Source organism: Fundulus heteroclitus, chromosome 8 (genome assembly GCF_011125445.2).
Source record: "Fundulus heteroclitus isolate FHET01 chromosome 8, MU-UCD_Fhet_4.1, whole genome shotgun sequence".
Classification (NCBI taxonomy): Eukaryota; Metazoa; Chordata; class Actinopteri; order Cyprinodontiformes; family Fundulidae; genus Fundulus; species Fundulus heteroclitus.
The window spans coordinates 3,506,699-3,576,308 of NC_046368.1; the positions used below are offsets into that span (position 1 = coordinate 3,506,699).

Below are 69,610 nucleotides of genomic sequence, written 5' to 3' on the forward strand. Positions count from 1 at the left end.
GCTACTACCATCTAATGTAGAACAGATTACTAGATCAATGTGTGCTTCTGTGCTTTTTTGTCTCTCTTGTTGTGTCTCTGCTCTGTCTTCCGTAACCCCAGTCGGTCGAGGCAGATGACCGTTCATACTGAGCCCGGTTCTGCCGGAGGTTTTTCCTTCCCGTTAATGGGTGTTTTTTCTTCCCACTGTCGCTTCATGCTTGCTCAGTATGAGGGATTGCTGCAAAGCCATCAACAATGCAGACGACTGTCCACTGTGGCTCTACGCTCTTTCAGGAGGAGTGAATGCTGCTTGGAGAGACTTGATGCAACCTGCTGGGTTTCCTTAGAGAGGAATCGAGGAGAACAAAGTGAACTGGACCAGATTGATTTATCACTGGGATCAGCTGGACTGGATGTGTCTGCACGACTGAACTGCTAAATATCTTCTGGACCCATGAGGCCTTCAGACATTCGCTGTGAGTCGACATGGAATCATTAAACTGAACTGAATGTTGCTGCATTATTTCCGTTCTCTCCTCACGGTGCCATTTATTTAGCGAAGTGCACCAGTCCCTCCTGCAGCAGAACTCCCCCCAGCATGATGCTGCCGCCTCCGTGCTTCACCGTAGGGAAGGCGTTCTCAGGCTTTAATTGAACATAAACTGGAATAGCTGGATATTTGTTTAGACGGCAATGCATCAGATAGTGTTGCTCCTCATTAAAGACACGAATCAGTCCATTTATGAACCAGATCTTCTTTTCTTTATTGATTCTATCTGGCGACACAGAAAAACAAACCATCGGGTACATGAGCTGTTCTTGGTTAAGGATGTGAACGTGAGGACACACCAGTCTTTGGCACTTCCTATTCTAAACAAACATGCTGCTGACAGATAATCCTCTGTTCTTTTTTTTCCATTAAACTCAAATTAAACACAACTGACGGTGAAAAGGAAAGAGAACAACAAGCAGAGGGTTGCACAGATGAACTGGACTCGTCTCAAGTGTAGAAAAGTAAAAATGACCCTGCAGGTCTTGGGAAGAAGACAGGTGAGTTTAGGTCGGCAGTTACCTGCGCTTTGTTCCCAAGAGGCTTTCTAAGAAGCGTTAAGACGGCTCGTTACTTGTGCTCTGATGTACGGGAGGAAGGCCGCCTCCGTCCCAACGGGTCAGCGGTTCTGCATCCGAGACCAACACAGGTGCAAAATGGGAGCTTTACAGTTTCACAGGTTCTGACCCGCCAGAGAAATCTGATGGCAAACAAGCTTCCAGGTAAAAAAACACCTTTAGCTTCAACTCAAACAGGAAACGGCTTCTCCTGCAGGGAGAGGAAGAGCTTCCTGGTACCGATTCAACATTAGAGATGCACCAACCGGGCTTTTGCCCGTCCAAACGGGTTTCTGGTTCTGTCTGAGCTGCCGATTCAACAGAAATCTCAAATATAATCTAATAAAGTGACGGAGTTAAAGATCAACTCCATTATTGCATTAAACCCACTAGAAACTGCTGCGGTTCGTGTTTTTATTGAGTAAATCCAGATTTTCCAGCCGATGACGGGGAAAACGGGCCGGTTCTGACCCGACTGGTTGGTGCATCTCCACAGAGTCTCCTCCTGCATTAAGATTTCTGTGACTGTGACAGAAGCTGCAGGACGGAGCAGATCAGCTGCCTGTAGAAAGCTCAGATCTTCACAGTTTAACTCGTTCAACATTGTTGGGTTTGTTTGTGCTGCTCGGCCCGGCTCGGCCCGGCCCGACCCAGCTCGGCCCGGCCCGACCCTGCTTGGCCCGGCTCAGCCCGGCCCGGCTCGACCCGACCCGACCCGTCTCCACGCCACCATGTCGATCGTCTTCTCAGACACGTTGTCTGGCCTCCAGGAGGAACATCTCTCCGCCTCCAGGAGGAACATCTCTCCGCCTCCAGGAGGAACTTCTCTCCGCCTCCAGACGTCAGTGGACCGCTGATCTCTGCAGGACCGCCTGCTTTCGTTTATCTTAGAAAAGTTCTGGTTCACAGAGAACCGATCAGATGCTTCATCTGCTGCTGGGTGAGCTGCAGTAGAACCGGACAGTCTCAGGTACAGAAAACTCACGTTAAATCTTCCACTTCTTTCCCTTTGTTTCGTTTTTTTTTGTTCAAAGCTTAAAGAAAATGAACCTTTTTTTTTTTTTAATATGAAGCACAGAGACGTCACAACAGGAAGTAGAGCAGAGGAGCCGGAACATTATGACCATAAACCATAAATTCAATGTTCCTGAATTTCTGCCTGATCTGTGTCGTCATCGCCTCCTCCGGACCTCTGCAGCTCCGCCGTGGTTCCGGCCCATCGCTGGCAGAACCTTCACGGACCCAATCGAGCAGAAACTTGACTAAACAAGGATTCCTCCACCCGCCCCACACCTCCTCCTCTTAGGGTCCGTTTGGGTCACTGACGTCAGAACCAGTTGACGGACCTGTGGTTCCGGCTCGCCCGCTGGATCCACGATGAAGCTGCAGGTGATCCAGCAGGTCGGCCATCAGCTCACTGCAGGTCTTTGGTGGTGGAAACTGGGCCAGAACCAGAATTCACGGATCCGACCAGAACATCTCGCTGCAGCTGATCATTAAACGCCTTTACAGGAGGAATCTGATGAAAAGTGGAAAAACTAATGGATGAATCTAAAGGAACCATGTGATCAGTCACCACAGGAGCAGCACCGGGATCCGGGTTTCTGCTTCCTGGGTCCAGGTACGAAACGACCCACATCTGCTCCGGCATCTTCCCATTAGAACCAGAACCAGCAGGAATGCTTACAGTATCGCTCTGTTTAACCAGAACCGGGCCAATCTTCACATGGACCCTGGTTGTCTGGTTCTCCTTCTTTGGACCACAAGTCGAAGCTCCTGGCCTCCCACAGAACTGCAGCTATGGAGATGTTCTGGCCCGGTCCGAGTCACCAGGACAGTTTGGCTTTAATCTGGCAGTGGTCATAATGTTTTGGCTGGTCTGCGTTCATTTTTTTACAGAGTAAAAACTTAAATAAGTGCCGATTCAGTCCAGAATCATGCCGGACCACCGGACTGTTTCACACGTGAGAACGTTATTGCTGCCTTATTAACACGGATCAGAACCCGGCCAGCATGCTCGGCCCGTTTCAGGCAGAACTTTCACAAAAACATGAAAAGATTTCATTTTTTCTCCTTAAAACACAATAAACAAAATAATAACAATAAAATTAATAAAGTGCAAGCCAAAAACTTCTTAACGGTCATGATGGTCCGCAGACAGGAAGGGGGAGACCCGTTAGGGTGGAACCAGAGACAACGTTCCCCTGGTTCTCCTCTGGTTCTCCCCCCGTCCTCGGAAAGCTGGAATGTAAGTTTAAAAATGATTCTCGGTCCGACTTCATGAAACATCACAGACTGAAGACACGCACAGATCCACACGCCTCAAACACGCCACATATACGCCTCAAACACGCCTCAAACACGCTTCATATACGCCACATATATGCCTCAAACATACCTCAAACACGCCTCAAACATGCCTCATACACGGCACATATATGCTTCAAACACGCCTCAAACATGCCTCATATATGCTTCAAACATTCCCAAACATGCCTCATATACGCCCCAAACATGCTTCATACACGCAACATACATGCTTCAAACATGCCTCAAACACGCCACATATACGCCTCAAACATGCCTCATACACGCTTCAAACACGAGTCATACACAGCACATATATGCCTCAAACATGCCTCAAACACGCCACATATACGCCTCAAACATGCCTCATACACGCTTCATACACGCCTCAAACACGAGTCATACACAGCACATATATGCCTCAAACATGCCTCAAACACGCCTCATACACGGCACATATATGCTTCAAACATGCCTCAAACACGCCTCATACACGGCACATATATGCTTCAAACACGCCTCAAACATGCCTCATATACGCCTCAATCACGCCTCATATACGCTCAAACATGCTTCATACACGCAACATACATGCTTCAAACATGCCTCAAACACGCCTCAAACACGCCTCATACATGTCTCAAACACGCCTCATACACGTCTCAAACACGCCTCATACACGTCTCAAACACGCCTCAAACACGCCACATACATGCTTCAAACACGCCACATACACGCAGACAATATCAATAAATACAGGAAACATTTCAGCACCGGTGCCGCAGCAGAACCCGCTCCACCTGCTGGTACCAGAAACACCCAACAGAAACCTGTGGGGGTCATTCAGGTCCAAACCGCCTTCATTCTGGTTCTGTTTCAGACCAGCGGGTCCATCTAACCAAAGGAACATCACATCCAGGTCCATCGGGTCCAAACGGATCCCAGAACCGCTCAGCAGCTGTGAACAGCGACTGAAACCGGGTTCATCTTCACATCATCTAGGAGGCTGTGGTCCGCTACCCACAATGCACTGGGTTCTGGACCTGTTGCTCCGCGACCCAATCTCAGAAAAGCGGAAGACGATGGATGGACGTTCTGATGTATCATAAAAATTCATGTGATATATTTCAAGCATTTTTTAGCTTCATATTAATTGTGAATTTGGCCGACAGCTAAAGAAATCCCAACATCTGGATTTCACATCAGAACAATCATCTGGATTTCACAGCAGAAATGTTCTGCTGAGGCCCGGTTATTAAAGTTAATAAAGAGGGAAAAGGCGTGAAACAGGGATAGATACCAGAACCAGAACCAAATGCTTGAAATATATCAGGCGTGATGAATCTGTGCGCGTGTCACTTTTATTCAGCAGTACCTGTATATTAAGTTTACCCTACTTTAACCACCTATCACAGAGCTGCTAATTAGACTTTAAATCTCACCTTCTGGCTTAATGAAGTCGTAAAATGTTTTGTGCTTTTATCTCTAAAGGAATTAAGCGAACAGACTGTTTCAGGCATGCGTACACAGCAAGAAGAAAAACTGCTTTAAAAGCTCACAGACGAAACAGAAGCTGAGCGACGGCGTCGGTCTGGGCGGCTGGCTGGTGACCCAAACCCACCCGGGGTTCTGGTTCTGAAGGCCAACACGCCTCGGTCCGCCGCACGCTGCAGGTTGTTGCTCGGGGGAAAAGTTTCTTTGCGTTGCAGAACCCTGGGAACTAGAACCCCAGAGCGGAGCAGGTACGCCTCCAGGTGAGACCTCCCAGTTCTTCACTAAAATCAACAGCTTTCCAGGAACGGCGAAGGACGAATAGAAAAAGTCAGACGGCGCGTGTCGGTTCTGATCTGGCACAGTGAGGACAGCCGAGGCTGAGAGGTGATGAGGGTTGATGAGAACATCACACCTGGATCCAGGAGGAACGTCTGAATGGAGGATGTGAGGGAGTGACGGCGCGGCGCTAGTAGCTCTCCAGCGCGTCGTCCCAGAACAGACTCTGGGCGTCCAACATGGCCGCCAGCTCCAGGACGTGCTTCTGGAGGACGCCGCTCTCCACCGTGTCCTGCTTCGGCAGCTCGGGGTACGACTCCGGGAAGCTCCGGGATTCCTGGAGACACAACAGACAGCAGTGAGCCCGGCGGGTCGCCCACCGCGGCCAGAACCGGCCGACCCGGCTGGGACCAGGGGCACAGAAGGTCCACCTGCCTCTGGTTCTGATGGACGACCCGAACTGTTCTACACGTTTTAGTTCCAATGACGCTTTCAGCTACGGTGGAAAAGTATTCACACCCTTAGAACCTTAGAACCTTTGATTAGGAACCACAGAGGTTTAGTTCTGGACTTTGAGACTTTGACTAGGCCATTCTAACCCATCAATGCGTTGATCTAAACCAGCGGGGAGAGGCAGCATAGTGGTCCTGGAGAGGCTGCAAGGTCTCCGGTTCAATTCCCACTGATTGCCTTCAACTGTTCAAGTTAACTGAATCACCACTTCTTTGTTCTAATTTCTATCTACATTTTATTCCTACTTGCTTTTATTCGGTTTTAATTTGCTATATTTAATCATGTAAAGCACTTTGCATTGTCCCTGTACTGAATTGTGCTATATAAATAAATTTGCCTTGCCTTGCCACTGACTGCCAATCTGGGTCCCTGAGCAAGACCCTCAGACCCAGAATGCTCCCTGAGGGGCGGGTCAGATGCACAGGATGAAGTTCATTGGGATTTCCAATAATAAAGATGATTATTAGTATTAACATCCCATAATATCTGTGGCTGCATGTTCAGGTCCAGCTGGGAGTTGAACCCACACCCTGCAGCCGCAGGTTCTCTTCCAGGATGCTTCTGGCCTCTAATGGGCGCAGTAATAACAAATCACCACTAGAGGTCAGGAAAGAGCCTTTTTATATTGTTTTGCATTTAATTGTATAGTTATTATTTTATTTATTTATTATTATATTATTCATTTTATAGTGTAAATGCTGCTTATGTTTAGAGTCATTGGGTGCAAAGGTTATTTAAATTTGATGCTGATTTATAATTTATTACTATTATTATTATTTATTCACTTATTTACGGTCAGTTTATTCTCCCGGCCCGGTACTCTGGCGGCGCCAGGCCCGACTCACCCGGAACAGCTTGTGTAGTCTCAGCGCAGCAGAACAGAACACGAACCGGATCAGGAGCAACCGCAGGAACTCGTCACCAAAAAACTGCAAAAAGGCCTGATCTGCAGAGGGAAGGGAGGAGGCGCCGTGAGACCCGAGTGGTTCTGGACCCGTCCCGACCCGTTTCAGCCGCTCTTCACCACCGTCTCCCACGGTCGGACCTACCGATGCTGCGCGATCGGGTTATCATCTGCCCGATGTCCCGGAAGACCTTCTGGAGGAAATCCTGAGCGCGGTCCCAGAGCCCCCGCCGGACGCTGTTCACGCCGCAGACGGAGGAGAACGCCAGGAGGGGGCTGTAGAGGAAGAGGGTGAAGAGGCTGCCGCGCTGAGCCTGGTCTGGATCAACACACACAGACATTAACCTATTAACGAAGAGACTGTTCATTTGATCAAAGAACCGCTGAACTGATCCGGTTCTCCTGTGGGAGATAAGCGGACCACCTTTAGGTCAAAGTGAGGGAACCCACCCTGGACGCTCTTTGGGTAGACGGTGGGGGATAGCAGACACACCAGCGGCTGGCCGAACAGGTTGGAGAAGTTCTGTTCAGATGAAACCAGAACAAAACGTTAAATGGACCCAGAACACCCGGCACCAGGACGCAGTCAGTCACGGCAGATCCACGGACCTTATAGGCCGCGCTGTTCGAAGAATCCACGATGATGAAGAGAGGCTTCCTGGTGAAGGCGAAGAGGTCTCCTGGATGAAGGCTGCAGCACCAAACACCAGCATCAGAACCCGTCAGAACCCAGCGGGCTGGAGACCGGACCGGCCTTCATCACTCACCAGTGCATCTCTTTCTGGGCCTGGTTCCTCTTCTGGACCGTCTCCCCGTTCACCACGTCTCTGTTGGTGTTGGTCAGAACTCCTCCGAAGTCATACGGACCCGCTGGGAATAAAGAGCCAGGATTCGACTCAAACACGGAGGTTTGGACCAGAACGGCAGCAGAACTTTATCCAGATCAAACCCAGTTAGCGTCTGTTTCTAGAGCCTGAAGGAACTAAATACTCCTGAATGTCATTCAATTCAGCCTGATAATGATCTGGATCAACTGAACTGGTACCGTCAACTGAACTAGTTCCATAAACTGAACTGGTTCTGTCAACCGAACTGGTACAGTCAACTGAACTGGTAGCGTTAGCTGAACAGGTTCTGTAAACTGAACTGGTTCGTCAACTGAACTACTTCTATAAACTGAACTGGTTTCGTCAACTGAACTACTTCTATAAACTGAACTGGTACCGTCAACTGAACTAGTTCCATAAACTGAACTGGTTCTGTCAACTGAACTAGTTCTTTAAACTGAACTGGTTCTGTAAATTGAACTGGTTTGGTAAACTGAACTGATTCTGTCAACTGAACTAGTTCCTTAAACTGACCTGGTTCTTTAAATTGAACTGGTTTGGTAAACTGAACTGGTACCGTCAACTGAACTAGGTCCATCAGCTGAACAGGTTCTGTAAACTGAACTAGTTCCTTAAAGTGAACTGATTCTGTAAACTGAACTAGTTCCATAAACTGAATTGGTTCCATTAACTGACATGGTTCTGTAAATTGAACTGGTTCGGTAAACTGAACTGGTTCTATAAATTGAACTGGTTCCATAAACTGAACTGGCTCTGTAAACTGAACTAGTTCTGTAAACTGAATTGGTTCAATTAACTGACCTGGTTCTGTAAACTGAACTGGTTCTGTAAATTGAACTGGTTCCAAAACTGAACTAGTTCCTTGAACTGAACTAGTTCCGTGAACTGAACTGGCTCTGTCAACTGAACTAGTTCCTTAAACTAACCTGGTTCTGTAAACTGAAGCGGTTCTGTAAATTTAACTGGTACCATAAACTGAACTGGCTCTGTAAACTGAACTAGTTCTGTAAACTGAACTGGTTCTGTAAACTGAACTGGTTCCATAAACTGAACTGGCTCTGTAAACTGAACTGGTTCTTTAAACTGAACTGGTTCTGTAAACTGAACTGAGTCAATTTTCTATATTCATTCTGATCAGAATGATTCAGAAACACATAAAAATCTGTTTTTCTTTCTGTCAGTGAACACACCACGTAATAAAAAAATCTAAGCTTTTATCATGAAGAATCGTTCCCAGGTTCTTCCTGCGTTATGTGATGTTTTATCCTGAACAGTCCAACTAAAGAACAATAAGAAAAGCTCAGAACCAGCAGAAGATCCACTTCCTGTCCTGTTTTTTTTTTTTTTTTAGTTTTAGTCTTGATGGATTCATCAGGCTGTCGGTCAGTCTGGTACCTCGGCTGCCTTCAGCTGAACAACAGAGGAGAAATCTCACATTTAAAGGTGGAAAACGCATCAATCACGGCCCTGAGATGTTGTGAAGTGAACAAACGTTTGAACGGTTCAGGTTCTGTTAGAGGGGAGCAGGAACGGTTCTGCTGAGTTTTACCTTCATAGTCTAGATGTGAGGCTGGGAAGACTCCAGTAGCCGACAGATACACCAGCAGCACGCTGTTGGCAGGAAGTTCCTGAAAGACCAGAGCCAGAACAGCAGGGGGAACGTTAAGAACCTCCACCAGAACCTGCAGCCACGGGCCCAGGCTGTGGGCTGACCCGGTTCTGACCCGGTCCACCAGCTGCTGACCTTGAAGGAGGCGGACAGGAACGTGTAGAGCTGGCTGAAGGTGGGCTTGTACAGCAGGTACTTGTGGGGGTTCTCCCTCTTGGCCGGCTTCTCGCTGGGCTCCTGCAGGAAAAACACGCTCAGCATCAGCCAGAACCGGTCCCACACAGAACCGGTCCCACACAGAACCGCTCAGACCCAACAGGACTGAGCGTTGCCGTCTGAAGCCAGAACACAGAGAGAATGTGTTCTCTGCTCCTCAGAGGGAAACCGGACCCACTTCCTGGTTCTGTTCAGCTAAAGGTCCAGAACCATGTTCTGACCCGGTCAAGAATCGGGTCGTTCGCTGTCTAACAGGGTTCCAGATTTCATTTCCTGCTCCATGAGCTCCAGTCTGGGTTCCTGTAGAACCCGGACTGGGTTCCTGTAGAACCTGGACTTTTACAGTCGTCCAGATTTAAGCGGTATCTTTTTTTCTGGACTTCCTGGTTCCTGCAGTTTCAGTGAAGGTTCTGGACTCCCTCTGTCATTTCACAAACAGAACCTGTGGTTCTGGATAACGGGGTAAAGGGTTCTGCTCTGGGTTTATCACGTCTGATGATGCAGCTCAGGGTTTAAGATCCTGTTGATGGTTCCTGTACCTTTAAGAGACCCAAACCTGGTTCTGGTGACTAGAACCTTCCTCAGACACCCACCAGCGTTCCCTGCTTGGACGTCTGGGTTGCCAGGTTCACGGGTTCCCTCTCCAGAGCCTGCAGCATGCGGAACATGTCGACGGTCAGCTCGCTGAACTTCACCTGCAAGCAGCACAGACACCTGGTTCAGAAGACAGAGACGCTGACAGAGGTTCCTTCACTACAGCAGAACCAGCAGAACCCTCAGAACCGTCTGACTCTGGGTCAGGCTGATCGTGTTTGCTGTTATAATTTAAACAGACAGCGTCACGTCTCCCCCGCAGGATGACGTCATGAAACACATTTTAACCTGATGGGTCAGCAGAGCGCCCCCTGCTGGACAGAACCAGCCTGGTCTCAGTTAAAAAGGACTACATGTTAGATTTATGCTTCATTACATGGTTGTTATGGCAACAAACAGATTAGAAACTCATCTTTCTGCTATCTATATTATTATTAAATATGTTAAAATGTATTTTTTTATTTTTGTCATATTTTTCTTCTTATAATCTTTTTCTAAATTGTTTTTTTATATTGCTGTATTTTGTTTTTTTCTAAATTGAATCTTATTTTTAACACATTTTTTCATTCATTTTGTAAGCTTTTTGTTTATTAATTTCACAATTTTGCTCTTTGTATTCATTTTGTTAATTTACTTTGATGGGAGTTTTTTTCTGATCAATCTGTATAATCTGATTGAATTTGACTTTGTAAAGAGCCTTAAGATGACATGTTTCATAAATTGGTGCTATATAAATAACACTCAATAGAAAAAATGTATTTCTAAGTTATGGTTTTTCTTTTTTAAATGAATTGTTTTATTATATATATATATATATATATATATATATATATATATATATATATATATATATAGTTACATATTTCAGTTGTAACTATCTCATTTCTTCTCACTTTAATGACATAAAGAGATTAATTGGTTCAGCTCGTTAAGGTCAGCTCGTTAAGGTCAGCTCGTTAAGGACCCCGATGAGAACCAAACCGGGTCCGTTCTGACCCGTTAACACGGTATTCAGTCGGGTTCTTCTGGAGAACCGCTGACCCAGAGCAGGAAGGCAAAGAGAACCGCCAGGAAACACCCTCAGACGTTCTGGAGGGCGGTTGAGGTTCTGCTGCTGCTGAGACGGGTCAGAACCTGGTTGTTGCAGTTGCCTACGATGAGGGCGTCGGCCAGGACGAGCTGGCCCACCACCATGCCCTGCTCCAGCGGGGGAACGCTGCCCTCCTGCAGCCGGTTGCTGGTGACAAACACCGAGTTGCTGCCGTCGTTCAGAACCACCACCGGGTCGGCCTGCGGAGACAGAGCAGGCAGCGTGAAGTCACCCGGAACCGGCTCGGTTCTGCTCAGAGAGCGGTTCCGAGGATCACCTCGATAAACGCCGCCACCTCCTGCAGAACCAGGTTCCACTCCAGCTGGTCCTCGGTGTTGAAGCGCTGGGTGTAGTCCTCGATCTCCTCCGACAACTCCTGCAGAGGAGAGAGCGCCGTTAACCGGGCCGGGTCAGAACCGCCGCCGGCGTTCTGGAGCGGGACGGAGACGCACCTTCACCAGAACTTTGACCAGGTCCATCTTGTTGAGCAGCAAACAGACGACGATGTAGCGGGCGTAGTAACGGAGCTTCTTCACCACCAGCTCAGGCCTGGAAGAACAGACGGCGCCGTCAGAACCCAGAACCCAGAACCCAAAGGCTTCTGGGTTCTGGGTTCTGGGTTCTGGGTCCGGCCCAGGTGAGGCTGAGGGAGCTGACCTGTCCTCCTTGTTGACCTGGTAGTAGTAGGAGCGCTGGCGGATGGCGGAGTAGAAGGAGAACGCCTCGTTCAGGTAGCTGGTTTCTGAGGTCCGGAGGCTGCAGGAGGAGAACAAACGATTCAGACGGAACCAGAACCTCTGACGTTCTACCTGCAGAACCTCTGACGTTCTGCAGGTAGAACCTCTGACGTTCTGCAGGTAGAACATCTCCCTCAGCTGCTTTCTGAGCCCCAAGGTCTGGTTCTGACTCCAGAACCAGAACTTTTTCCCCTGCAGACGTTTTTAAAGGGTTTCTGCAGGAGTTCCGTGGCTGATTGGTGAACGTTAAGATAGATCATTAAGGAACCATCAACGTTCTTCAGCAGACCAACCCAGAACAAATCCTCAGCCTTACTAGTAGTGGTAGTAAAGCTGTCCGATCTTGGAGGCCACCTCTCCGATCTGCCATCTCTTCAAGCCGTACCGCGTATCCAGAACCTGCCTGTCGGGAAATAAAAGAACAATCTGAGAACGGGAACCAAAAGGAACGGCAGTGAGGAGAACGTCTGTAGAACATCTCTACGGCTACGTCCATCGGGCTTTAACTGAACCAGAACCGACGGTTCCAGACAGGAGCAACACGAAGGGACGCATGCGAAGAAGGAACATCAGGAGGAACGTCAGGAGGAACGTCAGGAGGAACGTCAGGAGGAACGTCAGGAGGAACGTCAGGAGGAACGTCAGGAAACTGCTGGTTCTATCAGACTGATTCCTCCTCCTTCTAGAATCTGAGAACCGAGGAACCAGAACATCTGCGGTTCCTGTCAGGACTAATCTGGCACAGCTCCACAGACACTGAGCAGGTTCTCCTGGTGGGAACGTCTAAAACACGGCATAGATGAGGTTCTACGTGTTCTACTTCAGAAGGAGATCTGCCTGTCAGGCAAACTTCGAACCGGTTCCACAGAAACAAAGCGTGGTTCTAAACGTCTGAGATAAATATGAGGAACAGTGATAGTTCTGACCTCCTCCCTATAAACAACGTTCTCTCATCTTGTTCCTCCGTCTAATAACGTCTCGCTGTGTCTGAGTTCTCATTAGAACCGTTCCCGCTTTGTTCCGTTAGAAGTCACCTGTGCTGCTGCTGGAACTTCCACAGCTTGGTGTAGACGTCGAAGGTCCTCCCAAAGTACGACTGCCACTGCTTGTGTCCATACTGAGGAAGATCTCTGCAGCAGGAGGAAGAGGAGGAAGAGGAGGAAGAGGACAACGTCAGGAAGGTTCAACGCCCTGGTTCCTCACTGCTGAGGTTCTCCAGTTTACGTCTTTCTAACATCTCCTGTCTGACAAAATGTGGCTTTAAGAAAAGAACCCAACAGGTTTATAAATGCTAGAAGCTTTATTATAATTTATTCTGGGAATATTTCATGTTCTATGGACACAGAAACAGGTAGAAGAGGAAAAAAGGAGAGAAAGAGAGAAAATGCTAAAAGGGAGAAAAGGTAAAAGAGGAGAGGAAAGGGAGAGAGTGATATAACATCCTCTGAGTCTGCTTCTACACCTGCAGAGAGAGATATAAAGAACAGCAGAACCAGCTGATAAAGTGTTACAGGAACAACCAACACCTTGATACCATCACTGAAGAATATACAGGATTAATTAATACAACATGTAGAAAGTGACAGTTTCTGCTCAGCTCTGGTCAGGGCGTGGCGCTGCTGCAGGATTAGAACCCACAACCTTTTAGACAGGGTGTCTGATTAGAACAGACACCCTGTCTAAAAGTAGACGGGGTGTCTGCCTCACGGACCAAAACTGGGAGTTGGTTCCACAGGAGAGGAGCCTGATAGCTAAAGGATCTGCCTCCCATTCTACTTTTAGAGACTCTAGGAACCACCAGCAGACCTGCAGTCTGAGAGCGAAGTGCTTTGTTAGGAACATACGGGGTAATCAGAGCTCTGATATGATGGAGCTTGATTATTAAGGGCTTTATATGTGAGGAGGAGAATTTTAAATTCCATTCTTGATCTAACAGGAAGCCAATTATGCATTATGTGTTGTCATTTCTGCTTTAACTATTTGTTCTCTGTCATTTTTCTCTTCATAGAAGGTACACCTGGTCTGGCGTTCTGTTAGCTGTGACATCATCAGGGGAGGCAGATCATCCTCTATTACCATCTAACATAGAAAGTACTCCTGGGTCAATGTGAGCTTCTGAGCTTTCTGTGTCTCTGCTCTGTCTTCTCTAACATAGAAAGTACTCCTGGGTCAATGTGAGCTTCTGAGCTTTCTGTGTCTCTGCTCTGTCTTCTCTAACATAGAAAGTACTCCTGAGTCAATGTGAGCTTCTGAGCTTTCTGTGTCTCTGCTCTGTCTTCTCTAACATAGAAAGTACTCCTGGGTCAATGTGAGCTTCTGAGCTTTCTGTGTCTCTGCTCTGTCTTCTCTAAGCCCCAGTGGGTGGAGGCAGATGAGCGTTCACACTGAGCCTGGTTCTGGTTCTGCTGGAGGTTCTCCTCCCTGTTAAAGGGGAGTTTTCCTCTCCACTGTCGCTTCATGCATGCTCAGTATGAGGGATTGCTGCAAAGCCATCAACAATGCAGACGACTGTCCACTGTGGCTCTACGCTCTTTCAGGAGGAGTGAATGCTGCTTGGAGAGACTTGATGCAACCTGCTGGGTTTCCTTAGAGAGGAAACTTTCTCACCAACCTGGAGGATCTGATGGAAGCTGACTTTGGAAAGAGGCTTTAGATGATGTGATGTTAATCAGTGTTATATAAATAAAATCTAATTGAATTGAGCTCGTTAAGCGTTCCCACACTTCCCTCTCCAGCTCAGCAGGAGGTTCTGCTGCTCCGTACGGCTCATGGCTGTTCTGCCATCTTTCTGGTCTGGCTGTGAAACGGGTCGTGATGACGGCTCGGCGCCGGCTGCTGCTCTCCTCCTCAGTCAGCAGCTTTTCTCTCAGAAACCCGATTCGTTCTGTTTTAACTCGGCGCTGAGGTTCTAGAATGGAACCAGACCTCCCTGACGGAACCAATCACAGCAGCTAGCAGAGGGAGCAGAACCTCCTCTGAACCCAGAGGAGCTAGAACCAGGCAGCGCTGATGTCTGAGCCCGTCTGGTCCGGTTCTGTGGAGCGCAGCACAGAACGGGGTCAAAGGTCACAGGGACTGAGAGACTGACCTGAGTCCGTTGAAGAGCTGCTTGGATTTATCCAGCAGGTAACAGAAGTCTGTGACGGTCTTTCGTTCTCCTAAAGGAACGTCGTCCTCGGCCTCCGCTCCAGTCATGGCGCTCACACCTGAGGACAACAGAACCATCAGAACCATCAGAACCATCAGAACCAACAGAACCATCAGGACCATCAGGACCATCAGGACCAACAGAACCATCAGGACCAGTAGAACCATCAGGACCATCAGGTCCAACAGAACCATCAGAACCATCAGGACCAACAGAACCATCAGGTCCAACAGAACCAACAGAACCAACCAAACAATCAGGACCATCAGCTCCAACAGAACCTCTGGTCCATCAGATCCAACAGAACCATCAGGTCCAACAGAACCGTCAGATCCAACAGAACCTCTGGTCCATCAGATCCAACAGAACCATTAGATCCAACGGAATCGTCAGGACCAACGGAACCATCAGAACCATCAGGACCAGTAGAACCATCAGAACCAGTAGAACCGTCAGGTCCAACAGAACCATCAGAACCATCAGGACCATCAGGACCAACAGAACCAACAGAACCATCAGAACCATCAGGACCAACAGAACACCACCAGGACCAGTAGAACCATCAGGACCAACAGAACCATCAGAACCATCAGGTCCAACAGAACTATCAGGACCAACAGAACCAACAGAACCATCAGAACAATCAGGACCAACGGAACCATCAGATCCAACAGAACCATCAGGACCAACAGAACACCATCAGGACCAGTAGAACCATAAGGCCCAGCAGAACCAACAGAACCATCAGGACCAACAGAACCATCAGGACCAACAGAACCAACAGAACCATCAGAACAATCAGGACCAACAGAACCATCAGGTCCAACAGAACCATCAGGACCATCAGAACCATCAGAACCAACAGAACCATCAGGACCAACAGAACCAACAGAACCATCAGAACAATCAGGACAAACGGAACCATCAGATCCAACAGAACCATCAGAACCAACGGAACAATCAGGACCAACAGAACCATCAGAACCAACAGAACACCATCAGGACCAACAGAACCATCAGAACAATCAGGACCAACAGAACCATCAGGTCCAACAGAACCATCAGGACCAACAGAACCATCAGAACCATCAGGTCCAACAGAACCATCAGGACCAACAGAACCAACAGAACCATCAGGACCAACAGAACCATCAGGACCAACAGAACCATCAGAACAATCAGGATCAACAGAACCATCAGAACCAACAGAACCATCAGGACCAACAGAACACCATCAGGACCAACAGAACCATCAGAACAATCAGGACCAACAGAACCATCAGGTCCAACAGAACCATCAGGACCAACAGAACCATCAGAACCATCAGGTCCAACAGAACCATCAGGACCAACAGAACCAACAGAACCATCAGGACCAACAGAACCATCAGAACAATCAGGATCAACAGAACCATCAGAACCATCAGATCCATCAGGTCCAACAGAACACCGTCAGGTCCAACAGAACCATCAGGACCAGTAGAACCTCTGGTCCAACAGAACCATCAGGACCATCAGAACACCATCAGCTCCAACAGAACCATCAGGACCAACAGAACAATCAGGACCAGTAGAACCATCAGGACCAACAGAACCATCAGAACCAACGGAACCATCAGGACCAGTAGAACCATAAGGCCCAGCAGAACCTCTGGTCCATCAGAACCATCAGGACCAACAGAACCATCAGGTCCAACAGAACCTCTGGTCCAACAGAACCATCAGGTCCAGAAGAACATCTGACAGAACAGAAGGCTTCACTCTCATCTCACTCATTATCATTTATTATTCATTTATTTTTTTCATATTTCTGATCCATTATTTTTTTATTTTACTTTTTCAGTTTGTATTTGAATGTTTTGTTTCTTTTATATAATTTTATTTTTAATTCTTAATTATTGTGATTTTATTAATATTTTTTCCATCATTTAAAACCCGAGGGCAGCGAAGGGAGAACCTGCAGACCGGGCCGGGATTCAAACCCGGGACCTTCTAGATCTCCAGGCAGCAGCGCTCGTCTTTATTTAATTTAATTATTTTATTTTATTTATTTTATTCTGGCTGATGAGGTTCTGCTCAGGCCCGGTTGGAGCGAGCGCAGCGCCTCAGCAGGTGTCCTACTTAGAGTCTCTGGGAGGCGCCGCTTTTAGGCTGACCCAGCCGTCCCAGATTCTGCTCTCACGGCGGCGCCGGCCTGCGGTTCTGAGACGCCGCGCAATCGGGTCAGAACGTTCAGACGTTAAATCACGGATGATTGGACGGAGCTGCAGACGGAAAGGTTCTGATCCGAGACGAACCCGAATAAACAGAACATCCAGAACCAGCAGATCCATCAGCCGGGTTCATCACCAGACAGCAGAACCTCCGTGGTTCTGGACTGACTGGCTCCGTTAGAACTCCGCTGCTCAGCAAGCACGTGGCGACAGTGGAGAGCAAGTCCTCCTTTCAAACAGGGGGAAACCTCCAGCAGAACCAGAACCAGACCACCTGCAGTGGCTGGGAGGACCAGAATCAGATCCAGAAGACCCGGTTCTGGAGTAAATTCTGGCTGCTTTAAATGTTCTGAAGTCCAAACATCAGTGGTCTAGGGACCGAGGAACCGGGCCTTCTGAGGGTTCTGTTTACGTCTCACAGGTCTCACAGTCCAGCTGCAGATGGTTCTGACCCGTTTAGGGAATATTGTCATGATCTACAGGAACGACCAGAACCGGTACTACAACGGGTCGTCCGTCCATCGTCAGAAGGTCCATTCTGTCAGGTTTCTCTCATTAAGGTGAAACCTGTACCATAAATTCTGGCCCGGCCCGGTCCGGCCCGGTTACCCTGTCTGGCCAACCAGCATCAAGCAATCCAGATCCCTTCCTCAAACGTTTCCCTGGCGGCGTTTGAAGAACCCAATAGAACCCAGTAGAACCCTGCAGCCATCATTATGAGCAGCAGAACCAGCACAGCTGTAATCAGTCGGGTTCTACGGGTTTAACGAGTCCAGAATTACTGAATTAAGATGAAACGATCCGAATAAGAAGAGACAGAACCGCTCAGACGCAGGATTTATCATCCGGATGGTTCTGAACGGGCCGATGGTTCTGAACGGGCCAATGGTTCTGAACGGGCCGATGGTTCTGAACGGGCCGGGCTCAGAGAGGGGACGTGTTCCTGCAGAGCCGCTGCTTCTCCGCATGGAGAGGACTCAGCGGAGGGTTGGGCCCCTGGGAGCCTCCCTCTGGCTACTGGACCCGTCCCACTGGGTCCAGAACCCGGCATGGAACCAGAACCTTTAAGACGGTTTGGGGTTTGTTAAAGTTTTTATTTTAAATCGACTACTTTAGAGCTGAAGCACCGTTTCCTCTGCTTCTGGACCCAAATCGTCCCACTTTGGGTTCTGGAAGAACCTTTTTACCGACCCAACGGTTCCAAAGAGAACCGTTCTGCTAATAATCTCTCCTGGATTATTCAGTGGGAATAAAATCCCAGCCGGACTCATCAGTCCAAGCCGTGAGGAGCATCACCTGATTCGGCCGAACCGAACCGCACCGAACCTTCTCCCATCAGACCCTGGAGGAACAAAGCCAGACTGGATGGAGGATGGAGCTCAACATCTGGATCATCTGGACCCAGCGGCGGAACCGCAGGCAGCCTCAGCCCGGTTCTCATCCCGGTTCTCATCCCGGTTCCCATCCCGGTTCCCATCCCGGTTCTCATCCCGGTTCCCAGCCCGGTTCTCATCCCGGTTCTCACCTCTGCAGCCGATGAGGAGGAGGAGGAGGAGGAGGAAGAGCCGCGGAGATGCTCCTTATCTCTGATCTCTGCAGAAAAGCCCGGACTCACGAACATCCCACTGGGTCACGGAACCACCGGACCACCCGGAACCACCCGGAACCACCGGCACCGTGGAGCCGGAGGAGATCGTCCGTCAGCGCCGACAGGGAGGCTCTGAGCGCGGGGGAGGAATCCGGAGGACGGCCGCTGCGCTGCGGCTCCGCTGCTAGCTGCTTCCGGGTCAGGACCTCCAAAATAAGAGCCTCCATCCTCACCACACCAGGGGTGTCAAAACTTTTTGGCTCGTGGGTCGAAATGTTCAAATCAAAAGCACCCAATAAATAATAAATAATAAAAGGGCCAATATATAAATAAATAAAAATAAGCAAACAATTGGTGTGATTTCTTTTATTTTGTTTTACCTGCTCTACAAAATATCATTTTAAATAAAGAAATTAGACTATCTGTACTGTCTGTACTGTACTATCTGCCAATTTTAATAAATGACATCCAATCAGATTTTAATGCTCAAAAACCTGCATTTAAGCAAAAGTAATTGGTTAGATGTACCCCCGTTTACTATGAAATTTAAAATGTGTGATTATTAAAAGACAAATGTTTTACGTTATACGTAACATTCAGTTGTAACATCTTAACTTTTCTGTAATAATTTTGCTCTAATTAAAAGTAAAACGTGCTGTTTGGCTAAATGTTTCTCATATGCAGCTGGAGGGCCGCATAAAATCAGCACAAGGGCCTTAAATGGCCCCCGGGCCGCATTTTGGACGCACCTGTTCTACGCAGAACCTGACGGAACCGAACCGGCGAAACCAGCGGACAGCGGAAAACTAGCTGGTATTAAAAAAGACATTAATAAACCAGAATAATCATAAAGTTAATTTATTTGCTGGTGTAAATATATAAATATATTAATAAATCTAAAATAATCAAAAAGTTTTTTAATTTATTAAAAGAAAACATTTTTTAACAGTGTCCTGTCTGATAGTGTAGCGTTCAGATTTATTGTCTTGATACCAAACCCAGAATGGTGCATCAGATCTCCAGATGGAGAACCAGGATCCGTTCCTCCAGAGAACGTTCCTCTGCTGCTCCAGAGTCCAGTGGCGCCGTGTTTTCCACCGCTGCGTCCGGCGCTTTGCTCCTGGTGGTTCTGGTTCTGATGCAGCTGCTGGGTCCTGGAGACCCGCTCCATGAAGCTCTCTGCGGTTCTGGAGCTGATCTGAAGGCTGCAGGAAGGTTGGAGGTCTGCAGTGATGACAGGTCACCTAAGGCAAATGTGTCAAACTCAAGGCCCGCGGGCCAAATCCGGACCGTTAAGGCAATTTATCCCGCCCTCCACCACGAATGATGATTTATTTATTTTTTTTACTGTGTAGTAACAGCATCCTGCCACTAGGTGTCAGTTTTCCCACAACACATTAAAACAACCCAGAAATGTCCATAAAGAGAAAATGTGATGCAGAATGATGAGTTTAAAGTGTAACTCACCACAATATCAACTTTATTTACAGATAAACTGTATAAACTGGGCCTGCGGTGATACCTTTAGTTTGCTGTGGATTTTATTTTTAAATTTTTATGTGAACTGGAATTATATTAAATCAAAAGTATCGTCTATACAGGAGCTACCGGCCCATTAATGACGTCATGATGCCAAAGTGGAACAAAATGAGTCTGACTTCCTGCTGTGAGGAGCATAGAGAGCAAGTTTATAGATATTATAGGTTGACTAATGAAGATAAAACAGAAAATATGAGACTTGATGGGAAATAGTGATAAAAGTTCTGTTAATACATGATGGAGGACAAAAAGTTCTAAACATTTTTCACTGTAGGCTGTAGACTTTGAACCCAATGAAGGAACCGAGAACCATCGTTTAAATCTCCAACGGCTCACAGGAAATTTTGACTTTATCTTGGTGAATTATTTAGTTTTCCAGCTTAAACTTCCTGCAGTCTCTTCAGATCAGAGGTGATTCTGACCTGTTAAACATTTAAGCTCCTTTCACGGCTCCAGCTTCTTCATCTGCTCTCAGGTTTCTGTCTCCTGCTGCTGGAACGTCTAAAGCGGACCCAAACGAGACGCCGGCACTGAGCGGCGCCGCATCGTCTCCCCGTCACAGAACCGACCCAAACTCCTAACAGGAAGCCTTAAAATCTAACATCATTACAGAAAATCAATGTTTAAAAGATAAAATAAAGCATAATGTTGTAATTATCTGGTTAAAATGCGCTGGAGGAGAACTTTCAGGACTTCCACACATCAGGAACCACGACTCACAGGTGTGAAGGACTTTTTATTCCAATTACAGGTGGAGCTGGAGAGGCGCTCCCAGCTGCTGAGCGGAGAACTCAGAGGAACATTGGCACAGACGTAATGCCCAGAGCATCAGGGACGCACCGCCTGCTGCTCACACCCAGCTCCAGACGCAGCAGAACCAGAACTTCAGAGGTTCTGGGTTCTAGTCCATCTCTGCTGGTTCTCAGGAATGATCTGCAGCGTGTCCTGGACAGGCGGTGCGTCTCTGCTGAGAACTGAATAAAGGTCCGTCAGGAAGCGGCCCCACCACACAGACAGACAGTGTGCAGGACATCAGGATGAATAAATTAAAGTTAAAAGCTTTAAGGCAGAGCGTAGCAGGATGGCTCAGACTCAGAACCGCAGCCCACCGCTCCAACCCGCTGCTTCACCTCCAGAACCGAGCCGCCGGGCCGGGCCGGGCCGGGCCGGGCGGGGCGGCGCCGGCGAAGCCTCTGAAGCCGACGGCGGCGAGCCTCACAGGAAGTAAGGGGTGGTGGTGCGGGGGGGGATGACGCGCTCCGAGTCGGGCACGGCGCGGAACAGCTTGGGCTCCCGGCGGCCCACGTCCTTGAAGACCATGATGGAGGCGATGTTGCCGCAGCGATAGCAGTAGTTGGGCGCCGACCACACGGTCACCAGCTTCTCATCGAACATGAACTTGTAGCCTTCGTGGACCAGCTGGTGGGCGCGGCAGATCAGCTTCAGGCTGTTGATGTGGACGAACTGGAACAGGGACAACACCGTCACCGTGGCTCCCGTACGGCAAGCCGTTTTAACATACATTCAGTTATACCGGCCTTACACATAGACATAATATACGTAGACGCGTCATTGGGCGGGTTCTGCCTATGCTGCGATGCGTCAGAGCGTCCGCCATCTTAAATGTGGCAAATCTGCAGTTACTCAGTCACTTAAACAGTATCAGAGGGACTTTAATCTCTGAATATACTTTGTATTTGTAGTATTTTTGTTTTTGTAATATTACAAGTTTATTTTCGTATCCCTTTAGCTTCATTCTCCTGAATTTATTCTCCTAAAGAATAAAAATAATAAAAATAATCTAACCTGGCCCTATTACTCCAGGAGTGAAATAATTCTGCAAACTGTGACTATTCTGGAAATGTTCCCCCTTAATTCTCATAATATGATGTTTTTATCATAGCATTATCACTTTTGTGTTTGTTCATTTTTACTTTATTGACCTAGGACTTTTTTTCCTCATATTATTAATTTTACCTCTTTAATACTCACCCAAAAAGTCTGTTCCTAAAGGTTCACATGTGACACGGTTTTACGAAATAATGAAGACAACAATGTTTAGATTTAACAAATTGATCCTTATATTCATAACACATACACAAAAAAAAAAAAAAAAATCAAATTATTTATTTATATATATATATATATATATATATATATATATATATATATATATATATATATATATATATATATATATATATATATGTGTGTGTGTGTGTATTTATTGCAGCACAGGAATGAGGCATCTTCTCTGATTCACGTTCACAATAACAGAACTCAACTTTTTTCTGCCACATACAATATGGCGGTGACGTTGACGTGCGAACCTGCGCCCTATGACGCGTCTACGTATAAATGTCTGTGGCCCTTACATACCAGATATCTCAAATTGTTTTATGACTAGTCGTTTTAGCGATTTAAGATATCTCTAATTACATTCTGACATCAGATTTACCATAGAGTTGTATGGAGACGTCAATTCAAGATTTCTACAATGAATTACTGAGTATCTGAAATACCCATTACAGATACCTACACTTAAATTACGACTAGTTATAAAGCAAATTCAAGATATCTCGATATTAGTTTTGACTAGTCATAAATCTAATTAAAGATGTCTCAAATGCCACCATAATTCAAGATATCTTAAATGTATTTTTGGATAGGCGAAATGCAGTTTTGACTAGTGAAAACTAAATTATAGATATGTTAAAAGTGAATAATCACTAGACAACTAAATTTGAGATATCTTGAATTGTAATTTTGATTAGTCAAAATTCCTTTTAAGATATCTCTAAATGAATTAGAGATATCTTGAATTATTCAGCTTTTCCATTTAAGACCTCTTAAATTGACATTCTGACTAGTCAAAATGACGTTACTGATATCTTAAATTACGAAACGGCTTGCCATATTTCATCACACAGGAATCAGAGGCGTGCGCTTTGGTTTTCAGAGGAGCTAAAGGAGGGTGCTGTAATGCTTTGTGCCATCTAGCATGTCAAAATCAAGAGCTAGCTGGCTTTACCATAATTTACCACAGTATAAAAACTGCATCTGGTTATTAACAGAACTGGTCCGGGCTGAGGAATATTCCTTATTTCCAGCTTGGACATGAGTCGACAGTAGCGCTTTCAGCTAGCCTAAGCCGTTTTTCAGTGCATTGTGTGCGTCGGCTGCAAGTAAATACGAAATTCTTTGCAAATTTCTCAAGCATTCTTCAAGTATGTATATATATTTTCGCGCTCTCTGCATATCAAATACTGAAAAAGCTCTTTCTATATTGTGGCATTTTCTTACAATTTTGTCAAAAACAGCCAGCGCCATTCAATGTTCAGGCAATTATTTGGACAGCTTACAGCCAATAAGGGGCTTACACGCAATGTCTTATTTCAGATATCTGAAATTGTAATTCTGACTAGTCATAATTACGTTTGAAATATCTTAAATTATAATTACGGATGTGTGACGCTTTCAATGACGAATCCGGTGATGTAATTTGAGATTTCTTTAAAGGAATTTTGACTAGTCAAAATGTAATTGAAGATATCTTGAATTTTATTCTTCCTAGTCAGAATGTAAATAAAGATATCTTAAATTACCATTCCGGATAGTCAAAATGCATTTTTAGATATCTGGAATGTAATTGCGGATAGTCAGACGAAACTGAATTTATGTTAAACAGCTTGCCATATCCCTACGCCCCCCCCGGTGAGCGCCCACCCACCTCGTTGGTGACCTTGGAGCCGAAGAGCCAGCCGGCGCCGCGGGGGCTGATGGCCCAGGTGTCCACGTCCTCCGGGTCGGACCACACCAGGTCGCAGAACGCCCCCTTGTGGGGGATCTCCTGGTTGCGCTCGATGGTTCGGATCTGGTCCAGAGTCTTGATGTCGGGCGACAGGCCGCCGTGGACGCAGAGGATCTGCTCGTCTATCAACTGGATCAGCAGAACACGACTCAGAACCCGACACAAGTTATGCGTCCAGAACCGGTTCTGCAGCAAACGGGTCGGCGGTGTTGGAGGACGCTCATCTGAACTTTATTCACTAAAGACTTTTAACTTAACTTAATGTAACTGGGTCAACTGGACCGGGTCAGCAGACGCTCAGCTGGTTTGTTTTAGCCACCAGGGGGCGCTGCAGCATTTCCTGCTGACTTTTACCAGCTGTTACTTTAAATTAGGAGTAGAGCAGCCAATGGTTGAGGGTTAAATTCCTCTCTGGATCATCTGGATCCACATCCTCCAACAGAACCGGGTGGATTTGTTCCCCTCAGGAGATCCAGACGGACCTGAAACCCGAACGCCTCGGGCTTCAGGTCCGTCTGGATCCCACTCAGGACCAGATCTGATGTGAAAGGAACCGGACCGAGCGGTACCAGAACGGTTCTAGGAGCTAAAGCAGAGCGGAGGAGAACTCACGGCTGCCACTGTCAGCATGTCGAACACCTTGGTGCAGTATCTCCAGGCGTTGGCGTTCCCGTACTTTGTCTGACATTCATCTGCAAGAGGAGCAAACGGGCCGCGGATCAGAACCCGGGCTTTAGGGAGCGGCGCCGAGCGGCGGCTACGTACCGTAGAAGCCGTAGACCTGGGTGATCTGCCGGCTCTCGTGGTTTCCCCTCAGCAGCGTGATGCGGTCCGGCCACTTGGCCTTCAGCGCCAGCAGGTAGGTGAACGTCTCCAGGCTGTAGTAGCCCCGGTCCACGAAGTCTCCCTGCAGAGAGACACGGCCCGTCAGAACCGCTCAGAACCAGTCAGAACCGCCCAGAACCAGTCAGAACCGCTCAGAACCGCCCAGAACCAGTCAGAACCGGCCAGAACCAGTCAGAACCGGCCAGAACCAGTCAGAACCGCCCAGAACCAGTCAGAACCGCTCAGAACCGGTTAGAACCAGTCAGAACCGCGCAGAACCAGTCATAACCGCTCAGAACCAGTCATAACCGCTCAGAACCAGTCATAACCGCCCAGAACCAGTCAGAACCGCTCAGAACCGGTCAGAACCGGCGCCACGCGGCCCGTCTGCTGGAACCAATGGGGGTCCGACACGCAGCTCCACGGCACAAAGAGCAGAACGTAGAACCTCATGTCTGTCACATCAAGTCTATGTCTGTGATTTTAAACTTTATTCATGATGTTTTACTGGTTTTATTGTTTTATTTTCATTTGTAAAGTTGAGTGTTTTTAAAGGCCCTTCTAAATAAAATGCAGAATTATTATTAATAATAATTAATTATTAAGTATTCACACCGTGGGAACGTTCTCAAGCTTTAATCCATCAGGGTGGAACCCTGAGTGAAGCTTCCCCACAGCATCATGCTGCCAGCACCGTGTCCCCCTCTGGTCCCACAGCGCCCCCCTGTGGGACCAGAGGGGGACACGGTGCTCTACATGCAGACTAAAGACATGAACTCTGATCAGATCTTCTCTCCTCCATGTCTGCTGGAAAACTGCAGCAGGACGACTTCTGTCTTTCTTCTTGCTGCTCATCCATCAAAGACCAGATTTATGGAGTCCACCACCAGCAGATGTCTCCTCCCACCTGAGCTGCTGGTCTCTGCAGCTCCTCCAGAGCCACCACGGTCCTCCTGCTTCTCTGATCAATGCTCTGCTGGTCCAGCCTGTCAGTCCATTAGAGCTCTGGGAGGTTCTGTAGAACCTGACCTGCTGTAAACTGGACCAGAACTTCCTCCCTGACCTGTCTGATGGTTCCTTGATGCTGGATGTTCTCTAAAGAACGTCCCAGAAGCAGAACATCTGCAGTCAGACTCTTTAAATGAGCCACAGTTGGACTCTGGAGGTCTGGAGCTGCTCTGGGTTTAGATTTCAGAGGATCAGCGTCACGGAGCTGAACATTAGCCCGCCGCACTAATCAGATGTTCCTATGCAGAACGTATTCATGCGGCGTTCTCACTGTGGAACTCATTACTCCTTTGAAAACTAATGAAGATAAAACAGAAAATATGCGACTTGATGGGAAATAGTGATAAAAGTTCTGTTAATACATGGAGGACAAAAAGTTCTAAACATTTTTCACTGTAGGCTGTAGACTTTGAACCCAGTGAAGGAACCCAGAACCATCGTTTAAATCTGCAACGGCTCACAGGAAGTTTGACTTTATCCCAGTGAATTATTTAGTTTTTCAGCTTAAACTTCCTGCAGACTCTTCAGATCAGAGGTGATTCTGACCCGTTAAACATTTAAGCTCCTTTCACGGCTCCAGCTTCTTCATCTGCTCTCAGGTTTCTGAGCTGAACATTAGCCCGCCGCACTAATCAGATGTTCCTATGCAGAACGTATTCATGAGGCGTTCTCACTGTGGAACCAGCAGGTCTTACCATGAAAATGTAGTTTGTGTCTGGAACTTGGCCTCCAGTTCTGAAGAGCTCACATAGATCATAAAACTGGAAAACAAAGATTAAACAAAGCGTTTTATTTCATCACCTGTGGAGGTGAGGTGACCTCTGACCCCAGAGGACGCACCTGAGACTCACCTGACCGTGAATGTCTCCGCAGACGGTGACCGGCGTGGCCACAGGCTGGACGTTGGACTCCTCCAGCAGCAGATCGCACACGTAGTCACATAATCTCTGCAACAACACGCTGGCATTAGAACCTGGCAGAACATCAGTGGTCCCAGCAGGGTTCTGCAGGGTTCTGCTCAGTGCTCCACATGGAAATGACATCACTGACGTCAACAGAACCAGAAACTCGTTGTGTTTCCGGGTCTGAAGCAACGCTAACCCTCCTCCTGGTTCTGATCTGGTTCTGGTTCAGGAGCTCTACAGAAAACTGTCATCTCCGTAAAAAAGGCATGAATCAGAACCCAGAACCCGACGGGACGTAGTTCCCAGAACTGGGAGGAAGAGGAGGATCCAATCAGCACCAGAGAGGAAGATGACAGTTACAGGGAGGTTCATTCTGCAGAGGTTTAGTTCTGACCCGGTCCAGCACGATGTTAAAATCATTTAAACCAGAACCGGCACCTGAGCCTCTTATTACGCTGGTTAAACGTAACATAAAACAGAAACCATCTATTCTGGTTCTGGTTCTGGTTCTGTCAGGCTAAACGTCATCAGCCGGGACCGACGGGTGAATTAGCGCTGAATAAAAGGCCAGAGAGCAGAAAAGTCAAATTACACGCAGGATTCCTGCTTTAGGTTCAGGTCAACACGTCCAAAAAAAGTTAAAAACAAAACAACTTCCCAATGTTTGATGAGTTTGCAAAGTTTAATGTTTAATTAGCATGTTATCTAAGCCATTAAAAGGCCTTAATTGGGCCTATATTACATCACTACAAAGCTCTGAGCTCCACACTAGTCCTGACTTTTCAATTGAGAAAACTTTCTGGATGGGAAGAGAAACGTCTTCAAACTTGGGGAAATAAGTCCAGTTGTTTTTTTTTAATACTTTTTTGGAATGACCATGACCCGAATGACTGAGAATCTTCACCAGCATATTTCATAACTTGACTTTCTGGATTTCTCCTTTTGTTCCTCAAAGTTTGTGACCAAAAACTAAAAATATGGACCAAGAATCCAACATTCTCCTGATTCTGTCCTTGTGGACTTCTTCAGATTTCAGAGGAACAGGCAGCGTGTTGTTTGTGTTTAGATCCACAACAAAGTCATTTTTTATGCCTTAAAGTGCTTATTTAGGGTCAGAGGGGTAAATATTCCAGCTGAGTGACTAAAAACACAGATTTCATCTTCAGCTGTTCACCTTTTCAGACCCATACCTGAAATATTCAACGTCAGATAAAAACAAAGAGGAAAATGTTGATAATATGGTGATTGGATCTGAAGTGATCCCTGTAAAGAGTTCTGGTAGGAACAAAGATCTGTAGGTTCTAGAAAAGGAGACGGAACGACACCAGTCCGGACCTGGAGAACCGTGAGAGTCCAGAACCAGACCGGGTCAGACGCTGGGTGCTGGTTTCTGATCTTCAGATGAATGAGCTGGGTCTGCTAATACCTTTATTTTTACCTCTGTGGTTGAACAGAACCAGAACCAGAACCAGAACCAGCTGTAAACACACCGGAACATGCACCACAGCTGAGCAGCAGAATCCTACAGCTTAACCCGCTCCAGGAGAGCCTCTGAGCGGCTTCCAGTTCGCTTTGAACCCTTCGGTTCATTTCGTTACAGTTTACATACTTTCATCACTATAAAACAAAGCTTACTTATAATTTATCACTCTGACCCCAGGCGAACGGAGCAAACACAGATTAACGCTTCTTATTGTGAACTTTCTGCAGTTTTTAATCACTTTTCCTTATGAAACTTAGCCGTTAGCTCAGTTAGCTTCCGCAGCTCTACATAAACTCGATAGCTCCGTGGATCAAAAAACTCACCTTTAAGTCGTTCTCTGGTAAATATTTGCAGTGTTTCGCAATTTCGACGTATTTATCAAGATCTAAAGGAGCCATATTCAACCAGGAAGGTATAAAATCTGAAAATAAAAACGGCTAAAGGCGACTAGCCTTCCTGCTAGCCAGTTCCGGTTCTCTTTCCGCCTGCGCTTCTTCTTCTCCTGTGGCGGACAGCAGCTGGCGGGAACGCAGCATGGCCGCCACCTGCTGGCCGGAAGAAGAATAAACGGACATCTGGCGCTTTATCTCTGAGCTTCTGGGGAACAGCAGCTTCATCATGACCAGAGCCCGATTCTTCTACCCCCCCCCCCCATTTAAAAAGGATTTGCCACCCACCACCATCTTGGAACAGCCAGTATTGGTTAGTGTTAGATGTCTTTTTCACTTTTTATTGACCTATGTCAGCTTTGCTTGGTATCGCTTTTCTGCTGGAATTTTAATTTAAATTCAGATATAACAAAAGGAAGATAAAACTGTCTGATTTGGATGGAATTTGGTCCACATGTACATCATAGGGTTGTAACAATACATCGATCCACATCGATATATCAATTAAACGATTAATGATCCAATTACATCGATGCAAAATTAAAATATTGATCCTTATCGTAATTTTTAAGATGAACCTTTATTTTGAAATTCACAAGGCATGAGACTAAAATGAACAATTGATCTATTGCTGTTATTATTATTATTACTACTACTAATGTTATTTTAAAATGAGAAGAATTTAGTTTTTTATTTAAACGCCTGCTTCGAAATAAAATGGTCAATATTTTTTTGGTTAATATTTATTTATTATTATTATTATTAAATTATATTATTATTATTATTAATATCAATGAACATGCCAAATGATATTCCAACATATTGATCACATCAACTGAAAATTGTAACAGACTTTGTGAAATATTGTATCATCATCCAAGCAAACCTGTATAACTTTGTGTCGTGGTAAAGCTGGTGATTTACTCCCTGGATGGAGATCTGCCACCAGAAGACAGAAGTAGTGGCTTCAGAGGTAAAGTGATGATGCTCAACCTCGGCCAGGTCTTGAGTTAAATATCTTATGTTGTCTCAGCTTGTTACTTGTAATTTTAGCATTTCCTGGATTCCTGCACATTCTGGTATAAATGAAGTTGCAGACAAATTGGCCAAAGAATCTTTGGTTAATAATGACATAGATGTTAGCATTGCCTGAGGTAACTGATCAGTATCATTAAGGCATTAATGGGTCAGTAGATGCAGAGAGGGAGGCACTACTTTAGTTGCCAGCCTATTAATGACCATCTGGTCCTCAGGATCAAATTAAATTAACCAGACTTAGACTGGTGCATTGTGGGTTAGCTGCTCGTTTATAAATAATCAATAAGCATCCTGATGGATTATGTATTTGTGGTCAACCAGAACGTGTGATACATGTTTTGATGGATTGTCCTAGAAACTTGTCTGAAAGACAAGTTCTGTTGCGTTCTGTTTGCAGTCAGAACTCGGAAAATCCGGCTTACAATGGGAAAAATCAACTGTAACGACACCAAAGACACCAAATGTTTTAAGGCTGATAGGGATTCCATTCGTTCTCGATAGTCTGAATTCTCGAACTCCGGGTCGTAAAATCTAACTGGAACGGCCCCTAAAGTCGGAATAACGAGTCGGAAAGTTGGTGCAGCAGGACGGTACCTGACTTCGGCATTCAAGATGGCCGCTACTCGCAGCAACATTGAGTAAAATGTCATACTTTGTTTGCAGCAGCTCTCTATTATTGATGTAACAATAATAGAGACGTTTCAGCTGTTTATCTGCAGAGAATACCGCCCAGAACCGCGTTATTGTCATTCTTATTGTTTTAACAATAGCAATGACGCAAAAAGGCGGAGATGACGTAATCTGAGGCTCGTCAGTTACAACCTCCGAGGTGAAAGGAACGCACGATGGTTGTCGGATCCAATATGGCCGCTCCTCGCATCAACAACAGTAAGCTGTGATAAAACAGGCTTATTTTACAAAAAGCAGTTGTAATAGTGCGTCTAAAATCAACGTAGCATGTAGCGGCTGCAACTTTGAACCAAGTAAATTAAAAATGGTGTTTATATGTAGAAAGTACAACTTTAAAGGACGTTTATAAGCGGTACTGCAGACAAAACAACAGCTTTGCTGGCCGTCGCCATGTTGGAATTCTAACCCCTTTTGTGTTTTTTGTTTCGTTTTTACTGTGGAATCCCGACTGTGTTAACTGGAATGCTGTTTACTCGGGTTAACCTCATTCCCAGCTCCTATTTTCAGTTTCTGAGGTAAATGGAATGCAACAAGAGCGTGCTTCATGTAATTCTTTTGAAATTGCTCAACCTTCAGCTGTGATGTGGCCTTAGCTAATGCTCCACTTGTGCTGTTAGAAGTAATCTGCATCTTGATTCTATCATGGATAGAATCAAGATTTCAACCAATAAAAATTAGGATACAAATCAGAACAATGCCATGATGAAAAAAAATCCAGAAAAATCAGGATTAAAACCAACACATCTTTCCTGATGATCCAATAAATCTTAAACATAATCAGTAAAAAGAATCAGAATTAAACCAGGTATCATTGAACTGGCGCGCCTCCTTCATCTCACTGCTGCCCTCTGGTGGCTCTTCCAGATGTTCCTACAGCAGATGTTCTCCATTTCCATCTCCGGTCCTATGGCGCTAAAACAGTGACAGTTTGCAGCGACGTTGAAAAGGGATTTGGCTTTGACGTTGAAAAATCAAACATTGTAAAATTAAACATTGTAAAATAAAAAAATATAAAATCCAACATTGTGAAATGAAGCATTGTAAAATGAAACATTGTAAAATGAAACATTGTAAAATTAAGCATTATAAAATCCAACATTGTAAAATCAAACATTGTAAAATTAAACATTGTAAAATAAAAAAATATAAAATCCAACATTGTGAAATGAAGCATTGTAAAATGAAACATTGTAAAATCCAACATTGTAAAATGAAACACTGTAAAATTAAACATTGTAAAATGAAACATTGTAAAATGAAACATTGTAAAATTAAGCATTATAAAATCCAACATTGTAAAATCAAACATTGTAAAATTAAACATAGTAAAATCAAACATTGTAAAATTAAACATTGTAAAATCCAACATTGTAAAATCAAACATTGTAAAATTAAACATCGTAAAATCCAACATTGTAAAATTAAGCATTGTAAAATCAAACATTGTGAAATTAAACATTGTAAAGTTAAACATTGTAAAATCAAAAATTGTAAAATCCAACAAAACATTTACCTAAATTAAATGTTTAATTTTTTAACGCCAAATCTCTTTTCAGCGTCGCTGCAGCTGTCACTGTTTTAGCTCCATTCAGTCTTCCTTAGTATCAGAACCCTAGAACCGTTTTTTTTTTCAGGATTTAGCTCCACAGAAGGAGACGTTCTGTTTTAACTGATGTTTAATGTGAACAGCACTGAGTGTCTGGATAAACTGTGGGTTCCTACACTAAGCTGGGCACAGAGACAGCATCTCTCCCTCAGTCTCCTCTCTGCCTTCTGGAAAGCTCCACCTCATGTGTTCCTCTGTCAGGCTCTGACATCTGGCTCCATGAACGGCGTCACACCTGCAGGCTGCAGGTGAGACGCCGTTCCACTGAGCAGACCTTTGTCTGGGTGCTACCTGCAGCAGCTGCTCAGGTGTTGCTAACGTCTGTCTGGAAGATCCAGATTCATGCTGGAAAACAGACACTTTCACACCGAGCCCTGACCTCACCGGCTGTGGCTAATTGCTGGGTGGCGCTGCAGCCTGATGACAGGGTCAGCTTGAGTCAGCTTCGCCCGACCTTCTCCTGATTTACCACCTAGACCTACTTTCTAAGGCTGCTTCAGTTTCTGCAGGTTTCTGAACGTCAGCATTTCCATCAGGCTGGACTTTGACTGGACCGCTTGTTTTTACAGCTGCTGATGTGTTCGGGATCATTGTTCTGCTGGTTGGAGGAAGTTTATTTAATGGTACTGAACAAAGTTAAACCCTGTCAGATTTAGCCACCAGGCTAATTTCCATCCAGGAAACCAGGCAGGTTAGTGAGCAAAAGACAAAGAGAGAACATTGAAAGGGAATGACGACCCAGTCAGAACCGAGCTGGAGGAGTTTGGTCTACAGGGCGGTTCAGGTTCTGCTCAATGACTGCAGAGAGTCCGGGTTCTCTGTCAGTAAATTAAACCCACATCACCATCCGGCCACTCTCTGCTCCACTCCTTCTAAAAGGTCTTCATGCTGAGCTTCATGGTCCATCATCTCTGGTCCTTCCTCCAGGAGCAGCTCTGCTGACCTCAGTCCTGCAGCCATCTTGGTTCTGGAGAGAAGAGGCTTAACAATTAATCAGAATTAACAATTAATCAGTAATTAACCACAATTAGGATAAAGCAACATGAATTCAGGGTAAAATAAATATAAATTTAGGAATAAACCACAAGAATGAAGCTATGTTTACCACCAGAACACCCAGGATAAACTGAGGGTCAGCCGAGGACGAGGTGTCCTTCTACCTGTGAACACCTGTGTGCTCCACAGCTGCAAACTGCAGAGACTTCTTCATAGACGTGTTTCTACTGAAGCTGATCAGTCGATCGATGCTTCTGATCGGCACCACGGCGCTGATCCGGTCCCTGTATGAACGTCAGAGCTCTGCTTGGTGTTTCCTCACAGTTTCCTGGACAGTTTTGTTTAAGAAGTTCTTCCTGAAGTGGTGTTGAAGCCTGAGGAGCAGGTTGTGTATCTGAGGAGGCTTCATCTCCCCTGACAGTAAAGCCTTTGAGTGAGCAGCAGAACGGCGGCATGTTTCCTGCTCTGCTCTGGGAGCAAAGGGTTAAATCATGTCTGAGGATAAAGCAGCTGGGCTTCTGTGGAGGAGCTCCTCCTGCCAGCATCGCCTCCCTCTCTGTTGCTCCTTCAGTCTCCCTGCAGCTCCCGGAGGAACAACATGATGCAGGTCGTCCTGTTCTGCTGCGCCGTCTTTTCTCTGCAACTTTGGCTCTGCGCTGACTCTGCGCCGGTGTTTGAGGGCAGGACTGCCCAGCAGCTGCAGGTGAGTCCATTAAGGAGAGCAGAGGTTCTGATGCTGCTGAGCCCAGAGATGGACTAACAGGAGAGGTTCTGACCAGCAGAGAGGAGCAAATGTCAGGAGAATTAAACCATCTCCTTTTCCTAAAGGACACCTGCAGGGTATTTAACTACAGAGCATCCATGGGATCTGAACAATGTGCCTACAGCGTGTATATTAGATACTAGTTAGGTATTTATTTAGCTTTATAAGGTTCCTAAGGGCTACTTAGAGGGCACCTACAGGGAACTTAACGGGGATTTATCACGGTTTTAAATAATTTATTTTCATGTTGAAATCATTCAGTTGTCGTCTATAGAAAGTGAAACAGCAACACTTTGGTCTGAATTCCTCGTTAATTTACCCCCTCAGCTCCTCTTTGACCCCCGTTCTGAGAGCGTCTCGTTTTGGTGCCGTCTCTTTAAATTCAAAGAGCGCAGAGCGTTCCACCCTGTTCGGCCATTTTTGTAGTCTGCTGGGGAACACTAATGAACTTTGTGGGTTATTACACCCAGCAACCAAACGTTTTCACTCATCCACTTGTAGCTTCAGCTCGGACTACAAAATCGCTCTGAGAAATAAAATCGCCGTGTTCATGAAATTGGTACTCTGGACCTCCCTCACCTTGTTTAGCAGCTCTGCAGCAAACACCGTGATGTAATTGTTTAAAAAAACATAATAGAGACTTAAAGGTATACTATGCAACCAATATATATTTATAATAATAATAATAATAATAATAAAACAAACTCAATATGCTTGCATGTTTATTTGACGTTAACACGCGGTTCTTTGTTGCTTTCGCGCGTGCATATAGTGAATGGCAGGGCAAAAACACATGGAGTTCTCACCGTAAAGCGACTCTCGCGATGATGCACGAGACTTCTGAGCCTGTGGATGCGGGCCGTGAGCTCTTGCAATTGCAAGTACGGTAATTCCCCCACAGACCCCCAGGGCGGCCAAGAAAACCTTTGTTCGACCTGAAATGACTCATTTAATCATCCAAAACGGTATGGAACACATTAATTAACTGAAAAATGTTGCATAGTATGCATTTAAAAAAATCAGACTCTACCAGAACATAAAGTTCTCTCTGCAGCTCCTGGAGAATAATTTCATCTGCTCTCCCAGAGATTTCACGTTCACAATCACAGGGATTTAAGGGCTGAAAACATGGATTTTACATTTTGTCCCCTTTAAGGTGTACTTCCTGGTTACTACAGGGTACGTCTGCACTACACTAAGAACACTCGCTAGCATGCTAACTTTGAGGTGCATGAAGCGTAGCGTCAGTGGCTCTCTGGGCTAGCTGTGGATGTGCGCTGCGTGTTTAAAGGGTCCTTCATGTTGGTAGTGAGTGGTTTACTTAGCAGATATTTCTACCTGAGGATGCGTCCAGGTAAACTGCAGAGTTTATATGACGCAGACTAGAGGCCGGCTAGTGGCGACGTCTGCAGAGTGATTCCTGAGAACGTTTAGCTCACACAGCCAGCAGTCAGTTCTCTGTCTGTGTTTCTGCCAAGCTTTGGTTTAAAGGTTTATATTAGTTAGTTTTGCCAGTTTTAACACTTTAACCTTTTAGGACCTCAGAGTGTTCATGTTTTCTCTGTTTGTCTAAAGATACGGTTAAAGTTTTACAGCGTACGTCGTTCTGTACATGGATGAGACAGATTATGTCAGAACGGCTAAACTGCAGAAGTGTGAATGTTGTTTAAATAACAGTTGATGACATTTATAACCACAGAACATTAACTTTATTTCCCCTGAATGTGTAGAACCGTGTCTGTTAGCCAGTCTAACCTGTCACAGAGCCTAGGGCTGTCCTATATCACCCAAAGCTTTTATTTGCTCATATGTTCCTCTGCTGGTCATTTTAATCCGTTTCTTTTAACTTTAAAGGTTTTAAGTGCGATCACGTGTTTCTTCATTGATATTATATAGATAGATAGATAGATAGATAGATAGATAGATAGATAGATAGATAGATAGATAGATAGATAGATAGATAGATAGATAGATAGATAGATATCTTTATTTGTCATTTTGTATGCACAAAGTGCGTACAGAACGAAATTTCGTTTGCGTACAGCTTGAAAAAAGTCACTCTAGAAATCACTCTAAAAATCACAGTAGATTGCACTATTTTTCAGGATTACACAACCTGAGGCTGCAGACATTAGCCGGTACCGGTACAGTCCAGAACAATGCCTGACAAACTGAGGACCTGCTGATTAAACGATTTTCCCCTTTAAACCCAAAATGGTCCAGTTTAAACTGAACTTGGTTCACAGACTAATAGGGATGAAAATGTTCGTATTGTAAAAGGGTCACCAGCGGTTTCAGGAGGTGAATGATGGCGTTATCAGGCTGTTATCAGGCAGTTATCAGGCAGTAACCAGAGCGTCTGACGGTCAGTGACTGACCATCAGGAGACCCGCTGCAGGCCCTCAGACACGTTAGACAGCAGCAGGAGGAACATTGTGGTTCTCCTCATAAACGCTCTGGATTCAACACAGGAACAGCAGTTATGTTTACATGCACAACATTCCTCTATCAGATTAAAATGTATTTGGATTAAATAATCAGATTGTACCGATTATATGGGAACATAATCCATTAATAACGTTTCTATGCACGTGTCTTTATTCAGAATAGAACCGCTCTGACATGCACAGTTATCAAATTCCCTTAAGAAAACCACAGAAGAAGAAGAACTTCCCTTTTTGCTGAACAACATGAAAACAGTGAACAAAGCAGAAGTGTTAGAGTTAGTCTGTCTCCTGAGTGATGGACTCACACCAGCTTCAAATCACGTTTAAAACTGAATAAATAAAAATTTTGAGCTCTTTTAATGTTTCAGACAGAAAGGTTTTTATCTGGAGACGTATTTCTGCCACTCAACAACGCAGAAATATGTCAAATTTACGTCAGGCACACATGTTCCACTCAGGTCGGTTTGCTGCATTCAGAATAATTAGAACCTGCACATGACACAGTTTTATTCTGATTACTTTTGTCCCTGTTAACGTTGCTACTGAGACAGATTTATCCACACAGTTCATGACTGGAGAGAAAATCTTGATTCCATATTGATTCATATCCATCAACATTCATTATGGAGTCCCCCACTCACACACATTTTTAACCAAACGTTGAGAAAAATAAAACTTCATTTCTTATTGCCTGAATATTTCATGTGTATAATTAAAATTAGCTCAGACTCCCAATGAATGATAGATTCTAAACTAAAGCTGATTCAGAAACAGTCCAGAGAGGAAGACCCTCCAGACGCTGAGCATCCAGACCACCCTGAAGATGACAGCAGACACACGGAGGATCTTCTCCTCCACTCCTCTTGTTCTGGCGTAAACGTTCCTTCTGGCTGCAGGAGAACATCCCGGCCGCTTGTTGATTTAAGACGTTTTCCTGATGGATGCCAGAGCTCCTGGGAGGGTTGTTGGCGTCAGAGTTTGCAGGCAGAGGCACGTCACGGTGCAGCTGGAGGGGGTTAAACTCTGCTGGTGTGCTGAGTCAGGGAAAAAGAGGAAAACAGCCACTTAGAGCGAGACACGCAGCGAGCTCCAGAACCCAGCAGAACCCATCCGCTGTTTGTTCTCTTCAGGAGAACCGTGAAGTTCGCTTTATTCCTGAGCTGATCCATAAATTCACATCCTAATCCGTCACCAAGCAGCTGCTGACAGATTAAACCTGCAGACAATAAACCCGGTTCTGTTGTTGGTGACTCAGTGTTGATGAATGTTTGTGGATAATTTTAGCTCCACGCACATTTGGCAGCCAGAAGGAATTTAATCTCTATTTTCAGCTTCTGCTTTTTCTGCTGCTTTTATTTACCGGGCGGTTTTTTAATAATGAGACAGAGACTGGCTGCCCTGACACAGAATCTATGGACAGACGCATTATCGTCCCCATCATCAGCAAAACTCGCTTCTATTGATGAAATGAGGAAATCACAGCCACAGCACAGGGAGACAGCAATGAACTCTAAATCAGATCTGAATCAAATGCTGATTGTATTTTGCATTTTGTGACAGTTCTTGCGTTCAGCTCATTTGAAATATTAGAAATAAGAGCAGAGATGAAGGTCTGTGACTTCTGAGCACTGGAAAATGGTTTCTGTATGTTGAAATCTCGTGTTTCTTTTGTTGTTTTCCAGGAAGTTTCTTTTTTCTGGGTCTGCCCAGATGTTCTCCTTTCTGTTCTTTTAGATCCACGGTTTGGGAACCTCTCTGCAGTCAGGTCCATGTTTCCTGTCAATCAGCTGCTGCCGCTCGTTAATATTTAATCTCCTAAATAACGGCCAGCTTATCTAATCCAGGGTGGAGATTATTTTTCTGTAGCTGCATGAAAACTCGGCACCTCGGGGTTCTTCTACAGTCCAAAAAGGTTAAAACCAGAACTTTACTTCAGTTCTTGTAGCTGAAGATGTTTTGCTCTTCATCTGGAGAGATTTCTCAGTTTGATGCTGGTGAGTCTGAAGGTCTGAGCTTTTAAAGCTGTAGGGTCGGTTCTGCTTTGGTGCCGTTGTTAGCCGGGCTCACTGAGGGATGTTTGGACCCGTGCAGGACGGAGAGAATTGTTCTGAAACTGACTGGACCTCAAAGCTGAAATCTGAGGCCTCCTGCTGTCTGGAGATGCTTCCAGGACGTCTTTCTGCACGTCTGTCTTCTCCGTCCAGAATCTGGTTGAGCTGCAGGTTCTGATGCTGGTTCTGGTCCTGAGGAGCCGGCGCTGCTGGGTGGAGAGGTTGTGGAGGTCAGGATGTTCCTCCCTGCTCTGGGTCTGAAATGGAGCGGACGTCGTGTTTGGAGAAGATCCTTCTGGGTTTCTCTGATGTTCCAACAACGTCTCTGCAGACCGGCTGAGAAGCTCGGGTCGTCTCCAGGCTGCGGTCCATTGTTTGGTTCTGAACCGGTTCTGGGCGACAGGGAGTCTTCGTCAGCACATTTCCACGCTCCACAATCTGTAATCATCCCTTCAGTTCAGACAGATTGATGTCTGTGAGGCATTAAAAGCCTTCGATAAAAAACAACACGACTCCTTCACATCATCCCATAACCTGAGGCCACAGAAGCAACGACAGCTTCACATGAAATATGCTTCACATGAAACATGCTTCACATGAAATATATGCTTCACATGAAATAAGCTTCACATGAAACATGCTTCACGTGAAATATGCTTCACATGAAATATGCTTCATATGAAACATGCTTCACATGAAATATGCTTCACATGAAATATGCTTCAGATAAAATATGCTTCACATGAAATATGCTTCACATGAAATATATGCTTCACATGAAATATGCTTCATGCTGGAAGCTTCAGCTTCAGCACTTTGACCTGCAGGAAGGAAACTGACTGCAGGTTTACTCTGAGACGCCTTCAGTTTAAACCTGAATGTTTAAATGACAGGAAACAGGTTTATTATTTAGTGAGATTATCACCTTCGTTGATCTAAAACAACTCTTGTCTTTCTGTAAATCTTTCTTCTATAAATAAACATACCTTCCTACCGTTCATCTGTCAAACAGACAATTTGTTTCCGTTTCTTCAGATGAATGAAAGAACCCCAAAGAAAAAGAGAAAACAGGATTTTAAGCTAAATTACGGCGATGAAAAACTTCCCAGAACTAAACAGGAAGTGAAAAAACATTTAAAGGACAAACGAGAAGCTGTCAGGTTAAAAAACGTTGTACTTACAGCAGCCTGTCAGTTACATTTAGAGACGTTAACGTTTAAAATATTACAACATAAGTGAGAATTTACAATATGGTGCCAGATTATGTAAAGGAGAAACTGCAGCATTTGGCATTATCTGCCTAATTCTGATCTTAAATAGAGTTTAACCATTTTAATCATTTAATTAAAGTATATCTCATTAATGCCAGTAATTCCTATTCTACATGTCTTTCCTGAGAGGATTGACTGGATGCTGGAGGCGTCTCCTGTAGAGCTCAGGATGTCTGGAGATGTCTGATGAAGACCATGCTCAGGATAGTCCATCATCTTCATCAGTGCACATCATTATCTGACTTGGTAGCTCATCTGTTTAACACAAAATATTCCAAACCTCTCAGCAGCAACATTAGACATAAAGGAACAGTTAATCTGCAGCTTTCAGGAGGAATCGGCAGATTGTGTCGTTGTTTCTGGTTTCACGCTCAGCAGCGATGGAAGAGGAGAGGAGAGACGAGATAAACAGTTTTAGCTAAAGATCTGAGCAAGATAAACTAAGCCGAGCAAAGAGGGCGTAAAATCAACAAAGATCAGCTAAACTAAAGTGGTAGGACTGATGAAGCAAAGCAAGATCAGGCTGCTGCATCTGCTGCACTTCTAATGCGGTTCTGCATGAAGGTTGCATGTTCTAATGCGGTTCTGCATGAAGGCTGGGTGTTCTAATGCGGTTCTGCATGAAGGTTGCATGTTCTAATGCGGTTCTGCATGAAGGCTGCATGTTCTAATGCGGTTCTGCATGAAGGCTGCATGTTCTAATGCGGTTCTGCATGAAGGCTGGATGTTCCCCAGCACATGACGGGGAACCTGGACACGTGTCTCATCCTCTGACTGCCGGAGCAAAGAGAGACGCATTCAGTTAAGGTGAAATGAATTAAGATGAACATGGATTAGGTCAATTTAGCTGAAATAAAATGAGCTGAAATAGATAAATTAGGATAAACTAAGATAAAGTGAGACTGTATTTTATTTGCTGACTGTCTGGTGGACCCTGGTTCCGTTTGCCATTTATAGCAAAATGACTAAAACGGATCATACAAGAGATTCAAGAGATTTCTCCACATCTGGTTCCGCTGATCAACATCAGACTCAATCTGGGGATCATGTTCTCTTAACCTGGAACATGTTCTTTTAATCTGGATCGTGTTAATCTGGATCATGTTAATCTGGATCATGTTAATATGAATCATGTTAATCTGGATCATGTTAACCTGGATCATGTTCTTTTAATCTGGATTGTGTTCTCTTAAACTGGATCATGTTAATCTGGATCGTGTTCTCTTAATCTGGATCATACTAATCTGGATCATGTTCTCTTAATCTGGATCATGTTCTTTTAATCTGGATTGTGTTCTCTTAAACTGGATCATGTTAATCTGGATCGTGTTCTCTTAATCTGGATCATACTAATCTGGATCATGTTCTCTTAATCTGGATCATGTTCTTTTAATCTGGATTGTGTTCTCTTAAACTGGATCATGTTAATCTGGATCGTGTTCTCTTAACCTGGATCATGTTAATCTGGATCATGTTCTCTTAATATGATCATGTTCTCTTAATCTGAATCATGTTTTCTTAATCTGATCATGTTCTCTTAATCTGAATCATGTTTTCTTAATCTGGATCATGTTAATCTGGATCATGTTCTCTTAATCCCACCAAATGATGATCAGATCTGAACTGTGATTAAAACGTAATTTATCGTGGTTTTATAAATGAGCAGTTCTACCTGCAGCGCAGGTACTGACACTTAAACCATCAGCAGCTCTTATGAAATCTGCAATTATCTATAATGGAGCTTGATGATTAGACATCTGATTTAATTTGATCCACGTTTGATTGAATCCCTTTGATCCACAAACATTATCTGCAGCCGGCATCGTGTCTGCTGATACCTGGGACTCTGCGGTTAAATATTTAGACATTCTTTCCACTCCAAGCATCATTTCTCTTCTGTCTGGACTGCCTGCATCCAGCTAGCAGCGCCTATGGGAGCAGATATAAGCAGAAAAGTTTTATGAAGTGCGATCGGACCTCTTGGCTGTTTTAACAACAAGTCACCGGGTTAGTTTTCCACTTTAATATCAGATGGACCAGGAAGCTGCTTCCACAGCGGGCTGCTGGGTTTGGTGAGCTCATGTCGGAGCTAAACGGGGATTTCCAGACATCTGCAGTCCTGAGCCGTAGATTTCCATGTGGTGAACATATTTTAACTAATGCATGTTCATGCCTGCATGATTCCACGAATGTTTGCGTATCAGAGACTCACCTATGTGAGCACCTGCTGGATGAAACTACAATGGGCCTATTTGTTTACAGGTAATTTTGGTCTAAGCTCCTCAGCTTGAGATGAGACAACCACACGGTCCTGCTGCGACATGTCGTCCCGTACGGAGGACTCCCAGCAGCCACTGGGCTTTGTTCTCCCAGGAGGCTTCGCTTGTCAACACTCGCCTTCACTCTGTTGTTATTTAACCAGAACCAGAAACACACGTTAGAATATCTGCTGGATTTTCTCAAAGCCACACAGAGTCATCGTGATTTCTGCAACCATCAACAAGGTTCTGGCTGAGTTCTACTCGTCTTAGCAGAACAGACAGAGTTTGTCCTGCTGGAGGACCCAAATGTGTCCCAGAGGCCCTCAGGTGCTGGGTGTTAGAATTTAATAACAATATATATCGATCGATGCACGTGTGCCGCGATAGGAAAACAGTGTTCCTATACTCTTAGCATCATGTAGGTTAATGCTGCAGTCATTACATCCTCCCAACCAATCAGAAATGCAGGCATGGGGGGTGGGCTGGGGGAGGTAGAGGTGTTGGTCCTGGTGGGTGGTTGGCTGGCGGGCCCTGCGGCCTCTCCCCGGCCCCCGGGCTATGGTGGTGCCGCTGGAGGGGCCCCTTTCTCCGGGTGGGGCTTTCGGGGAGCGGGGGTGCCTATTGGAGTCAGTAGGGGAGCTGGCTCCCTGGGTTGGCTCCCCAGTCCTTTGCTCCCCATCCCCGGACTCCTCCCTCTGCCTGCTCCATCACGCCGCCACACATGTAGGTCCTTGGGGAGAGGGCGTTACTGGAGGTTGCCACCTTTTGGTGACGTCCCTCTCCCCAATTTTATCATGCATTTTAGACACTTTCACTCCAAACATTTTCACAACGCACATCCATGTAGGCCACGATATGGGGGGGGTGGGGGGAAGACGTCTGGGGGGGGGCTTATGTTGTGTGAGCCTCGCCCCGGGCGGGCTCCCATCACCCCCTCTCGCATTTAGACATTGAGGGTTCTTCTGGGTAGTTGCTCGGAGGGGGGGCGCTGGCACCAGCTCCCTTCCGGAGGGGGGGTGGGCTGTGCCGTGCACCCCCTTCGGTGCTCCCAGTTTTAAACACACCTGAGAACAACATGCAACAACACAACATCTGAGCGGGCGTAGGGAGGATCGGGGGTCTTTTGCACACCCCCGATCTCCGATCGCGGCACGGAGTCTGGGGCCTGGAGGAGGTGCGGGCCACTGGGTACGGGGTCTTGGCGGGGGGCTGTTGCGGCTGGCCGGCGGCTTACCGGATCTGGGGCTGGCGCCTCTGCTCTCCCCAAGAAGGGATGGGGGGCAGGGGTGGCTAGGGTAAGGTCGGGGTGGGAGGGGGTTTATTAGGTATATAGTGGGTGATGGGGGGCTCTGATCGGATGGCCCGTACGGGTCGTGTCGGCCCCCCATCTTTGGGGGGCCTGGTCCGGGGGGCGCCTGGTCCGGGGGCGGGGCCGGGGGTCGGGCACAGGCAGTCGTATTGTTGAATTGTGGTGACCCCCCCCCCCCCCCACTTGGGTTTTTTGGATGTGAATGCTATGTGAGAATGTGTGTAAAGCGTCCTTTTTTTTATTTATTTTTTATTTTATTTATTTATTTTATTTATTTATTTATTTATTTTTTTTTTTTTTTGGTGTCTGTGTGTGGCGAGTGGGGCAGAAGGGAGGGATGGTGTGAATGAGTGTTTTTTTTTTTTTTTTTTTTTTTTTTTTTTTTTTTTTCCAGGTTTGGGTTCGGTCCGCTCCCTCTCCCAAGATCATCTCAAGTCTCCGCTAGGTGCGGAGCCCATCCCCCCACGTCCTGCCCTCCTCCGCTGCGTTGGCGGGCGCCTTGACCCTCTGGCGCGTTGACGGTCCTCGGGTTTGGGGCGGGTTCCCGGGTGGGCGCCGGCCCATTCCCGGCGGTGGCTTCGCGGGGCCTGGCCCCCCGGGGGGCGGCCGGGGCCCCTGCCGCGGGGGCGGGGCGCCCCCGGGGCCTCTGGCCCCCAGGGCCCATGGCCAGGACCACTTCAGCGGGGCCGGCTGCCGGCGGGGCCCACGGGCTCGTCCCCGCGGCTCTTGGGGGCGTCGGCATTGCGGTGGCTGGGGGATTTCCTCGGGGTCGTCTCTCCTCTTTCCTCAGGGGGGGGTTGTACATTTCCTGTGAAGGCCCCTCTCGGGCGCACTGCTTTGGGGGCCCCTTTGGGAGTCCGGGGTTATGGGTTCCCTGACCCCTGCCTCTGTGCTCGGGGAACGTGGGTCTTCGGTTCTCCACAATCACTATCAAGCCATTTCCTTCTGGATAATTTTCACCTAAACTAGTGCACTCTCACAATCTCCCACAGGTGCTGGGTCCCAGGTATTAAATGTTCACTTATATACAGAAAGGCTATAATTTATTTACTTTCTTTTACTTTTTTTTTTTTTAGGTATCACATTACACATGTCAGCTTAAATAATAATACATATGATTTAGCAATGGTATCAAGGTGTTACACGATTGTATCTGTTGCTTTATGTCTGTTGGTTGTGCTGTTCTTTTTGTGTCTCTTTCCAGGTGATGGAGCAGACAGAGGAAGTTTTATCATTCTCTTCCTTTTATCTCTTCTTTCTTTCACCTCTTCTTTCTCTTTTTTTTTTTTTTTTTTTTTTTCTCTCTTCTTGTTTTTCTTTTACTCTCCTACTTTCCCATTGTAGTGTCCATATAATTTGAAATTCTCCCTGCAGGAATCACAATAAAGCTATTTACACGCACAAATCAAGCGGAGCATTATGGCGAAAGCTGTTTGCTCCACTTGTGAAAGTAAAATCTGTCGAGCTCTATTTGGCATTAAGATATCAATTTTTATTGCCACATTGCTAGACAGGACACTGGGAAAAAAAAAAAAAAAAAAAAAAAAAAAAAAAAAAAAAAAAAAAAAAAAAAAAAAAAAAAAATGCAGACCCAGAATGCCCCGCCCCCTTCATGGAGTTCAGAGAGCACACGTTCTTTCTTTTTTAAAAACTTGCAGTTTTTCTAAGACGTTGGTTGAATAAAGGGTTGACTTTTAATTAAAGGTAGAGTAAACCATTGTTCTTTTTTTATAACTGCGTTAGACCGTCTTACCTGGTCTTCCGCTCCTCAGGGGGATCGCGCGAAAAAAATAAAAATCTCCCAAATCTTCTCTGGTCTTATTTATTTCTACTGAGGTCTTCCTCTTCTTCTCATAAACATGAACACGGTTTGCTTCCTTTGACTCTCAGCCATGTTCAGAGTCTACAGTGAGAGCAGCGGAGCTACAATGAACGGCTAACACAGAAGCTAACAGCTAAGCTAACAGCTAAGCTAACCGCTAAGATAACCGCTAAGATAACAGCCAGCAAGCGAAAGCTAAAAGGGAACCAGCGTTATGTGACCGCGTCTGAATGACGACATGATGGAGAACCAGTAGATGAGGAGATCCTCCTGGAACTCAAAGCTGAAAAAGATCGTCTACTAGACCTTTAAGCTAAACCATGAAATAGCCAGGGCTGCACTTAAAATAAAAGTTTTGAATTTTTAGATAACTATCAATATCAATCAATATGATTTTTATTTTATTGGTATTTTTCTATATCTCCCAGCCATAGTATGTGTCAGACGTGACAAAGATCAAAGCTTTCTGCCCTCAGATCACTGAAGCTGTGAAGCACGGCGGTGGCAGCATCATGCTGAGGTTCTCCTTCAGTCCAGTGGTTCTGGTGGGTTCTACAAAGTAGTTGAAATAATGAAGGAGAATTTCCTCTAAATTTTTCAACTAACCTCAGATTAACATGAGAAAGTTGAAGCTGCGACACAATTTGGAACTAAAATTGTCTGATTAAATGACGGTTTGGGTTGTAATTATAGTTCTAATTATATGAATTATTTGATTAACAGATTTGACCAATTATATGTTTTAGGAATATTGTTCTTTACTATTCTAGATTTTAATAGGATTTATGTTTTTCTATTTATGGTCATTTTAATTACCAGAAGTTTAAATATACAATATTCATTTAATCTAATCCACACAATTGTGTTTCCACATTCCCCGTATTCTCTTTAACTGACTGATTTCTCACATTTAATCACTCTGGTGCTCCAAACAGAACTTTACATTTATTATTATTATTAAAAATAATAGAAATCTTCCCTCTGGCCTGTCGATGACCCCTTAAAGCCTCTGATGATGTTTTCTGGTTCAAATATTTCTCTGTTTTTGTCTTCATAATCTTCATTCAACGAGGAGCTTTTCAAGCTTTGCTTTCGGCAAATGAAAATTATTTATCAGGTAGAGTATTTAAATCCACTTTATACAGAGATCATGATGAGGCTAAGGTCGACCAGATTTAAAGATTTAAACAGGATTTTATTGATTTAATCAGATTAAATGTGTTTTGTTGCCAGAATAAAGAGCAGGGCTGTTTTTTCCTCAGCTGATGGATTAATGGCTGTTGAAACACGTTCAGGTTCATAGATCATAAATTTATTGTGACAGACGCTGGGAGGAATGAAGGAGCAGGCAGGGCACCGTCTGATGAAGTCCTTACAGGCCTGCTTGATGGAAAGAATGGAGGGCAGGGCCGGTGTGAAAAACGGAGGATGGCCTCAGTTACCCTGCAGGACCAAGATGATCTCACAGTTCACAGCCATGGTTTGGTAGACGGAGCAGTTTACGGTCCAATCACTGCAGAACCTGCAGAACCTGCAGAACCAGCCCAGAACCTCAGGAGGGACGAGGCTGCCAGTCCATCAGGGCCGCCTGTTGATTAATGCAGCATAAATAGGTTTTACAGGTGAATGTGGGAAAAGGTGGGAAAGCCATTAAGAAACTGCAACTGAGTTGTTTCAACAGCAGCTAGAAGCAGAACCTCAGTAAAACTTTGATGTTGGATGGAAAAAATTATGAGATTTTTCTTTTGTAGCTGAAAACACGACTGATTATCTGAGTTTCTGTTTGCTGTGAAGCGAACGCAGAAAGATGCAGACGCCGTGTGATTATCTGTTTATTTACATTACCTTTATCGCATGTTTTCCTGATATCATGCAGTCCTACTGCACTGTGGACATGAGGACAATCAGGAGTCAGCAACATTTTTCCTGAACTAGAATGTGAAGTTCACACATTTTAAAATGAGACTAAATGCACCATTTTACAGGCAGAATGAGTTTATTAACGTCTTCAAGCATCTCGTGACCCTGAGGAGGAGACAAAGTCCTCCAGGATGGAGAACTGAAATGTCCAACTTTCGTAGATTCTGGGGTTAATCCTCCTCTGAAGATTATTTCAGCTCTGGGCCGTTAGTTACTCCTATTTCCCGTGGGAGGAAGCGTGAACTCACGGTTCACCATTTTGTTTTTTGTTAAATTAAAAATGATGGTTTATTATGTAGTGATGTTGTCGATGAGGACTGGGTGAGTTTTAAAGTGTCGTGGCGCATAAAGGTGAGAAATGTTGCCCCAAATGTTGTGTCTTCAGACGGCTGGGTCAGCAGCTCTCAGCCTTTGCTGCTGACGGCTTCAGTTTGCTCAGCAAAACAGGAAGCAGGACCTGGAGGAGCTGATGATGAAGGAGGATGACTCTCACGATCTCAGCACCTCATTACACGTCTGAGCTCCTGTCTTTATCATGCCATGCTTACTGCCGTTTGATCTTGGCTGCTCTTACAGCGGACAGTTTGCAGACTCCTCGGTTTACTGTGGCAGTAAACTCTGTAGATTTGGCTTTTAAGTAGCTTCTGTTAACCCTGCGTCTGACTAGCTGCATTGCTGTGTTTCTGTCATATTAACAGACAGAAACACAGCAGCAGTGACTTCATTTCACTTTATCATCTTATTGAATAAATGAACAACAGCTTGTCTCCTCTGTTTAACCTACAGCTGCAGCATAGAACAAAATGAGGGAGAGAAACTGGGTGTAAAGTGTTTGGGCTCTCCTCCGTGGAACAGAAATCACAGTGAGGAACGTATCCTGACTTAAAAGTCCAAGATCTCGTTTTTCTCCAGATTAAGAGCTATGCTGTGAAGCTAAAGCTCTCAGAGAACGCTGCCGCTTCAGTGTGCAGGACCGTGATGACATGTTTCTCACTCTGCAGCTAAACTAGCTGAACATATAATCTTTCAGCCTAATTGGGCTAAAACTGTTCTCTGATTCACTAAAGTTCATTTTAAAACAACTAAACTAAGTAGTTGGTGTGGGATTTTGATCCATAAATTGGTGAACATGAGTTTTATGCCATATTGGTTTAAGGACTGACATGAATTAGCTGTTAGCACCAACATTAGCAAGCTAGATGTTAGCTTGCTAATGTTAGTGCTAATGATGCTACTAATCTCTAAAAATCTCTTATTTTACGATGAGGAATGCCTTATATATATATATACATATATATATACACACACAATAAAAATAACTATTAATGGACATGAACTGCTGCATGCTAACGTTTGCGTTAGCATAAGCATTTAGCACACTAGTAGATAAAGCTAAGAGACAGACCTCTTGACAGTGTGTACAGTAGCCTATATCATTTACAGTGCCTGAACATCAAGAAAATTAAATTCATAATAATTAGGGTTAAACCTCTGCCTGCTAATCTTTGCATTTTGCACAAAATCTGCCATGGATGCTATCATTATCATTAGCATGTAGCAATCTTTTAAATCTCCTAGACCAAGCTGAAGAAGGGAGCGGTCATTTAATAGTAGCAAACACAGGAATTTGTGTGACATGACATTAAAGAAATTAAACTGCAGGAATAAATGTCCAATGTTGTAATTGTCAGCACTCTACTCTTAGTATGTTGTCCAAAAAATGGCTAAGCACGTAAATGTTAGCATTAACATGTACAATGTTTTAAATGAAGGATTAATTGATCCTCTGTTTTGATGAGTTGAGTTAACAAATATTTCATATGCAGCTAAAATGCGGATGTGGTTTTCACAAACACTTTATCTATTCTAGAATTTTATCTTTATAAAGTCTAATAAAGTATTTAATGAATGCAGAAACTGTCTGTCTGCAGGGATGGCCTAACAGCAACAGCCATGTTGTTCTAAAGAAGAGGGGTCGACACAGGCAGCACACTCTGGACCAAGAACCCCATTTAAAGTCTGTTCTCGGGTCCAGAAATGAGACGGAGCTCTGGAACCGTCCTCGCTGTGGAGTCCCAGACTATCCCAGAGTAACGCCGCTCAACGGGTCACACCACAGCCTGAAGACGAGCAGAAAGCAGCGCGGGAAAAGGTTTGCTCTGTTTGGAGGACGCTGGGACAAAACCGACCTCACTTACAGGTAAGAAACTCAATGCCTTGTTTTCAAGTTATTTTCACTTTGACTAAATTCTCTGAACCCAACTCCTCTGGACTCTGAAGGTCTTTTTGCTGAACTCTAAGTCCTCCTCAACAGATCCGTTGGGTTTGTTCCTGTTCCATTAGTTCCTGCGTCATAACGAACTTCTTGAGGACATGTTTGTGTCTTTCAGGATTGTTCGTTTTCCCTGGCAGATGGCTGAGGACAAAGCTCGGCACATTTTGGCGGAGGCCTTCGGGGTTTGGAGCGCCGTCACTCCTCTGACGTTCAGAGAAGTTGTTCATGAGAGAGCGGACATCATCATCGACTTTACCAGGTGGGAAACCAGAGAACGTCCACCACAGGTCCACCAGAACCAGAACAGAACTATGTACGCCTAGAGGTCTGCTTTTAGTTTCTAAAGATACTCTGGAAAATAGTTTTGTTGAATAATAAAAGACAAATCTGTGAGTACATCAGAATCAGGTCTAAACAATATTAGAAAAGAGAAGCTGTCAGATTAAACCCGGCGATCTGCATCAGAATCAGGGCTGATCGATTTTAGCAATAATCTAATTGTAATTTTTTATGTTAATATTGCGAGTTAATGCGATTTTTTACAGTTTAATTTATCGTGTCTTTTTAAACACATACAAACAACAAATCAATTTGTTTCCTCGCCGTGCGGATTAGTTGCTAAAAGACCCACAGCATCTAAACTCAGAGCAGAAATGATTATGTTCTGCGGACGATTTATTTCAACCAAAACTGTGATTTTGACTTTTCTCTGCATTAACAACAAGCTACAAAAATTGGCCTCTAAATAAAGATGTTTGTAAACAAGGACTATTTAAAACAAGAACTTTTAATGTTTCTATTAATCAGAATATTATTCAAGAGAACAGCTTTTAGTTGATTTGGACGTCAATCCTTGTTGAACATAAAGTGCAACAAACAGGTCAATCAGTGTATTAAACTGATTGACCTGAACCTAATGCTATGTATGATTATATAAACTCTAAAACAAGTAATAAAATTAGATTATCTTACCAACTGTCTTCACCCCCCCCCCCCCCCCCCCCCCCCCCCCCCCCGGTCACCATCCCTCCACCACCGTGCTTCTCAGTGGGTATGAAGTGTTTTTCTGTTTGCTTTTCTCCAAACACGGAGCTGTACTTTCAGACCACATATCTGTTCCTGAGGACATGCAGTGGTTTTTGCCCTCAGGTCTAAAATGTGAAGCACTTTACTTTTTCAGAAACTGCAGAAATCATCTGCAGAGCAGAGTTTGCTTCCTCTGACCTCTGAACAGTAAAGGTTGAATTTATGGAGTCATTGTTTCTGGTCAGGATGACGCCCTGAGATGCTAAACAAACAGAAATGGCTGTAAATGTTTTATATTTGTCAAAAGATAAGCTCATAGTTGATGATAGTTGATGTTGCAGATACTGGCATGGTGATGACTTACCATTCGACGGTCCTGGAGGAATTCTGGCCCACGCTTATTTCCCCCGTACGCTCAAAGAGGGAGAGGTCCACTTTGACTATGATGAAGACTGGACAGTTGGCAACAGTGTTGGTAATCTGATTTAGCGTTAAATGTGTCGCCTTCACATAGATCTGTGAAAAGTGAATCTGATGCTGGACTAATCTCTGTCCTTGTGAAGGTACCGACCTTCTCCAGGTGGCGGCCCATGAGTTCGGCCATGTTCTGGGCCTGCAGCACTCCTTGGAGCCCGACGCTGTCATGTGTCCCTTCTACAGCGATTCCTACCCGCTGAAGCTCAGTGAGGACGATAAGAGGGGGATCCAGTATTTATACGGACCCCCCCGCTACACGCCACCGGAAATAACGGAGACCAACGAGATCGAGACTGAACTGGTGAGACCAGGACCAACAGTCCTGATCCAGTCCTCATTTAACTTCTGCTGCCCAGAAACAAAATAAAAAGCTTCCAAAGGTCAAAGAAATACCTTCAGACAGCTTGGAGAACTTTTGATCAAAACCACTTTAAAAGATGACAAGAAGGTCTGACAAACAGAAAGAAATGAGGGCTGGATCAAGCCTTCCTTTAAGGTTTTAACCTTTGACCCCAGGCAGGAAGAGGAGTGATCTTTGTCTGTTTTCCTCAGCCGGACGCCTGCAGAACAAGCTTCGATGCCGTGTCCGTGATCAGGGGAGAGCTCTTCTTCTTCAGGTCTCGTTACGTTTGGCGTATCCGTGACGGGCGTCTACAAGCCGGCTATCCGGCCTTGTCTTCACGCCACTGGAGCGGCATTCCTGACTACATCGATGCAGCATACGAAGATAAGTCTGGAAACATCTGGTTCTTCCAAGGTAGAGAAGAAAACACAACGCTTCTGTTCCTCCTCCTATTAACAGCTGATTTATCGTTCCTGCTGCTCAGACGGTTCCGTACTGAAGCTCTTTAGATGCAGAGGTCACCTCATCTTTAATTTCCTGCCTGGGTCAGATATTTGCTGCAGAGGTCAGGAGGTCGAGGCAACCAGGAAAAAGGTTAAATATGGTGGAGGGTAAAGTACTTAATTTGGTGAAAGTTACGTTATAGTGTTAAAATAGCCACAAATGACAACATTTAAACATCACAGGTGCATAAGTAGTTAAAATTCAAGCCTAATGTTGAAGCATCTTTTGCAGGAATCGTAGCCTCGCGTCTTCTTGATTCTGTCCCTACAAGCTTTGCTGTTTTGGGTTTTTACTCGTTGTTCTCTGCAGATCTGCTCAAACGTTAAGCCCAGACTCTAACTGGACCATTAAGGACCGTTCATGAAGACGGATCTTTTTTATTTGAAAATTAAAATGAAGCTGGTTTCATGTAAATATCTAAAAAAATAAATAAAGCTAATTTCCTTTGTCCGCCTGAGAAGGAGGGAATGAGCCAGTGAGCATCTGGTGCTCAGCAGCATCTGTCACCAGGTGAGTCCCTGACCGCTGGGCCAAAGAACCGGGTCAGGTGGACTGAACACACCTGTTCAGTACTTTTATTCAGGATTTTTAACTGATGGATCATTTCAGTCCATCAGGATCCAGATTTTAAAACATTCTGTCCAGGAGTGATGCTGAAAAACTAGTCCATGCATTTGTTACTTCAAGGCTGGACTATTGTAATTCTTTACTATCAGGAAGTCCACAAAATGCAGTTCAAAGTCTTCAGCTGATCCAAAATGCTGCAGCAAGAGTTCTGATGAAAATCAACAAGAGGGATCATATTTCTCCAATTTTAGCTTCCCTTCATTGGCTTCCTGTTAAATCAAGAATAGAATTTAAAATTCTCCTTCTAACGTATAAAGCCCTTAATAATCAAGCTCCATCATATATCAGAGCTCTGATTACCCCGTATGTTCCTAACAGAGCACTTCGCTCTCAGACTGCAGGTCTGCTGGTGGTTCCTAGAGTCTCTAAAAGTAGAATGGGAGGCAGATCCTTTAGCTATCAGGCTCCTCTCCTGTGGAACCAACTCCCAGTTTTGGTCCGTGAGGCAGACACCCCGTCTACTTTTTAGACTAATCTTAAAACTTTCCTTTGTGACAAAGCTTCTAGTCAGAGTGGCTCATGTTACCCTGAGCTACCTCTATAGTTATGCTGCTATAGGCTTAGGCTGCTGGAGGACATCAGGGTCTATTTCTCTCTCTCTGCTGAGTTCTCCTACTGCTCTCCAATCTGCATTATTGGTTGTTATTTCAGCTTTTAACTTTTTGTTCTTTTTGTTTTCTCTTCATAGAAGGTACACCTGGTCTGGTGTTCTGTTAGCTGTGACATCATCAGGGGAGGCAGATCATCCTCTATTACCATCTAACATAGAAAGTACTCCTGGGTCAATGTGAGCTTCTGAGCTTTCTGTGTCTCTGCTCTGTCTTCTCTGACATAGAAAGTACTCCTGGGTCAGTGTGAGCTTCTGTGCTTTCTGTGTCTCTGCTCTGTCTTCTCTACCATAGAAAGTACTCCTGGGTCAATGTGAGCTTCTGTGCTTTCTGTGTGTCTGCTCTGTCTTATCTACCATAGAAAGTACTCCTGGGTCAATGTGAGCTTCTGAGCTTTCTGTGTCTCTGCTCTGTCTTCTCTACCATAGAAAGTACTCCTGGGTCAATGTGAGCTTCTGTGCTTTCTGTGTGTCTGCTCTGTCTTCTCTGACATAGAAAGTACTCCTGGGTCAGTGTGAGCTTCTGTGCTTTCTGTGTCTCTGCTCTGTCTTCTCTACCATAGAAAGTACTCCTGGGTCAATGTGAGCTTCTGTGCTTTCTGTGTGTCTGCTCTGTCTTATCTACCATAGAAAGTACTCCTGGGTCAATGTGAGCTTCTGAGCTTTCTGTGTCTCTGCTCTGTCTTCTCTACCATAGAAAGTACTCCTGGGTCAATGTGAGCTTCTGTGCTTTCTGTGTCTCTGCTCTGTCTTCTGTAACATAGAAAGTACTCCTGGGTCAATGTGAGCTTCTGTGCTTTCTGTGTCTCTGCTCTGTCTTCTCTAACATAGAAAGTACTCCTGGGTCAATGTGAGCTTCTGTGCTTTCTGTGTCTCTGCTCTGTCTTCTGTAACATAGAAAGTACTCCTGGGTCAATGTGAGCTTCTGTGCTTTCTGTGTCTCTGCTCTGTCTTCTCTAACATAGAAAGTACTCCTGGGTCAATGTGAGCTTCTGAGCTTTCTGTGTCTCTGCTCTGTCTTCTCTAAGCCCCAGTGGGTGGAGGCAGATGAGCGTTCACACTGAGCCTGGTTCTGGTTCTGCTGGAGGTTCTCCTCCCTGTTAAAGGGGAGTTTTCCTCTCCACTGTCGCTTCATGCATGCTCAGTATGAGGGATTGCTGCAAAGCCATCAACAATGCAGACGACTGTCCACTGTGGCTCTACGCTCTTTCAGGAGGAGTGAATGCTGCTTGGAGAGACTTGATGCAACCTGCTGGGTTTCCTTAGAGAGGAAACTTTCTCACCAACCTGGAGGATCTGATGGAGGCTGACTTTGGAAAGAACCTTGAGATGATGGGATGTTAATTAGAGCTATATGAATCAAATTGAATGTAATTGAGCTTCTGTGTTTTTGCTGTGGCAGGCGACAGCTACTGGGTGTTTGATGCTGAGAGGAAGATATCTGGACCGGTACCGGTGCAGCAGCTGGGTCTTCCTGTGACAGACATCCAGGCGGCTCTGAGGTGGGAGGAGGACCACACGGAGAAGATTTACCTCTTCAAATCTTCCTTCTACTGGTCCTTCGACGTTCAGGAGAACCGAGTGAAGGAGCTCCACCCTCGCAGCATGCATGAGTGGGCAGGACTGCCGGGCCACATCGACGCAGCCTTTCTGGACAGCTACGGTGAGAACCGGGCCGGATCCACCCAGCCGGGTCACTGACTGGTGGCTTAGAGCGTTTTTAGTCCTCTGACCTGTTTTACCTTCTGGACAGGTTACGCCAACTTCCTGAGTGGGCGGTACTACTGGAGGTTTGATCCGGTGGCGCTGAAGGTGCTGGAAGGCTACCCTCGCAGAATCGGGATGGATTTCTTCGGCTGCTCTGAATCTGTATAAACACGTAAAGTCATTAGTTAGAAGAACCCGCTGAGTCGTGTTTCATTAAGACGTAGAACCTTGACCAGGATAAAACAGGAACAAGTCCAGTTGCTCATGTACAGTCGGACCGAGCCTTTCATTAGGATCAGCTTGTTCTGATCCACGTTGGGGGAACTGGTGTCGGCCGGACGGCTCCAGATGTTCTCCAGATGTTCTTGTTCTCCAGATGTTCTTGGCCTTCTGTCATCGTTGGACTGTAGCAGGACGTTCCGTCTTCAGTCCATCTTTACACGGGTCCGGATCAGAACCGGACAGAAAACCGTTCCCTGAGAGTCACAGCAGCAGCAGGCGGTTCTGTTGGAGGTTACAGCAGAACATCAGACCCAACATGGCGGCTCTGTCATGGACTTATAATAGTTCTCATTATCTGCTGAAGTCCTCGTTCCTCACAGCTGTGGTTCTCATCCATATTTTATTCTCCTGATAGAACATCTGGTAAAGTTCTGAAGAAGAGACGTTCCTTTGATTTCTCTGTGCTTCCTTTATTTTATATTTAAGCTGATTGAGTTTCTGATCAGTGCAGGACGCTGATGATGGTTCTAAACCACAGACCCACTGCAGCTTTTACTCTCCTGGTTCTGTTACCGTTCTCTTTGAGTTCTTTTGACTGGCCCCAAACCCAGAGCACGACTGACGGATCTCTACCGGGCCCGGTCCGGTTCTGCTTCTGGTCAACAGCCCAGGAAGAAGCGAGGCGTATTTCATTCAGGTCCATTTTAAAATTCTGTCATCTTTGTTTTTTAAGAGTTGTTTAGCAGCAGGTCCAAAGTACGAGCCGGGCCATTTCTGTGCTGGTTCTGTTCGGCCCAACCGGAGTACGGCAGGGACACAGGCTGATGTGGAGCCAGGCCTAAAAACAGAAACCAGTCATCTTCTGCCAATTTATAGTAAATATGAACTAAAACATCCAAATATTTATTTGGACCTAAAAACAAACACAGATAAATGACACCAACAGAACCAATGAGGTTCTTATTTAATAGAATGAGAAAATAAATGAACATAAAATTTATATTTAAAAACATCCTGAAAAGTCAGAAAAAAATATGTATTTTTAAAAGAGATTTAAAGACGGCCGGAGAGGAAACCTGACTCACTGCAAAGAGGGAACTAAAAGTTAATTTGTCTTGAAATTAATGTATTTGTTCTTGATTTGAGCAGATAAATAGGATGATCTGCCAGTGGAATGAGTATTTACCCCTAAAATAACATAATTAGATATATTCACTTGAAATAAGATGATGGACACGAGTTGTACCAATTTTAAGTACAGAAATCTCATTCCATTAGCAGATAATCTTATTTATCTGCTCAAATCTAGGGCAGATACGCTCATTTTTAAGAAAAATGTACTTTTAATTCCCTTTTTGCAGTGCAGGACCAGCTACAGAGAAGGCCCGGTTCCATCTGGGCCCGGTTCTGGTTAAAGATCACAGAACCGGGAGGCAGACGGGGGGCGAGGCCGTTTAAAGAGTTAGAAACAGATAAAAGAATCTTAAAATGGACCCAGAATGGACGGGCAGCTCAGAACCGGGGAAACGGGCTCAAACTTGTGATTATTTTAATCTGTACCTGTAAAAAAATAAATAAAACTATAATTTCCCTCCGCCTTTTCAGTTCTGATCCACTTTGTGTTGCTCCGTCTCGTTAAATCCTGTTAAAACTCACTGAGGTTTGTGGTTCTAATGGGAAAAGTTCTTCTGCATTCACGGGTTCTGGATGTTTTCCAGAACCAGAACCAAACACACTAAACAGCTGGACCTGACTTTAAAATGTTCTGACTTTACAAAATAAATGTTGTTCCTTCCAGAACCCATCCAGATCTGTTCTGAAGGTTCTAACCAGGTTCTGTTGCAGTTTGCTGACGTTCTGTGACGTTTTAACATGTTTCTCTTCATTTTCACTGATTATTATTGTCAGTTTTTATATAAAAAGGACAAAAGTGACTTCTTTCCTCTGTTATATGATGACAGGCATTAGGAAAAGAGTTTGGACCTGAAGTCAGCAGGTTCTTGACCCGCTGCCTTATCAGCAGCCAGAACCTGGAGGCCCCGGGGAACCAGACCCACTTGAGCCGCTGAGTGTTTCCATGTGTCTGCCATCAGACCATTAAAGCGTTCGCCTCGCCACGCTTATCGTCCCACATGCTTCACTCGTCTTCTTCAAAGCCTCTTCATCACTCACATCCGGCTTAGAACCACCGTCCATGGACCCGTCCAGAACCAGGGCCCTTATCTGCTCCGGAGCCTGGAATCAGCAGAAACACTGAATTTTATCAGAAAGCAGAAGACTCTGGACCGAGTCGTCTGGACCTCCTCTCATGAGGTTATAATCTGGACCTCCTCTGATGAGGTTATAATCTGGATCTCAGGCGCCGGCAGCATGAAGGTCAGACCCTCCCCTGGATTTTTGTTCTGATGGATCCATAAAGCACCATAAAACTCACACAGATACCAGCAGAACCCAGAAGGGATGCCTGAGCCCAGAAAGAGGTTTCCACCAGCAGAACCAACACCAAGCACCACATCAGAACCTCCGGATGATTTAAACCTGAAAGCAGCAGAAACACGCGCTGATTGATATCTGTAAAATTACAGCTTATGAAGTTATTTCATGACCATGAAGGTTCTGCTGGGAATATTTGCCTGAGCGGCACCGAGGCTGCTTAAAGATGAAGGAGAAGCGGTTCTGGCTCCAATGATCCTGCTAACTGCGCTGAAACTGGCTCCCTGCTGGTTTCTCCTGCAAATCATCTACAGCCTACGCTTTAGTCTGTAATTATGCAAACACAGAACATCGCTACCAGGTTTTTATTTGATGTTTGCAGATTTTGTTTTAGATTTTGCAGAATGAAATGATCTGCAACAAAAACAGAAAAACCTTTTTTCACTTTTCGACTGTAGGTGAACAGAGCAGCTTACAGCGACATCTACTGACTGCTGAGCCAAACTGCAGCTTCTGAAACCAACAAGAGCTGAAAATGTGCAAAATGACTGAATAAAGTTACAGAAATGAGGGAGGAGGTGGAGATTCGTGTGATTTTAGGATAAATAGAGGAATGGAAGCTGAGTTTACGATGAAATTCACTGCTTCTCCATCTGGAGCCTAACAGAAAACTGATAAATAAAGCTGGATCAGAGGAGGAACATGGTGGCGTCATTCTGTCATTCGTCCTCTTGGACGGTAGGGGGCGGTAACCACCGTCGGCGCGGCCTCGTGGGACTGTGACGTCACGAGAAGAAGCGCGTGTCCGGTGGCGGCAGCTTTAAAGAGTCCGAGTTTGGAGCGCGGAGAGAAACTTTAGAGGGAAATTTGGGATTAAACTGCAGGAGAACCGAGAAGAACCGGGAAGAACCGGGAAGAACCGGGATGTCTGAGGCCAGGTGGGAAGATTTCACCTTTCTGACGTTTTTCTGCCGGTTTGATCTGGACGGAACCGCGCAGACTGAGTCTGGTTACATAAAACAGATCAAATCAGCGAGTTAATCTAGAAGATCTGCTTTGTGATGATGTAGATCATCATTATTATTATTATTATTATTATTTATTATTATGGATCAGGGTGGTCCTGTAAGACGTTTAGCGCGTTTATTTTCATTAAAGCTAAACGCGCCTCGGCGGATCATGGCGCCTCCTGGTTTTTATTCCAGGCCAGATTAGAACAGATTAAACCTCAGAACCGCGCCAGCCTGGAGCCCAGATCTCTGGTTCCTCTCTGCTGGGCTGCTGGTGCATTTGCGCGGTTTCCTCTCTGCCCTGAGCATCATGGCGGCCAGCTGCAGCCTGATGCAGGAGCTGCAGGCTCTCTGCGGGCTCTCTGCGGGCTCTGGAGGAACTCTGGATTATCTGGATTATCTGTGGATCTGATCTGAGCTGCTTCCTCCCATCCAGCGGTCCCCTGCAGGAGCTGCCCTGCCCCAACCTGCTGCACCCCCCCAGGAGCAAGAGGAAGAGCTGCCTGGGCTCGGAGGCCACCCCCACAGAGCTGCTCCTGCAGCGCTCGCCCAGACCCAAGCATCCCCGGCTGGTCTCCAGGGCCAAGGAGAACGTCTTTGTTCTGGCCCGGAGGTCCAGGAGGAGGAGGAGATCTGCGTCAGGTGCCTGGTTCTGCTCTGGTTCTGTCCAGGTTCCCTGCAGATGTTCTGAAGCCGTGTCTCCTCTCTGCAGGCGTCTCCTGGGACCACCTTCCAGACGAGCTGCTCCTCAGGATCTACTTCTGCCTCCCTCTGCAGGACCTCCTCCGGGTCTCTGCCGTGTGCAAGCGCTGGCAGCGCCTGGCGTAAGTCTGAGAACCGGACCGGACCGCGGCGGCAGGTTCTGACCCACCGTCTCATGGAGCTGCCTCCTGCAGGACGCCCAGATGTTTGAACCAGGGTGCAGACATGAGACGGATCAGAACCGCCTGCTGCGTCCAGCTTGTCCTGTTAAACGCAGCGACGCTCATTCCTCGTTACGCCGTTATTTAAGCGGATAAAACCCGTTAGGGTTCCGGGTCGTGTTCTGCAGTAACCCGTCCTGTGTTCCCTTCAGGCTGGACGAGTCTCTGTGGCACAGCGTGGACCTGGAAGGCCTGACCCACACGGGCCCGGCTCTGCAGTATGTTCTGAAGACCCGGGTCCAGCGGCTCCGCTGCCCTCGGGCTTTTGTCGAGAAGCTGGAGCTGCCAGAACCTCGGTGAGTCCAAACGTTCACGGTTCTGTGTCTGGAACTGACATAGAACCATGTGTTAGTCATTTAGCTCTGACTGGGGTTCTGTTCTCGGTTCTGATGGGTTAAATGAACCCAACAAGGAGAAATTATTCATGGTATTGAAGATTTTTCACTGATAAAAATCTGAAAAGTGTGGCGTGCATTTATAATCAGAACTCTGTAGAACCGCGGTTCCTCAGCGAGAGCTTTGGGTTCTCTGCCGGGTTCCACCGAGATGTTTCTCTCCTTCGCAGAACATCTCCAGATCAGATGGAGAACGTCAGATTCTCAGCCGGGTTTAGTTCTGGACTTTGACTAGGCCGTTCTGACCTGGATGTTCAGGGAGGTTCTGCTGGAAGCTGAACCTCTGCCTCGGGTCTCCTGAGCCTCCAACAGGTTCTCTTCCTGGATGGTTCTGGATGGTTCTCCATCTTCCATCAGCTGACCTGGTTCCCCCAGCATGATGCTGCCACCACCGTGTTCCACGTTCAATCTTTCCTCCACAGCTGTTGCCTAAATGTTCTGGTTCTTCTCTAAAGAACCAGAACATCTGCAGTCGGACTCATTAAAGCCACACAGCTGGACTCTGATATAAAATCCACCAGAACCAACCAGAACCAACGGGCTTCAGGAACCTCCTGATCAGGAACCAGAGTAAAACAGATGCCTGCCACACTTTTCAGATTGCTCAGTCGAAACGTTTTCATGAAATCCTGATGAAACCCCTGAAGTTGAGTGAAATGTTTTTAAGGGTGTGAATACTTTTTATGAGGGGTTGTACCTGAAGGTTCTGTGTTGTGGTTCCAGTTCTGGTTCCGGCGCGCTGAGGCTGGTGGAACTGGACCTTTCCAGCTCCATCATCTCCACGTCGGCTCTGCAGAGCATCGTCTGCGGCTGCAGCCAGCTGCGCTACCTGAGCCTGGAGGCTCTGCAGCTCTCCGACACCATCGTCAGGTAAGCAGCTCGGTACTGTTTGGGTCGTCGATACCGTTGGGTCGTCGGCACCAGCGCGGTAGAACCTGATGGTTCTGTCTTTGTTCTCCAGCTGCCTGGCGAAGAACCGCGACCTGCTGCAGCTCAACCTGAGTGGCTGCTCCGGGTTCTCCGCCGCCGCTCTGGCCGAGCTGCTGGGATCCTGCTGCAGGTCCGTCCGCGGCTCCGTCCGACCCGTCGGAACCGGCCGGTTCTGGTCCTGAGACTCAGCCTGTGTGTCGTTTCAGTTTGGAGCAGCTGAACATGTCGTGGTGCAGCTTCAGCAGGAACCACGTGCAGAGCGTGGTGCAGAACCTGAGCCCCGGCGTCACGGCGCTGAACCTGAGCGGCTACCGGGACAGCCTGCTTCTGGACGGTGAGGGCCCGGTTCTGTTAACTGGCTGCTGTCGCACACGGATCCAAAGTTCTTCCAGGTGACCCGTTTGTTGTGTTGCAGATGTGAAGGTTCTGGTGGAGAGATGTCCAAACATTGAAACTTTAGATCTGAGGTAAGAGCCGCTTCACGCCTTCAGAGCCTCAAACCAGAAATCAGAGAAAGCTCTGATCTGATGACATTATAAAGGCAGACGCTTCAGTGTGGCGGCCATCTTGGATGGGTCTCTCACACCCTCAGTGCCTTTATTTGTACTGGGGAAGCTAAACTAAAATAAGTCAGAACTGAATTTTTACCTGATTTTCACAGTTTGGTTTGATACAAACAGCAGAGATGTGGTTATGATGCAGGACGCTGTCACATAAAAAACATGTTTTAATGCTGAAATACGTTGTTTAAACAATTATTTCAGAAATGCATGCTCTTTAACAGACATGACATTAACGTATAAATGTGATTTCATGCTGAAATATTTTGTTTTATGCCATTTAACAAAGACATGGTATTACAAATTAATACCTGTATAAGTTAATATATTTTAATAAAGAAACACGTTGGATTGTTCATTAATTTTACTCTCACATGCACAATCCTGAGCCTTCTCTACACACCAACAATAATTTCTACATATTTCTGCTGCTGTGCACGAAAAAGCATGGAAAATGTTCTTTAACATTTCCAGATCATTCCAGCATCTTAAACCCTGCCTGCTACTACGGCTGCAGCTTCAGACCCCCGAATAACAAGAGTTATGCACAGCTTCATGTCTTGGTACTCTGTAACTCCATTGTTCTTAATTAGGCAACGAGATGCACCATGTGATCCACTTTCAGTAATTATCACCGGTTATTGTGACCGTAAGCTGCAGAAAATACGGTAAAGTTGCTCCCTCTGTGTTTAATTCCATTGGCTGCTATGGCAGCCTTGATTAGGAGACCCACCCAAGATGGCGGCGCTGCAGGATGCGCTCCAGCATGTAATGAGGCGTCTACTTGGATAATGTCTATGGTTCATGATGCAGCAGGTCTGATGCCAGGTCAAAGTTGCTGCAGGTTGTTTCCTGCTGCTGCCCCTGGTGTCCACCGCTGGTACTGCTGCAGGGAGGAGGGTTGTAGGTTAAATTCCCTGCTCTGCCCACAGCGACTGCACCCTGCTGATGGCCGACTGCTTCCCGGTCCTGAAGCAGCTGAAGAAGCTCCATCACCTGTCGCTGAGCCGCTGCTACCACATCCACCTGGCGGCGCTGTCGTAAGTCCAACCCGGCTTCCTCTGAGCAGAACCGCTGCTGAACTGCTTTTAAATCATCAATTAACAGCCGGGAATCGTTTAGTTTTAATTAAACACGAGTTTTATTGAGAAATGTGGATAGAAAAGAGGTTCCCCTCCCAGCATGAGAACCGTTATGGTTCTGATAACAGCAGCGTGATGGTAAACCTCATGTCTTCAGATAAATATTAGTTTAATGAACGCATTCATGACAAAGTAGGAAAACTGGAAAAAGTAACTAAAGTTTATAATATTTTACAGGAAGTCAACAAATCTAATGTTACAGAATAATACAATCCCATATGGGGCCCATCAGGTCCGATTGTTCTGTTCTTCTTAATCACCTAATTTACCTAAATGCCAATATTAAAACACATTAATATGTTTATGTTGCATAAAGTTATGGTGAGTTCTGACTGGCAGGTTGGCCCAAAGTTTCACATCAGTTCTTAGTTAGAACGGCCTAGTCAAAGTCCAGAGGTAAATCCTACTGAATCTGCAGCAGAACTATCCGTCCAAAGATGTTCAGTAGGGTTGAACAATTAATCGTATTTTCAATATAATCGCGATTTAAAAAAAACGCAATTTCCAAATCGCAGAGTCAGCAATTATTGGCTCTGTAACAATTAGTGAATTAGACGCGTCCATTAGGTGTTGGTAAAATGTTTAAAGTGGGTTTGCCTCCACATGGAAGGGAAGACAGTTGCAGCAGTGAGATAATCTAATTTAATTACTTGTTTTAGAGTTTATATAATCATACATAGCATTAAGTACAGGTCAATCAGTTTAATACATAGACTTGCTTGTTGGTTGCACTTTATGTTCAACAAGGATTGATGTCCAAATCAACTAAAAGCTGTTCTCTTGAATAATATTCTGATTAATAGAAACATTAAAAATTCTTTTTAAAATAGTCCTTGTTTAAAAACATCTTTATTTAGACGACATTTTTGTTGCTTGTTGTTAATGCAGAGAAAAGTCAAAATTGCAATTTTGGTTGAAACATATTGTAGGCAGAACGTAATCATTTCTGCTCTGAGTTTAGATGCTGTGGGTCTTTAGCAACTAATCTGCACAGCGAGGAAACAAAATGATTTGTTGTTTGTATATATTTAAAGACATGTTAAATTAAACTGGAAAAATAAATCGCATTAAATCGCAATATTAAGAAAAGAAACCGCAATTAGATTATTTTCCAAAATCGTTCAGCCCTGATGTTCAGTAGAACTTGTGGACGGGTCAGAACCTCGCTGCAGCTGCTGCCAGATGTTGAACTGGATCATTTCAGGTTCATTCTCCACAGAAACGGGTCTGACACCAGAATGTTCTGCTCCGACGTCTCGTCTTTTCTGTTCTGGTTCTGGCTGGGTTCTGTTGTGGTTCTGTTGTGGTTCTGTAAGCGGTTCCCCCGTGTCTGCAGGGACCTGGGCCAGACGCTGCCGTCCCTGGCCTACCTGGACGTGTTCGGGTTCGTGCAGGACAGCCAGCTGGCGGCGCTGAAGAAGGACATGCCTCGGGTCGGCATCAACGCCCGGCCCTTCTCCAGCGTGGCCCGGCCCACTCCGGCCAGCCGGGTCACCGCGTCTCATCCGGACCAGAACATGTGGAGCAGGAGGTGCAGACTGAGGGTCCGGCTCTAACTGGACCGGGGGGGGGTTTGTGGTTCTGTGGCGGAGTTCTACGCGTGGATGGAGCCACGGTTCTGTGATGGTTCTGACTGGTACCAGAGGCCAGATGATGGACTCGGCCTCTGGTGCTGAACACGCTGAGCTTTTAGAGGAAGATGTTTTTAAAGCCGGCCGACGTTGGACTCTGTTGGTTCTGATGATGTTTAGAGAAGTTCTGCTGTAATAATGAGAGAACTGTTCCGGTTCCTTCCGGCTGAAAAGTGATCCGAATCATTTTAAATCTCAGACCAGGAGAATAAACATGGTTCCGTTGGGTCCGGTTCAGTTTTTACTTGAAAGTGTTTAACTTGCTGAGTGTGAAGTATTAAACCCAGAAAGCTTTTTGGACCTGAACGTGTCTGTCGTCATTCCAGTAAATTATTATAACGAGTTTACCGTTAATTTAATCAAATTAGCCTTTCTGGCTCCATATAAAGTATTTCAGAAATCCTGAATCATCATTTAGTCAAAACCTGAAAAGTTTAAAGCGTCTTTAACACCAGAATTAACGCTGCAGCTCTTATTCCACAGATATCTAAAAATGTCATTTTAACCAGCCATAATTAAGTTTAAGATGTTTAGATTATAATTCTGTACATGTGACGAATCAGGTGACGTCATGTGAAATATCTCAAAATGAATTTTGATTTTCCAAAATGTGAGTGAAGATATCTGGAGTTCTTCTTACTAGTCAGAATATAAATGCAGATGTCTTAAAGTACAATTCAGGACAGTCAAAATGTAGTTTTTACTAGTTAAAAGGTTTTTAATATCTTAAATGTATTTACAGATAGAAGCTGATTTTATGTTAAACCAGCCTGCCATAGGCTAGATTTTTAAGAAAATGGTTTGACTGGACAAAAATATAATTCTAGGTATAACAAAGTTTATGTCTAGTTATTATTTGCTTTCAAGATATCTGCAATTCAGTTTGCACTAGTCGAATCTTACATTCAGACATCTTAAAATACATTCAAGATATCTTAAAAAGGTCATTTGAGATCCTTAACTGGAATTATGACTTAGCAGAATAAAAACCGAGATATCTCAAATTGACCTTTATGACTGGTCATAATTAAATGAACCTTTCAGATATTAAGTGATGTATTAAAGATATCTTACATTGGAGCCTCCATACAAACTGTTACATCACATCATTTAGACTAGACCAGGGGTTAAAGCAAAAATATTCAGTTTGACTGAAATATTTTTCTACTCAGACCATATATTCACAAGACCGTGGAAATAAAGCCACATTAGTTCCCTCGCTTGCTTATTGTGCAAAGTCAACTTTAACCAAATCTGGCAGTTTTACAATATGCAATGACCATTCCTGTCTCTGTACCACCTTCCAGCTTCAGAGCCTTGGTGTCATCCTGGACAGCCTCTCCATAATCTCCTTTACTTTCCACATCATCACCTGGTTAACTTTAATATTTGCAGCATCAAGTTCTTCCTTCACACTTTAGCCAAACTGGTCCACAGTCCACTTCACAGTTTCAGCTCCCTTCCCTCCATAAACTACAACTAGTACAAAAGACAGCAGCTTCATCACTACATCATCTTCTTCACACCTGAACATTAACTCCACTGTTATATTCAGTATAAATTAATCCTATGATCATACAAGGTCAACCACAACCTGGACAATGCAGGACATAAACACTACGATGTCATACATTTTAGTTTAACACAGATCGCTCATTACAATAATCACTCTCTGCTTTGCCAGTTATTGCTCAACAATTAATGATCACAACTCATGAGTTTATAAAAAGGCATTATTTAGCTTTTTTGAAGTTTAATAAAACTGTTAAATCCTAGCCCCCCCCCCACACATTTTAATTAGCAAAATGTTAATGTATTTCGCAAAGTTAAATATTGTTGAAGGTAATCTTGGCTGCAGTACCGTCTGTCTGGTGTTTTAGGGTCGGAGTAAAATAACTTCATAAAAGCTCTCTGAGAATCACCTCTGGCCTCACCCAGTTAGAACCCGCTCTCCATGTTGTAGCTGCAGTTTATTTTTTTAATGTAGTTTCCTTAATTATCAAAATCTAAATCTTTGTCATTTTATTAAGAGTGTCCCGGACAGTGTTGTATATTGACTGATAGCCGCTCTGACTGGGCTGGAAACCAGTGAATAAACACTGACAGGTGACATGGCCACAGGTGGAAATAATTCATTAATTAACTGCAGGAGCAACAGACATACTTACAGAGGGAAGTTGTTGTCAGATGATCCGCTACACTTCCTGACCTGCTGGTTTGCATAAATCCAAAGAAAACCTTTGATCACCAGTACTGTCATTCATGCATCTGTGGCCAGTTTGAGATGTTCTTCCAAAAGTTAGAATGATAGAGCACCGATAAAACTCAGATTGGCAGATGTCCCTACTCTCTTTCTGATTGGCTAATGTCCTAGCTCTGCCAGGTTTCATTGGTTGAGAGCAGCTTCTGTTTAAAACCTTGAATAAAAAGTGTAGATGGAACAATTTGCGCTAATTTTTCAAATGAATGAAATCCTTCGCAGCGACAGAGAACTTTAACCCCTGGACTAGTCAGAATGTAGAGATATGTGAAATTGGTATTTTACCTGGTCAAATAAAATAAATACAGATATCTTAACTATTTTCTCTAGTCAAAAATCAATTTAAGATATCTGGAACGTAAGTGAGACGAAGCCTATTTTATGTTAAATTGGCCTGCCATAGCTGGAGCTGCTGCAGCCTCTCTGCGTCACAGACTGACAGGTGCACTGTGGGAAATGTAGTTTGTCAAAAGAAACGGCCAATCAGTGCGCTGGACTATCATTTAAAATGTCTGCGGGGAACAAGCAGGTGAGCAGCGCCTGTCTCTGATAGGCTGAGCCGCTCCTTCACCTGCAGCTCAGACTCACCTGGGGTCACACGCAGGTAAACTCGCGGGATCCAACGGGATAAATGTTTTACCTGGTGCTCCGAGAATGTTTGCCTGATATAAATATGATGATCCCGTCTGCTTAAAGTGGATTATTATAAACATTAATACTTAATGCACCAAGTAAAACCTATGATCATTTTCAGATGTCCTATAAAAATAATTATTTGCTCTGATTGTCACAAATCACCACCTTCCTGACATGAGATGGCTGCTTTATTCTAGGAAAACACATTTTGCTGCTGGATGGACCTCAGAACGGGTCAGAAACAGATTCTAAATGTAATAAAATGTAAATGAAGTTATGCTAAAAACTATTATAAACTCTGGCAGATCTAGATTTAAAGATATTTTCATTAAATTAAGAAGTAAGGGAGGCAGCCTACAGAATAGAACCATGCGTAAAGATACATAATTAGGACTGAACAATAGAGCAAAAAGAATATTAATAGATAATTGTCAGCAAATTTAAACATTTAAGTGCAGCCCTGGAGATTTTATGCTGTTTTAGATGCAGACACACAATCAAACTCAAACCTTTATTCAACAAACTTTTTACTACAAGTTTTTAAAAAAGAAATAAGAACATGTAGTCTCTGAGCTTTCTGAAGGGGGCGGAGCTTGGTTCCTGGGTCTGATTGTGATTGGCTGGGAGGATGTAATGATGTAATAATAACCTACATGATAGAATGCATAAAGGAAAACTTTTATTCTAATTAACTTTTTATTAACAGATGGATGTTATTGGATCATCGTCCAGCCGTACTGACAGACAGAAGCTGCTTTCTGAACGCGACACAAAGCCCAAAAGAATTTAGGGGAAGTTCTGCCTTTCCTGAGGAGGTCCGACCCGACCCAGATGGTTCCGGGTCCAGTTTCCTCATGTCTCACTTTAGATTACCCAGAATACTTTTCTACAGCGGCTTCAGATCCACTCGGCTCTGGTGCTTGATCTGGTTAAAAGCCAACAGAACCAGAACCAGAGATGAAGTATTTTTTAAAGAGTCATCACTTCGACGTGTTTCTACACGTCCAGTTATTCTCTACTAGAACCAGAGTGTGTGGAACCGAAGGTGGTACCGGACCAGGACCAGAACCACGCTAAGCCGACCCACCTCAGCAGAACCCTGGAATAAAGCAGCACAGGCCCGGTTTGGTTCAGCCATATTGGTTTATTATAAAAGTCACTTCCAGTGAGGCGGGACATATTTAACAACAGGACATCTGTGAACGGGCCGGAGTCCAACGGTTCCGTCAGAACCCGGTCCGTCCAGAACAGCTGATGCAACTACACGTCTGGTGGTTTTGGACCAACAGATTCAGCGCCGGATCTGCACTTTTGGTCACCAGAACTTCTAATCGTCAATTTCTTTCAGGATCCAATCCGATCTTTCCTGAAGCCGAGTCCAGAACTTCTTCCTCTGCGGGTTTGGGTTCTCGTTTAAAACAGACAAAAAGTTCTGTGTTTGAGGGGAAAGCGGGTTTGTGAGCGGACACATTTACAGAGACTGAGAGGAACGCGCTGGTGCTGCTTGGTCTGCCCCCCCCGGTACATTAATATATATAGAAAAGTGGTTAAAGATGCTAGATGACACGTTCTCACGGCACCACGGCTGATTTTAGAACACAACAGAACCGTCTCCACTGCTAACGACGCGTCTTAATCTACAGGAAATGGCGTGCAGAATGCTACAAACTTTATCTGGCGTGTCTGAAGACGGAGGAACGATGGCGGGGAGTCCGGCGCCGGCCGGCCGGACCCGGTCCCACCGAGCCGGGCCGGACGGGTCGACGACACAGGAGGAAAATATTAGAAACAAAAATAAGTTTTTTACAAAACCCCCTCCCTCCTAAACAAACTGGACCCCCCAGACGCCGTCAGCGGGGGGGCGGCGCCGGCCGGAGCCTCAGTCGTCTTCCCCGTCGTCCTGGAAACACAAAGAGAGACGGGTCGGTCCGGGTCTGCTCCAGAACTTTGATTTTCAACAGACAGCAGATAAAGTCCAGTGGAACAAATACGGATCAGAACCACAGGCTGACCGCTGAGGATGGAGTAAAGGAACCGGGCCAGAACCACATCGAGTTTAAACCGGTTCCACAGTCCCACCCTGACGGCGGTGAGCCGCCCCGGTCCAGAGACCGGCGCCACCAGAACCGCTGAGCAACAGAACCGCTGAGCAACGGAACCGCTGACCAACGGAACCGCTGAACGCTTAAAGGAACATTAACATCTGGTGCAGGTTCCTCGGTTCTGATGTCAGGCTGATGGACCTGCAGAACCGTTCCACAGAGGAAGAACCATGACGACCAGTTCTTCAGACAGAACATCTGGAGAACAGCTAAACTAGTTCTAGCGCTGGTTCTATTCCACGGGTTCTACATAAAGGCGGTTCTGGGAAACCGTTCTAATCAGCTGATAAAGTCCAGCCAGACGGATCCAATAACCCGCGGCAGCGTCTGGTGGAACCGCGGTTCTGACGTGTAGATGGAACCAGAACCAAATCAGAACGTTCTGGGTTAAACATGTTCTGATCAGATGTTCTCCAGATGTTGGGCCAACAGTAGCAGGCTCGTTGAGGTCATACAGGTCACTGGTTCTGCTGGACATAGAACCAGTGACCCGGTTCAACCAGCCGGGCTTTCTTAGAACCTTTGCTTAAGCAGTCGGTGTAAAAACAGAACCCGGCTGCTTTGGTTCTGACCCGGTTCTGTAGGAGTTCACGGTACATTTCAGTTCTCACCTCTCCATCTTCCCCTTCTCCATCTTCATCTTCACCCTCATCTTCCTCCCCCTCATCGATGTCCTCCAGGCCTTCCTCGTCCTCCTCTTCGTCATCCTCACCTTCCTCATCCTCCATGTCAGGGACCTGCAGCATCAGAGACAGACAGTTAGACCCGGCCAGGTTCTGACCCAGACGGACTCTGTGCCTGTGGAGGTTCTGCAGGTTCTGCGGGCCGAGGCCCGGTTCTCCTACCAGGTAGTACTGCAGCGGGTTGGGCCAGATGTCGTCTTTGATCACCTCTCCCAGCTCGTCGGCGCCGGCGTCTGAGTGGTCGGAGAACCAGGTGAAGAAGCTCTCGGGTTCCTCGTGCTGACGCTTCTTGCCGGCTTTGTTCGGCGTCTGGCCGCTGCGTTTGGTCAGATCCTGCAGAACCGAGAACACGGACTGG

At 45.4% G+C, this 69,610-nt stretch overlaps 5 protein-coding genes and 1 long non-coding RNA gene across 7 annotated transcripts in view; 2 read left to right on the forward strand and 4 right to left on the reverse strand.

The window, feature by feature from the left end:
* Positions 1 to 2,133: 2,133 nt before the first annotated feature.
* Positions 2,134 to 3,550, reverse strand: LOC118563886. Its single transcript, XR_004931504.1, has 2 exons — positions 3,487 to 3,550; positions 2,134 to 3,442 (listed from the first exon to the last, which is right to left on the reverse strand). It is a non-coding gene; the product is annotated as an uncharacterized LOC118563886 (long non-coding RNA).
* A 362-nt stretch (positions 3,551 to 3,912) lies between these two features.
* scai (suppressor of cancer cell invasion) lies at positions 3,913 to 18,826 on the reverse strand. The gene is made up of 17 exons (XM_012862115.3): positions 18,563 to 18,826; positions 14,765 to 14,882; positions 12,711 to 12,806; positions 11,993 to 12,079; positions 11,597 to 11,695; positions 11,392 to 11,488; positions 11,217 to 11,315; positions 10,984 to 11,139; positions 9,849 to 9,950; positions 9,175 to 9,276; positions 8,980 to 9,058; positions 7,350 to 7,452; positions 7,192 to 7,273; positions 7,033 to 7,105; positions 6,728 to 6,901; positions 6,524 to 6,624; positions 3,913 to 5,502 (listed from the first exon to the last, which is right to left on the reverse strand). Exons 2-17 carry the CDS (start codon positions 14,869 to 14,871, stop codon positions 5,356 to 5,358), a joined length of 1,704 nt encoding a protein of 567 aa, XP_012717569.2. The 5' UTR covers positions 14,872 to 14,882; positions 18,563 to 18,826; the 3' UTR covers positions 3,913 to 5,355.
* A 2,054-nt stretch (positions 18,827 to 20,880) lies between these two features.
* ppp6c (protein phosphatase 6, catalytic subunit) lies at positions 20,881 to 28,724 on the reverse strand. Its single transcript, XM_012862044.3, has 7 exons — positions 28,520 to 28,724; positions 26,660 to 26,755; positions 26,504 to 26,569; positions 24,741 to 24,882; positions 24,588 to 24,667; positions 23,895 to 24,104; positions 20,881 to 21,628 (listed from the first exon to the last, which is right to left on the reverse strand). Exons 1-7 carry the CDS (start codon positions 28,592 to 28,594, stop codon positions 21,380 to 21,382), a joined length of 918 nt encoding a protein of 305 aa, XP_012717498.1. The 5' UTR covers positions 28,595 to 28,724; the 3' UTR covers positions 20,881 to 21,379.
* Positions 28,725 to 33,446: 4,722 nt separating this feature from the next.
* Positions 33,447 to 55,439, forward strand: LOC105925726 (stromelysin-3). Of its 2 annotated transcripts, XM_021316191.2 has the most exons (9): positions 33,447 to 33,618; positions 45,316 to 45,384; positions 48,691 to 48,959; positions 49,150 to 49,293; positions 50,402 to 50,535; positions 50,624 to 50,838; positions 51,090 to 51,294; positions 54,021 to 54,281; positions 54,372 to 55,439. In XM_021316191.2, exons 1-9 carry the CDS (start codon positions 33,514 to 33,516, stop codon positions 54,491 to 54,493), a joined length of 1,524 nt encoding a protein of 507 aa, XP_021171866.2. In that variant the 5' UTR covers positions 33,447 to 33,513; the 3' UTR covers positions 54,494 to 55,439. The 2 variants fall into 2 exon arrangements, with proteins under 2 accessions (XP_021171866.2, XP_012717161.2); XM_012861707.3 differs by lacking the exon at positions 45,316 to 45,384 and having other exon boundaries at positions 33,448 to 33,618.
* Positions 55,440 to 57,761: 2,322 nt separating this feature from the next.
* On the forward strand, positions 57,762 to 63,871 carry skp2 (S-phase kinase-associated protein 2, E3 ubiquitin protein ligase). The gene is made up of 10 exons (XM_021316196.2): positions 57,762 to 57,918; positions 58,427 to 58,632; positions 58,703 to 58,814; positions 59,066 to 59,209; positions 60,032 to 60,178; positions 60,270 to 60,368; positions 60,445 to 60,572; positions 60,654 to 60,705; positions 61,731 to 61,838; positions 63,277 to 63,871. Exons 1-10 carry the CDS (start codon positions 57,905 to 57,907, stop codon positions 63,494 to 63,496), a joined length of 1,230 nt encoding a protein of 409 aa, XP_021171871.2. The 5' UTR covers positions 57,762 to 57,904; the 3' UTR covers positions 63,497 to 63,871.
* Positions 63,872 to 67,591: 3,720 nt separating this feature from the next.
* The window catches only part of setb (SET nuclear proto-oncogene b), a 4,629-nt gene continuing 2,610 nt past the window's right edge, over positions 67,592 to 69,610 (reverse strand). The window contains exons 6-8 of the mRNA XM_012862065.3: positions 69,415 to 69,585; positions 69,181 to 69,306; positions 67,592 to 68,367 (exon numbers count right to left, since the gene is read on the reverse strand). Of these exons, the coding sequence (XP_012717519.1) occupies positions 68,347 to 68,367; positions 69,181 to 69,306; positions 69,415 to 69,585 (318 nt within the window). The 3' untranslated portion in view covers positions 67,592 to 68,346. The remainder of the gene's footprint in view (positions 68,368 to 69,180; positions 69,307 to 69,414; positions 69,586 to 69,610) is intronic.

Coding starts and splice junctions, on each gene's coding strand:
- skp2 (XM_021316196.2), top strand. Junction 60,179..60,269: donor CTCTCCGACACCATCGTCAG/GTAAGCAGCTCG, acceptor TTTGTTCTCCAG/CTGCCTGGCGAAGAACCGCG. Junction 60,706..61,730: donor ATTGAAACTTTAGATCTGAG/GTAAGAGCCGCT, acceptor CTCTGCCCACAG/CGACTGCACCCTGCTGATGG.
- scai (XM_012862115.3), bottom strand. CDS start 14,871: ATGACTGGAGCGGAGGCCGAGGACGACGTTCCTTTAGGAGAACGAAAG. Junction 11,696..11,992: donor CAGCTTTACTACCACTACTA/GTAAGGCTGAGG, acceptor CTCCTCCTGCAG/CCTCCGGACCTCAGAAACCA. Junction 9,277..9,848: donor CGTCCAAGCAGGGAACGCTG/GTGGGTGTCTGA, acceptor TTTTTCCTGCAG/GAGCCCAGCGAGAAGCCGGC.
- ppp6c (XM_012862044.3), bottom strand. CDS start 28,594: ATGGCTCCTTTAGATCTTGATAAATACGTCGAAATTGCGAAACACTGC. Junction 24,668..24,740: donor CCAGGTCTACGGCTTCTACG/GTACGTAGCCGC, acceptor CTCCTCTTGCAG/ATGAATGTCAGACAAAGTAC. Junction 21,629..23,894: donor GCTCCAAGGTCACCAACGAG/GTGGGTGGGCGC, acceptor TCCCTGTTCCAG/TTCGTCCACATCAACAGCCT.
- LOC105925726 (XM_021316191.2), top strand. CDS start 33,514: ATGATGCAGGTCGTCCTGTTCTGCTGCGCCGTCTTTTCTCTGCAACTT. Junction 45,385..48,690: donor CCTTCAGTCCAGTGGTTCTG/GTGGGTTCTACA, acceptor GTCTGTCTGCAG/GGATGGCCTAACAGCAACAG. Junction 50,536..50,623: donor GACAGTTGGCAACAGTGTTG/GTAATCTGATTT, acceptor GTCCTTGTGAAG/GTACCGACCTTCTCCAGGTG.